This window comes from Amblyomma americanum, chromosome 1 (genome assembly GCF_052857255.1).
Source record: "Amblyomma americanum isolate KBUSLIRL-KWMA chromosome 1, ASM5285725v1, whole genome shotgun sequence".
NCBI classification, from domain to species: Eukaryota; Metazoa; Arthropoda; class Arachnida; order Ixodida; family Ixodidae; genus Amblyomma; species Amblyomma americanum.
Window position 1 is genome coordinate 116,903,943 of NC_135497.1, and position 72,089 is coordinate 116,976,031.

At 49.4% G+C, this 72,089-nt stretch overlaps 1 protein-coding gene across 1 annotated transcript; it reads right to left on the reverse strand.

Annotated features, from left to right (window-relative positions):
• Positions 1-4,089: 4,089 nt before the first annotated feature.
• Positions 4,090-38,368, reverse strand: LOC144113525 (uncharacterized). The gene is made up of 2 exons (XM_077646640.1): positions 38,062-38,368; positions 4,090-5,267 (listed from the first exon to the last, which is right to left on the reverse strand). The coding sequence occupies exons 1-2, from the start codon at positions 38,228-38,230 to the stop codon at positions 4,507-4,509; spliced, it is 930 nt and encodes a 309-aa protein (XP_077502766.1). The 5' UTR covers positions 38,231-38,368; the 3' UTR covers positions 4,090-4,506.
• Positions 38,369-72,089: the final 33,721 nt, after the last annotated feature.

Below are 72,089 nucleotides of genomic sequence, written 5' to 3' on the forward strand. Positions count from 1 at the left end.
AGAGCGCTACATACAGCGCTTCAGGATATTAGTATTCTAGGTCACTATGGAGCCAAGCGGCTGGTGTAATCTTTTTTTTTTCCTTTCAGCTTTAGCTACAAAACTTGGGCGGCTTCGAATCTCACATTTCTCAACGACAGCACCAGTATTTTAGCATTTTTCGCTTTGTTGAAAAAGCGCCTATATATATGCGAAAAAAAAACATTCAACACTGCCCTAATAGAGTATGAGCGAAAAAGTTGGGGTTTATATACTACCGGAATATTGTAGCGGGAATTTTCTTGGAAGTTTATAACGAACACGATAACGCTTCGCAGCTGCGCCATCATTTTCCGTGGGGCATGTCCTTCAGCAAGACTTTTCTTCACGCCATTCTGTCAGTAAAATATATGCGCATGTCAACAGCTGCGACTACTTCCATTTGTAAGGAAGCAACATATTAATGTGAACTTTTTACGATAGAATCCTCACTGCGGATAGAAGATCGTTTCTGGTAGTGGCGTATTTAAGGAAAAAAAAACGACTGCACGGTTTTTCCGAGCGATGACTTTAAAATATTTTCTTTGTATATTACAATCTATACTCGACTGCCTGTAATTTCTTCTCGTTTCTACGCCTGCGATCTAATGAAATCACCAAGCACTTTTACTGCGTAGTTGTTACTAGTTGCATTATTGCTTAATTAGTCTATAAAATAAACCCCGGCGACGCAATATTGATTTTTTTTCCAAGCGTCAGCACAGCATCTTGTCCCATTACTTGAAAAACCCTGCTGCATAGCAGACCATCTTTCGTTGTTCGGGGTCACAAAGAAACGTTTCAAAATCGTTACAGTCAAATGCAAGACTGAAATTAAAAACGGCACATTCATTACCTCGTCAAAACTGACTGTTTTCGGTGAACACTTTTTGAATGAAAGTGTAGTTTATTGCTGCGAGTATATCGTTTCCACTACAAGCACTGCTGTCCAAAAAGTACGTTGCACTTCATTGTCTTCTACGGCGTAAAATTTATTGCTGGTCTGAACACATTTTTTGTTCGCAGTACGCTCTAGACGCCACCTATATACACCTGACACAACAAAAGCAAACGTCGTCATCAGAGTATCAGTGACAAGGAAATAAAATGACGCCATCACAAGACACACAGCACATCGAGTGCTTGAAAGACCATGATCCGGTTCAGCAGTACGGCATTCTCGCAACTGGAACAAGAACAAAAACGAGGCATGCCAAATGGACCGAGATGGTTGTGTGTGGAAATGACAGGGAGGCACCCCGTAACTCGGTGTCGTACAGAGAAGAAGGACGGGGGCAACGATCACTGCAGCGATCCTTTTTCCGATTCCTTCTTGTGCTCCTCTTTTGGCGCTTCGCCTCACCTCTGACAGCTGAGCCGGCGGCATATATTGCTTGCCAGCTGTAAGCCCTGACGTCACGAGTGGTGGTGGTGACCAGCGTCAGAGGAGCAAAGAAGTGATTTAAAAAAAAAAGAATCGCAGCACAGTACAACCCCAAGGTAGCCCGAGGTACCATTTCAACACCCAGGGCCAAACGAAGACATGCGCTTGTAGTCATACACACTGACGTGGCCATTGCCCGAATATACTCCAGCTTCAACGAGTAGTCAGGCCCGCAGAGCAGAAAACAGAATCATAAAAAAAATGCAGACACTCTTCGAAGCCAAAGGATTATCTCCGTGCTATGCACGGCTTGCACCAGCATGGACAGGGTAACTACCTTGAACTTCGGATAAAGGTCAGCCAGTGCGAGGTTGAAGCTGGGTTTTCGTTTGGCACTTCTAACGCTGGTGTGTCCCGTGCAAAAAAAAAAAAACAAGCGAGAAATAAAAATAAGACGACTTTGGGAGACATGCTGGGGCATTGTGTCATGTGTTGTTGCACCAGGCCTGCCCCCTGATTTGTCCTTGCTAAATAATGCACACGGCGCCTCAAATCTGGCGGCGAAACAAGCTTTTAGCCTGATTGTGCTGGCCAAATGCGTTGCACCTACATATACAGTTTTATAACAACGCGAATAGAGCACCATGGAGTAGTCCGTTGTTTTTCATTTCGCGAGTATTGCTTAAGTACTGTCGCTTCGCGCGCCATTGTGTTTCGCAGTAAAGGGGGATTGTCATTTCCTGTTCACGGAAAGGTTATTGCTGTGAGACGAGATTTGCTATTGTATTGCAATTCAAGTAGATTGTTCGCGCCTGTATTTGCGAGACACTGCCAGTTATGAGGCGACTACCCGCGCTGGCATGCACACAGAGCTCGTCCTGTTGTGCATTCTACTTCGAGAGCGCGGAAGGCGCATTCACGCTTAAAACTGGGTGTAAACTTTCTCGACGCATTTCTGAACCGTCATGGTTTAGCGCAGTTTGTCGCAGCGGGAAAAAGTGCGCAGATGGCCACTATCGAAGTGCACGTTTACTGTCGTTTCTACAGGTAAGATTTGCAGCGACGACACTTGGCCTGGAGCTCCCACTGGAAGAGCTGCATTTGATAGCCATAACATAGGGATGTGTTCGTAAACATGACCCCCGTAACGCCCCGCGGCGTACTAGTTGGTCACCCCTAAGAACGCAGCCAAATTTATCGTCAGCCGAACGTTGCTGCGAAAAGCGCGCTTCTGTGATCCGTCACATGTGGAGAGCGAGCGACTCTCATCAACCGCACACCGTGTAGTCATGACAGTAGCATTTTTTTTTCAAGTGCTGTGTAGAGTGTTTGGCTCTCAAATACCTAAACGAACGCGGTGCAGAATGAGAGAAAGGAAGCAGCTTCGATGAATTCTAACATTGGGCTATCACAAAGCTTTCAAGTCGATGGCCTTACACTTGGGAGGAGGGAAATAAATGTCAAGCTGCTAGTAAAACGGACGCGTGTGCGAAAGTAGCACTTGTGTTACGCGCCATGGAAGCTTTCACTCCGCCGTGGTGACAGTTTCCGCGGCTTTAAAATCGTCCGCCTCTTTGCCAATTTCTGGGGCGGCGCGCTCAGCTGTTCCGTCACTGTCATCGGGAGCACGTACACCTCGCTCACGACACCTGTCTCTACTCACGCGTACGCTTCTCGTGGTCTAAATATACTTTGAGACCTTGCAGTGGTGCACTCTACGTGCCTAGTGAGTAGTCTTCGTACTTGCGCTAATTCTGACTAGCACAGGTCTACCTCATTGTTGCAAAATAAATGAGTATATACAGTGAAACGTGCAATCTCAAGTAAGCGTGTATATAAACAAACACCTACTCGGCTAAATAAATACAATGAGCTCAATAAATATCACCTCTATGCGCACCATTCTTCTAAAGCTATCGCAGCAGTTTTCGTATAAGCGCACGCAAGCCTTCAGTGACTCTCGCTTCGGTGGCTCCTCGTGGCCGGCTCACGACAGTCCGCGGTCTGTGACTAGACGAAGCATTTCATTCGCCCTCGGATGCAGCGCCGCCGCCGCGACTTTGGGTATTGCTTTTCGTTCCTGGAGGTGCGCTAGGAAGCGTTCCTCCGCGGGTTATTATTGCTGGAGCGATTTCAAAATGAGCGTTTATCGAGACGATAGCGCGTGTGTCACGTTTATCCCAGAAAAAAAGAAAGAGTAGTAATCGCTGTTGCATAGACGCGTACGGTGGTCGAGGTTATTGCTTTGTTTGGTTCCGTCGAGCAGCACGCTTGTGTGTGGCTGTGCTGTTCCCCCCCCCCCCCCCCCCCCCTTTCGCTGGCGCACTCGTCGCCTCGTGCCGGTGCTTTGGAGGGAGTCGACGTCAGCGCAACGCGTGAATAAGCGCCAGGCGGCGCCGGTTTTGATCGGAAGCTGCATTAAAGCAAATAGCTTCAGCGCGGCGGTCGATACAATGCTAGCCGCATACATTTGTTGCTCCGGTCATACCGCGGCGATAAGTACATGCCACCTGGTAATGGCGCAAACCCGTTGCCTTCGGCGCGTTTTCCAGCCGTGGGGTACTAACGCTTTGACCAGAGGGCCTTGGACTGCGGCGCGAACGCTAGTGCCGAGAGGCAATTAAGAACCGAAGATTGCTGCTTTGGACTCGTAACGGCGAGCAAAATGAAAGAGAGGAATGCTCCAAACAGAAAACAAGCACGCGATTTTTCTTTTGGTGGCTGCCGCCCAACAACAGCGAGGAATGTGATGGAGAACCCGGCGGTGGTACTTTGACTTTCAAGGGTGTTTTTGGTGGATGATGAAATGTTTGCGTTGTACAATGCCCTGGAATGACTATCGTTCGGAGGCCACAGTTCAAGTTCTTCTGTGGCCGTGGCACGTTCATAGACCTTGACTACGGTTTGGGCAGAAACCCGTGTTGCGAACCCTGACACCAGCGTTTTGGTGCTTTGCGTGAGCTGGGAGCGAGTACCAGGAGAGTTAACAACAGTGGCGAGGACCGCGCTGCATCGTGCAGATTCGTTGATTAGGAGGGCGTTGTTTAGCCTGCCGGTCGGGACAACCGAGTCGTCAGGGCCTGCACTCAGCGGCCGGCCGCAGCTTACAGGGGCGGCAGGGCATCCAGCGAGTCGTCGGCGGCCCAGGAGACGCAGCCGTCCTCCTTGAAGCAGGCCGACTCGAGGTGCTTGTTGAGGTAGGACTTGAGCGCGAACGACTTGTGGCAGCGCGCGCAGCGGAAGTGCTTGAGGCCCGAGTGCGTCTGCATGTGGGCGCGCAGGTTGGAGCGGTCGGCGAACGCCTTGCCGCAGTGGGCGCAGCCGAACGGCTTCTCGCCGGTGTGCGAGCGCATGTGGCCCTGCAGCAGCCAGGGCCGCGAGAAGGCCTTGCCGCACACGGGGCACTTGTGGCTCAGGTTGTGCGTCAGCACGTGCATGGCCAGCGCCGGCATGGACACGTACACCTTGGCGCAGGTGGGGCACTTCTTGGCCAGCTGCGAGTCCGGGCTGCGGTGCGTCTGCTTGTGGCACAGGTTCGACGAGGTGGCGTAGTGCTTGCCGCACTCCCCGCACGTGTAGCGCGGCCGCTCCGGGCTGCGCTTGGCTCGTGGCGAGCTGTCGCGCACCTTGCGGCGGCTACGGCCGTCGGCCAGGGGCGGCTTGTCGCCGCCCAGCGGGGTGCTCGGCTCCGAGGACACCACGTCCACATTGCTGGCCACGTTCTCGTTGGCGTCGAACTGGAAGGCCGGCGAGAGCTCATGGTACTGCTTGGCCTCGGCTGCCACGGGGCTGGGTTCGCCGCCGGGCAGCACCGTCACGGGCGCCAGGCCCGGGCTGCCTCCTTCGTACCCCGGGCATGAGTAATCTGCGCGTAAGGAAAGCAGTACGGTTAGGACACAGCGAGAGCGCTGACTCCGTCACACCAGTGCAGGACGACGGCCTGACATGTTTGGGGCGCCATGGAATCATTTACGTGCCACGTTGTGAGCAATTAGTTTTTAAAGGAGGACGGCTACATTTCATGTTTTTATATTATAAAACCAATTTCATCAACTGCCTTGTGACACACACACACACACACACACACACACACACACACGCGCACACACACACACGCGCGCACACGCACACGCGCACGCACGCGCACACACACACACACACACACACACACACACACACACACACACACACACACACACACACACACACACACACACACACACACACACACACACACACACACACACACACACACACACACACACACACACACACACACACACACACACACACACACACACACACACACACACACACACACACACACACACACACACACACACACACACACACACACACACACACACACACACACACACACACACACACACACACACACACACACACACACACACACACACACACACACACACACACACACACACACACACACACACACACACACACACACACACACACACACACACACACACACACACACACACACACACACACACACACACACACACACACACACACACACACACACACACACACACACACACACAGCTCTCATGGACAGGGCAACATGAAGGTAGAGTGGACTGAGCAATCCCTGTCTGTTGCACAGCTCTTAAAAGCTGTTTCTCAATGCTGCTGGGAAAACTAGCCTATAACTTTATACTTCTTATCACAGTGTATTAGGTTATTGCTGTTGTAATGTATTTACTTTAATTATTTGAGGGCTGAGACACGTAACGCAGGCTGAGGATGAGACACGTAACCCTAGAGCACACCACCTGGGCTACTGAACGGAACACTTGTTGCGCTATTTACGACTATAGATTCTATTTTTGTATACTGTAAAAAGTGATAATGCCCCAAAGTATTTCATATTTGTCTCGTGTTTTGATGTTTTGTCGTTACTGTTAACAGCGAAATCGCGGCTATACGCCTCACAGATAGAAACAGCGGCGGGAATACGATGGCTTTGTTTGCTTCTGTCCATAATGATCGCTCAAAATGAACAGGTGCCACGGTGCTATCACGTCGCAGGTGCGCGGACAATAGCAAAAAATGAGCTCCATGCAGCTTCGTATCTTGCAGCTCACTCTGTAAAACCCCATTCACTCTAGCGCCTTCATCGTTACAGCACAGGGTGGCTTGCAGCTCAGTTTTCAGCGACAAGATATCTTTCCATTCCTCTTTTTCTTTTTTTACTGCAAGTGTCATTGTCGGTACTTTCTTTTTCCTACCGTTGCTTTCTAGGCCAGCAGTCTGGATGGGGTCCCAAATGTTACCGCCGCGGTTTTATTATATTGTGGCGCGGTATACCTTTGTAGGAAAAGCCCTTTTCATTTGGCCCAGGTCGTTTGCACTGATGCGTTTTCGAGCTGGCCATTTTGCAGCTCTGATTCTTGTATTGCTCAATCGCCGCGGAAGCGTGGGGTAGCGAAAGACGATGACCGAGGGGAGGAAGAGAGAGAGAAAAAAAAACTAAAATCAAAGCACGGTGCAAAAGCAGGGCCTCCCCATTCGGCTATCTAGGTACAGAATGAGGGAAGCGCCGGGACAAACGCGCGCTTCCAACGAGGCGAGCTCCCTAAAGCGCCGACGAGAAAAAAAGTGAAGAGGCAAAAGAGGCATCGAGGAAACCTAGAAATGATCGTATAGATCTAGCGGGTTTTTAGCCACGTGAAAGGACTAAACAAGAATCGAAGCCGAGATATCTAGCCGCTGCTGGTGCCGCAGGAATTGAAGCAAAAAGTTTAACAGCAGCGAGCAGAATTACTTTCTCCCCCTCACATAAATCGAACAAAAAAGATGTTCTGTGACTTGTTTTGTAATAACATAAAAAAATGCAGTGCCAAGTGACGTACAAAACCACCAATTCTCTAGAAAGGGAGTGAGCAATGTGGCGACGGCAAGAGGTATGCCGCGTTACTTTGCAATTGCACGTCCACTGAAGGTTCCTTGGGCACGACAACTGAACTGCAGAATGCCGGCGACAACACGCTGAGTTGCAAAAAATTGCTGACCAAGAACGCAAGACAAGGGCGAAAACTCAAGTTCGATCTGCGGGGAATGACAGGCACGTCAACAGGCGTGCTCACTCTTCTAGAGCGCTCCTTCCTCAATGAAGGCGCAAGCAGGCACCCTTCATCAACCCGTCAGGTCACGAACGAACGTGAAGAATTTCAGGAGTAAGCACGGGCGCAGTATGCAAAGCGAGAGGTGTAGGGCCTCAAAACACGAAGGTATACCTACACACGAGGAGCCGTAGGCGCGGAATGGGGGAGGGAAGGAGATATGTTGGCCATGACAGTGCACACTTGCAGCCCGGAATCGACTTCCGAGGACCGAATCCCCTTCGTTGACCACCTGCTTCAAATAGGCGTTCAGAGGTGAGAGCATGTAACACATTTCCTGAAGGTATCCTATCCTGGTATTGTACAGGGATTTTCGATGGAGGATTCGAGAGCTCTTAATAGGGCTGCACGAACATGACGCTAACCTGATGTGTCTCTCGTCATAAAAAAAAATTGAGAAAAGTACGCCGCGAACGTAATAAGAAATAAAACAAAGGTCGTGCTTTACCGCTCAGATCGTCGCAACCTTCCGTGTGACAAGACGCTTCAGTTCTATTCGAAGTTCAATAAACAACGTATCCTTCCCGTTGTTTACACTAAATATTACTAGCGTATCGTTTTGTGAGAACTGCAGGAGGTCCCGAAAACAATGCAATAAAGTGATACGTTATCATGAATTTGGGACAGCGGCTAGCTTGCGTCGCTATCCCAAAGCCTTGCGACCTGGACCGCTTCAATGGGGTAAGTCGCTTTTTAAGGTATAACTAAGCGTGCACACAACGAACTACATTTTCCCACGTGATTTAGGTTCTAGGTGATCTCCCGCAGACGTCAAAAGGCAGCGGCGTCTCGATGCCTCCCCTAACATTTGTGCCAAATCCATTCAAAGTTTAAACAATGCACGTCTATGCAGAAAATTTATAGCCCCTTTGGGTGACAAAAACGCAATTTTTGAAGAATCAGCAGCTGCAATCGCTCTCTTCGACGGCTTCAAGCAGAACAAGAACTCGGCTTTCCAGTATTAAAAGTCGTGTTTGTCAAAAAAAAAGAAAAAGAAAAAAGTGTCCAAAACAGAAAATTTTCCGCACGGTTACTTTATCTCACGCTGGAGGACTGTAAGCAAATACGTCCATCAATTCGCACGTATACGTCGCTCCGTAGCCGAGGAGCCCCCGGTAAAGAGTTTCTGGGATCGAACCTTCGCTACCATCATATTTTTTCTTGTCTGCAAAAAAAAAAAATACAGCCGTTTATTACTTGTCGTACTCCATGCAATGGCAAAGCAAGTGAACTAAACCGCAGTCCCGAATTCCTTGCAACGTTACACTAAATTGAGTCTGGAGCGAAGAGGAAGCATACGTATTTGCAGAAAAGACGGCAATAGGTTCATTCGACCGCCAGACTTTCTCAGAACAGTGGCAAAACCACAGTGCGCCATTACATATTACAGCAGCCAACACCGGGATTGAAGCTTCACTGCAAGTACGACCGATAGGGAATGCGCCATTGTGAAAACAAATGCTAGAACTCTGCAATATTAATTTTGTTCTCAACGCGCTATACCAAAGAACCTGAGATGTAACAGTTTAGAGCACATCAGTGTGTTGTAATGTACAGGACACCCGTTAACGCTGAGATAAATTTGTGTCAGGAAGCTCCAGTGCATCGGAACTTGAGCAAAATCAAACCATGCGGAGTCCTTATCTTCGCGCCAATGCCACAAGCGCCAGATTATGCCTCACAGGAGCACACAAACCTCGGGGGCAGGCATTAACGCAGTCTGTGCGTGCTTTAGAAGAAAAAAATAATTTTGAAGAAAGCCTCTTTTTCTGCTCTACGAGTGCCTGCTACCGAATGCAAGAAAAGCCCTTCCATGTAATAATGTCGAATGACACAAAAAGGGAACCGATTCTGCCATTCACAGAGAAGCCGCGATGTCTTGACGAGAACTCAACCATTTCCTGTCGGCGCAATATCCTCCACAGACTGCGCTTCCTCGAATTTTTCTCTCCCCGTTTTCTTGCCCCTACGGATCAGCGCATGCTTGCCTGCAGATAAATGTGGCCCGGCATTGAAGCGAAGTAGATTTTCGGCTCGACTTTGTTTATGAAAACGCCTTAAGCCTCTGCCTGGTGGCCAGTGTGCGAATAACACTGGACGCCACCGCCATACGAAGCCGCACATTGTAGCTCCTTCGCTTCTCATCCCATGAAATATTGCGCCAGGGGCGTAAACAGAATCCAGCGCCTCTTCGATCACTTCGCTGGCAAGGCTAGACGTGTCCGTCTTGTCAAGAAGTTATGTTTATGGCAGTGACGGCGCTGTCGCCACTGTTTCCCAGGCGGGAGGGGCTTCGAAATGGCGAGAAACTGCCGCCTACATTCGCCTCCAAGCGTTTCCAACGTCATCCAGCTGACGTTTAGGGCTTTAATTTACGACCTTAAGGCTCTATTGGCCGGTCACTCTAGATGGCATCGGCCCAGATCAAGATCGGTCCTGAGAACACTTTTACGACCGCATTATAATCCCAACGAAGCCTTTGAAACCCGCTGATTTTCTTCTCTTTTTATTGTAATCGCTTAAGATTTGTTTACTTGAGCCTTGCTCCCGCGAAAGCGTATAGCTTCGCCCACAGGCTGGCCTGTAAACCTCGCGAGAGCGTCGGCGTTTTGACTCGGGTCGCTTGCATGCCCAGCGAAACCAACAAACAGCAGTAATGCGTTCGCAAACACTGTGCCCCCATTTTCCCCCGAACTCGGCACGTTCTGTTTGTTTCGTCTGGCGCGTCGTATATAAACGCTCCCAAGGTGTCTCGGCTCCGCTCGCCCTCGGTGCCTTCTGGGCCCATTTTGCCGGCCTTTCGCGCGCATTTCGTTCTCTTTTTTCCTCTCACTACCGGCGCTGTCATCGCATTTTTACCCTTTTGTAGCCGGGCGTACACTTTCCGGCGATGTACTACTCTCCGCTTCCGCCGCCGCAGCCTTTCGCGTGTTCCGCGATAAGCGACACGGGCATTAGAGAGATGAAGCTTTTAGGCTCGCGCTCGTCCTCGGCTTCCTCATTGGCCTCCCTCCTTATCTGGCGCTCTTCCCGGCGTCCCGCGAGGCGCGCGCGCGGGCACGCGACGCCGGCCCGCAATCGATGGCGCTGCCGCCGCGGCCAGGATTTATTCCTCCCCACCCCCTCCACCCGCCCGCGCGAGTCCGATCAACAAGTGACCTTTTGTTTGTTCGCCGGGCCCTTTGGGCGCAGCGTCGAATATGGCTCGAGGCGGACAGAGGGGGCGCAACAAGCGCGCGTGCCGCCGGGCCCGGCCTTCGCGGCTGACACGCGAGTCACACTTGCGGTACCAACGTTTCTCGATACACCAAGCGGCCAATGCTGGTCGAGCCCCGGGTCTAAGACATGTGCCATGGCTGCTTTTTCTTTGTTGTTGCTTCGAAATCAATTCGACCAGTGGTTTACATGCATTTCTCAGCAGACCCTTCAAGCAACTGTTTACATCATCTTGATATTGCAGAAATTCCCCCCACCCTCACTGCCTTATAACTACGCGGTTGACTTAAATAACAACCCCCACCTGATGCGACGCGCTTGCACCTCGTCGTCTCTAACCGAACATGGCCCCAGAGGGAATGGACAGGGTCTTACGGTTTCAATTCGATACTGAACCAGACACGATATGCAGCGCTGACGATTAAGGAGCGCATGTGTCCAAGTAGCACTGTGGTGGAGAAATAAATTACTGCAGTTAGTCATGTAGGATAACTTTCACACATAAAAAATACGATCATGTAGGAAGAAGTGCGGAGAGGGTGCCTTTAAACGAATTCGCTATCCTTGTGTTTCGTTGCTCAAACAGAATAGTGCGAATTTTTCCTGATTAGGAGTTTTTTTTAATTCGAACTGTCCGATTCCCCGGTGCAGATAAGTCCTTGCTACTTGTGTTAGTTTCTTTTTCCGCGAAGTGGGAAGCCATAGGAAGCACTGAGAAGAGGCCAAAAAACGAAAACGAAAGAAGCGGGAGAAATAAAGGCCACGTCGGAGTCCGGGGCGACACTCGTCGCCCTCGCGCTGTGACACGCGCTCTGGCGCGTTTCTCTTCTGTCGGCGGAATCGAAGCTTGATAGAGTGTGCGCTGCCTGTCTCTCTTTCGGCGCAGTAGCGCGGGACAACGGTGCCCAAGAAAGAGACAAAAAAAAAAAGGAAACGAAGAAGGACGGCGCGCGGGTAAAAGGGAAGTTTAGCGCTCCGGGTCCAGCGTAGCCGGCGATCGGGTCCTGCGAACGTCTCCATCTGGCGGGCGCCGCCGCCGCGGCCAACATCAACAAGTAGTGGCGGCCGCTTCCGTTCGTCTGTTGCCGCCCAGGGTGGCCTCGCACATACAAAGCAGGCTGCCAGCGGCTGACCCAACTTTGGCGTCGAGCTCTTTGAGATGCTTCCGGCGCCGCGCTCGCCCCCCGCACAATGGACTCGGCAGCGGCGGACGTGTTTCGCCAAGCGCCGGCGGCTGCGCCCACCTCTTCCTCTTCCTCCTCCTCGGAGTCTCCTCCCAGAGAAGCGCCGTTCCTCTGCTGCTCGTTGTTCGCCCCATGCCTGCCTGCTGCTTCTCCTCGGGGCTACGGGGTAGCCTGCGTGCCCTCCGAGCGTTCGCGATTGTAATATAGGCGCTCGGCCGGTGACAATGCCCCTGGCAGTGTCCGCAATGGTCGATGCGCCGTGCCTCGGACCGGAGCGTTCAGCGCATCTGCTCCCAGCAAGGAGGCATTTTAGAGCGCACCTCCCAGGCGGCCGTTGCTGGCTTGCGCGTCGTCGTCGTTGTCGGCGTAACCGGCACAGCTACAGCTAAGCGAAGAGCGTGGCGAAGGATGAAAGTAGAGCGATAACGAAGGGAGGGCGAGGATGAAAAGGTGGAGGAAAGGGTAGTGGTGAAAGAGAGAAAGGTGGAAGTGTAGGATGGGAAGTGGAGGAGGAGGGTACGGCGGGGGCAGGCGAAAGGGTCGATCTCAGTTTGCGGCGGCTGTTTCGCAGCCTTGGGTTTTCTAAACGCGTTTACAGATAACAGTCTTGCTTGAAACGTGCACCGCGACTACCAGCGCATAGGCGACTGTGGTGCATGAGGGTTGATAAACTGACTCCAAAGGGAAAGCTGCGCATTCAGTCCATGCATTCCAGTGGGCAACGAATGAGCGCAGCCATATTCCAACTCTTGTCACGTGACTGCTCCCTATTACTATCCCGCTGGCAGTGCAGCTGAAAGCAGCGTGCATATAAAAATGAACCGTTGCGTTGAACCGTTGCGCCTACTGAAGGCTCGTATCCACTTTAAGGTTGTGGGCTGACATTAGCTTGATCCTGTAGGGATATGAGGGCAAATCTTCGAGTAATCTCCGCGTTGAAAGGCACGCCAGTCGAGGCGCGCAAGTCTGAACAGCGTCAAAGCAGTCAAACCGTCTCAAAACATCGCTGTTTGGTGTTCGACACAAGGGCGTTATCGAAAGGCGACCGCGGTGGCTACACGACGGTGCCGATAGCCGAAACACCGCGGCAAGCCGCATGCATATTTTATACTGCGTTCGCGGAGAAAGCAGGGTGCTTATATGCGAGCGTAGGACGAGCTTGCAATGTGGTCGCTTATTCCCAGCGGTGATTTGGACATTTTGCTGACCGGGAGCACGCTTGCACATCTACGCGTTGTTACAAACTCTTGAAAATCCTCGAAACAATCGTGTGTATCACGTGCTTGTGGAGAAATTACGGAGAAACCTGGGCGTTGAGACAGAATTCGGAGCCTCTACAAGCTGTCGTTTCCCCCTGTAGATGTTCTCGATACGGCATTCGGTTTCAGCACTGGTGGTAAATCTCGGAACGGAATGAACGAATTGGAACGTGCCTCGAATCAGTTTGATACAGTAACTGTGACTTTGCGCTCAGCCACTTGTTCGGCAATTTCCTCACACAAACGCACAAATAAAAACGTTGCCCAGTTTATGTGTTGTCATGTCTCTCCCTCTTGGGGATACCGGTCAAGGCGATCCAGGAAAGTGCCTGTAGCATCACCTTTCTCAGAACTGTGGCCTTATTTAAGAATGATGGTGCAGCATTGTGCTCGTTCCCACTCATAAGGAACTAGGAACATAACGCATAAAAAACTGAGAACAAACAAATCCGAAACCAAAATTGCAAGTGTCCGCGCAGACGTCGCGGTGATTACGCACTTAATAGAGCTAGAAATATAAATCTTAGATAGTTTGGGCATATAATATGCTTCAAAACTGCTTTTAACTCGTGCAACAATTAGAGACTAATTTCCTGCTCTATATTTTTAGTAGCCAGCCCGTAAACCCCGTCCATTCTGAAACAAAGTATTCTGGCCACAGTGAGAATTGCAAGAAGATAGCGCGCTGGCGAGGGCCACTTATCGGGTGCAGCTTTGCAGCCTAACTTATCTGTTCCAGGTGGCACACAATGGAGGGTTTGTGAAGAACAACGCACTGCCTTGCCCAAGTGGGGCGATTCCTTGCGTAAAAACTGTAGGTCCCATAATTTTCGCACATGTGCGTGGCTGATTATGTTGGAATCAGCGTAAGATATACCTGACAAACTGGTAGCCGCAACTTGAGCCAGCCACGAATCGGCAGTCGATATGTCAGCCAGCGCATATATATATATATATATATATATATATATATATATATATATATATATATATATATATATATATATATATATATATATATATATATATATGGGGGCTCGCTGTAGAGTCCACGCCGTTCACCGTGGGAACGGACGCGCGCTACACTGAATGTGCGGGCCACGCGATTCTTCTCCAAACGAAGACGCGCCCTTTGTGGCTTCAGCGTTCCTCCCTGAAGCAACGAGACCAGCACGTTGCGACACGTTCTGGCAGGCAGCAGCAGACGCGACAGGGAATGCCGCAGAAGGCAAGGGTTGCACCGCGCCGCTCTAAACCACTGAGGAGCGTTCCTTGAGTGCGATAGTGTAGATGCCTATAGTGCGACAAAGCGGTAGTGCTTCGCATTGTACTTTATTTTGTCTTCTTAGTTATTTTAGTTATTTAGTTATTTTGTCTCCGTGTATCGCAAAATCAGCCCAAGTTGCGCATTAGGGAGTGCCCTAATCGTCGGTCAATTTTGTGACCCCGCAGTATACAGGGCGACGCGCAGTTGCTTGTGCAGTGAGCTATTATACGGGGTAGTTTGTGAATGCTCGAGTGCGGCCTTGGAAAAACTCTGATATAGGGCCGGCTTTTGGGCAAGCGAAGATGAGTGTTCACGCCGGAGCTGAGAATAACTCGCAGCTGAGCTTTCCCAAAAATGCCCTAGTACGCAGATGTTGGGCTAATAAACATGCTGATTCGTATTTATTTATTCTGGAACTACGCCGGTCTCGCTGTCAGTGAGCTGAAAAATATGTGGTGACGACTTATAGTTGCAATCGTCCTCTCTAAACGCTAACTAGTCTCCAAAAGCGAGCGAGTCCTTGGAGAACTAAGCTAGCTGTTCCGGGAGTGACGACTGCACGAATTCGTTTCCTGTCGGGGGCTTTGAAGAACGCAAAAACAAAACAATAAATAAATAAACAACCCCAGTCATTATGACCACCCGACAGGAGTGATAAGGCGTCTTTCACGGGACCAGTCCGTCAGCACACGAGGCTAGCAGCAGCAGCAGGTTTCTTCAGATTTAGCCGGCGTCCGAAGGCACCGGAAAGAGCACGCGAGCGCACGAAAGCCCCCGCACCGTAGTGTTGCGTTCGGTCTGGACAGGCCGGAATAAAAGATGCATGCGGTCACTCGAGGATATATACTTGCTGCGCAGCTCTTTCTTTTCTGCCAGCTGCTGGGGTCTATTCGGCTGTTGTTTCAGCAACGCGGCGCCCTTTCCTTTTATGCCGCGCGCGTGGCGTGGCGGGCGCCAAGAGAGACACAAGGGGGTGGGGGAGAGAGGCCCGCAGCTGTTGGGCGGGCGGAAGCGGGGGAGCGTGCGGCGCGGGGTGCTGCGCTAAGAGGATTCTGCGCTCGGGGATACAGCGCTGAAAACGGCGCGCGTGTGAGAGCGTTTCGTAATGCGGCGTGGTTAGCCCGGCGGCGCCCGCGACGTGGGGAGGCAGCTGACGCTCCCGGCGCCGAGCAGGGGAGCTCTCCCAGGTGGGCGGCGACTTTCATTGAGATGCGTGGCTCCCCTGCGGCTGACCAGGTGTTCGCTCCCTGCACGCGCGGCCCGCGCTGAGGGAAAATGGCGGCGCAAATTGACGGCCTCGCCCCTCGCTTATGCAGCGGCGACGAAAAGGGGCTAACCTCCGTTTTGGCGCCCCCGCTAAGCTGGAGGAAAAAAGGAGAGGAAAAAAGGAGGCTAACGACTTATTTAGGAAACCGGTGCCGGAGCGAAATTGCGCTCCTGGTGTGGAACTGTTTTCGGCGTTGTTTTCCGGCTTGGCTTCCTCGACCCTTGCAACTATGCCGACTCTTGCAAAGGCCTTCCGCACATTTCTTAAAAGGCCACCGCATAAGTGCATGTAGTTCGTTTTGGCTACGACGGATGAGCACTGGCTGCCGACAAGTCAAGAACAAAGTTAGCGGCTGCCCTTTTACGGAATAAAAGGCCTCCTCAGACTCGGTATACAATCATGTACAGCCAAGCCAGTGCTTGCCACGAGACTGCAACTGATCGAGAAAACACTGGCAGTTTTCTCCGCTTGAGGCGAAATTGGAAAGTTGTTGCATGCCGTAGCAAAGATAATCGAGACAACGAATGGCCCAACGAGCAGGGTATCCTTTCACCTTAACCAGGGCACTAACCAGGTTTTTCACAGGACGCAGAAGCGCGCAGGCTCAGAACTCGTTGAGTTTAAGAACGGACAACAGCCTGGATAACACATGCCCTCCAGGTGCGAGTTCAGAATAAGCTATCTTGCTAGTATATAAGGGTTAATTCTGTATTACAACGATTTTGATGCTTTCCGCCTAGCCTATGTGTATAACTTCTTCAGGTAGCCGAACGACAGCGCGCTACACTCTAAAGTGGACGTCATGCACAGGCGGCGGCCAAACCACGGCTTAATAGTGAAGGCGTACAGAACCTACTGGTCGATTCTGCAAGGACTATACCTGTTGGTCGCCCGTCGCAACTTAACCCTACTGAACGTGCCAGCACAAGGATAGTTTTGCAGGGGCTAGCAATATTCAACATTTTTTTCTTGAACGCATGTACGAACGTAACGCAGCCTAGACTCCTGGAACCTCTTGATATGGATAACAAAGCACTAAAACAAATAGGGCTACACTGCTGAGTGATGACTAGTAAGTATTTTGAGATGAGGATATAAACACACAAAAGTAAAGAAAGTTGGCGATCGGGCTAATTTGGTTTGAATCGTTGAAACTGGAAAGGAGATTATTATTCAGGATACAGGGCCACGACTGAAATATTAGCAGGTGTCGAGAATTTTTCCTGCCGCCGAGCGCTCAACTTGGTTGAACAGGTATGAGGGGCCTGCCCCGCAAAAGTACAGCGTAAGGTGGCCTGTTCTGCCGATTCTATTGTGTTTTCATCTTGACGTGATAGTCGCAGTGCGTTCCCATTTTAGACCAGGCGATTGCTTTGCTAAATGATCGGATTTTTGTGCACACAGCAATCTGAGAAGTGTGCGAAACGCTTGTTAACAGCCATGCGCGCGGCTAACATGACAATCACTTTCGTAGAATCCGCGGCGCCCATTAGGTAAACCCAGTCCCGATTATGGTCTAAGCAGAAATCGAAACTGCCGCCGTATGAGATGACAGTACTGTTAACCAGAGGAAATTCGAGTGCCGAGTACGAAGTGCGTCGAAAAAGCTGTTTTGAAAGTAAAGTGCTTGGACCGGCTGGTAAGTAGTATCGGGACAAAAGTCTTCAGGATGTGTGAGCCGCCACCGATGCCAGGAGCTCTTTTACGAACGAGCCTGTGGCTTGAGACCAAACGTTGGATACGCGCGCCATGTGGGACAGTGAAATGTGGTTGTCGATGGAAACTTTGGTAACTACGCGACGAGATCACATTTCGCGCATCCTGGATACATTTGAGAACGATATTGCATGATTCCTTGATTCTGTCGAGAACAGAGCTCAGACGAGATTTCAGAGAGCGGACATGTAACGACACGCATACCCGTCATATACAGACCTGTTCATGTGAGCGTCTGCTTGAGTATTCCCACCTGAGCGCTGTATAGAGTGGTACCACCTCCCGTATACGCGTAATAAACTGCTCTAGCACAGTTTATTAATACGAAAAACTTATATGGCTCATCTGCAGCGAAATCCAGCGTTGTCGCTGACCGCAAAAGTAGTCCAAAAAATCCCACGTGGCCTCATCGTGGTATCAAAGAAAATGAAAACTGCTTCCGAAGGCGCGGGGAATTGAACCCAGGACTTCCAGATTGCGAGGCGAGCAAGCAATTACCCACAGGCCATAAAAAAGCGTTGCTTTTTGGCGAACAAAGGTGATCCTAGTATACGCGTTGCCTTGCGACTAATTAGTAGGTGTGTCGTTAGAAAGGAAGAGACAAATAAAAATAAATAAATATAAAGAGAATAAAGAAAAAAAGCAATGCTTTCGCATTCAAAGCACGTACGTAATCTTAAGCGACCCCGTAATTTTTTCGCAAGAAGGCTGTAAGGAATGAGCTTAGCTATAGCCGCAGTGTTCCTCTATCCCGCTCACTTATTTTTATTGTAGACTAAGCGACCATCACGCCAGGAAAAAAAGTATTTGGCCGTTTTATGCCGACCCGCCGCGGTGGCTCAGTGGTTAGGTTGCTCGACTACTGATCCGGAGTTCCCAGGTTCGAACCCGACCGCGGCGGCTGCGTTTTTATGGAGGAAAAACGCTAAGGCGCCCGTGTGCTGTGCGATGTCAGTGCACGTTGAAGATCCCCAGGTGGTCGAAATTATTCCGCAGCCCTCCACTACGGGACCTCATTCTTCTTTTCTTCTTTCACTCCCTCCTTTATCCCTTACGGCGCGGTTCAGGTGTCCGACGATATATGAGACAGATACTGCGCCATTTCCTTTCTCCCAAAAACCAATTACTACAATTACTTTATGCCGAAAAACATGCGCGATAACCTTCGAATTGCGCTTCGCGCGTTTGCCGAAGCCCGGGTGCGCGCTCAACTCGTAACGCGTCTGGTCTGAAAGCTGTGGCCGAGGAAGCACACGGCCGCAGTTTAACCGCCGGCTCGAATACCTCAAGTTGTCAGCGGTGTCGCCCGTCGCAGTGAGTCAGCCCGTCGCGTCCCGCAACTGGGGCTCGGCACTGGGGCCCCGGTCACGGGCTCGTGATTAGTGCGGGCCCCGTGACCAGCCGGCTGGCGCTCCGTGGAGGCAGGATCCGGCGGATTTGGACGGCCCTCGCTAGGATTGCGTCGAGGCTGGCGTGGCGTGGCGGAAGCTGGGCCGTATTGACTTTTGGATCGAACGCGGGGTTATCTGTGAGCACTCCGGCCGTGCGATCGTTTTCCGGAAGCATTTGCCGGCCGAAGGGGGCCGAACAAAGCGGCAGCCGCTCGTCCGGCAGCGGGCACGCGGCTCGGGCTTCCCGGATGCCTAATAGGGTTCGGTCACAGCTTCTTTGGCGTCCTCGAATCAATGCGTGGCCGGCGCCCTGGAAGCCGATAGCCGCAGCCTGCACGCGGCCCTCGCGCCGGGGCGCAACATTCCGCCGCGGGAAGCTGCTCTTCGACGCTGCTTGCCCGGGCTTCGGCGGGCACCAGAAGCCCGAGAACTCGAAAGAGAACTCCGCCTCCGAGTGAAAGCGAACCGACTGCCGTTCCCTTCCTCACCGCCGTGAATCGCTCAAAGCCACCGCCGCGCTGTTTATCTAAGCGTTTTTGTGTCAGGCGATGGATTTTTGGAAAAAAAGTTAGGAACCATCATTTATTTTTTTTTGTCTGTATGTGCGAGCGCGCATCGTTCAACCGTTTGCAAAGTCAGCCCTCTGGTTCGGGCCGAACAATAGCTCCATGTTTGTGGACGCACATACCAGGCTCAAAAGGAAAACGGCACGTGGAAGGGCAAAGACTCCCAGAAAAGCCGCTGTACCAAGAATGCGCTAGTATTTTACATTCATTATACTAGCGCTCACCGCTACCGAGCACGTGAACGAAGATATTTTCATTAGCTGGCTGTGTGCACGGTTTTGCTTCAGCAAAGCTTGCTGCTACATAGAGGAGTTCGGAATTCCTTGCCTTGTGAGGGGGTAAAAAAAGAGAAGGTTCGTGAAAAAAAGAAGTTGTGGGAAGAGGACAACTCGTCGTGTTTACCAGCGTACATCATGGCACATTTTTACCTATGTTCTGATTTTTAATGTACGATAATTATCGACGTAAAACTTAAATTAGTGTTTCCAATGGCTGCTTCAGTTTAGTTCTGTCCCATGCAGTAAAAGGATCACATTTAGCATTAGGGAAAAGGCTAATAAAAATATATAGCTACCCTTCTGTGTCCAGAAAAATAAGCCGTATGTCGTGTAAATAAGGTAGCGTATATACATTCTTAAAAAGAACGGTTTAATCACTATCAAGTGTTCAGTATTCAGTCAACAACTACCATCCTGTCTACTACGTACACTTTGCTAACGAAACATGTCATCAATTTACAATGTATCTACTGAGTGCAACATCTGATATCTGTATAACACGCGCCTCTGAAAAATGGCTGATTACACTCCACCAAACAAATTGCCTTTTGCAGTCTAACCTATAGTGCGCCAGTTCCTACTTATAAAATACCACCTACGCCATTACAATCTTAGCAATTCTACCTTAACACGCAAAAATTTTCGCTAAAATTTTCTACTCTGGTTTGTATTGTGTTGCAGTTTTCACCTTGCAGTGGTATCATCTCTAATTAACCTAAGAATGAATTTGTTTTGTGGTTTTCATGTGTCCATTCATGGTTGGCTGTAATGCTGCGTGTATTGGAACGGGAGTTTGGTTTCTATTATGTAATCTTATAAAGATGTTCCCAGTGCTTCACTTCTTTGTTAACCTGGGCTAATAACTGCTATATTTTTTTTTAGTATCAATCTATAATTTAATAAAATTACTCCTGTCGCTGTTGCCTGGAACTGGCTCTCTGACCTCGTCAAGGTCTCCGTACAGCCTTTTGTCGGGGAGTCCACCAACATTGTGGATGTTGAAAAAAAAGAAACTGAAAGAAACATTTACCTCGGAAAAGCGCTGTGCTAGTAATAACACACAAACACACACGCACACAAAATGTATGACGCGTTAGATTACGTGTTCATGCCCTAGCCGCTGGGCCGAAGTTTATTCCCCTAATTTCACTAATAACTGGCTCATCCGGATTAAATCTAGTGCAGTACGCATTACGGTCAAAGCAAATTGAAGACGGGCTATCTGAACCTAAGAAAAGATCATAAAAAGTTAGTTTCGGAAGGAACGGCCACAACACCGAAGCAATTTTTTCCGTCCAATTATGGTGACGCACCGAAGCACCCGCGGGGACAAACGCGTACCACTGACAGTGTCTTTCGTGTTTCTTTTGAAATCTGGCTGGTCACACTGGCGCACATAGCAAAATAACGGAAGGCTTGGCTGCATTGCATCTACAGCTTAAGATGCCCTATGATATCTGGCTTCATTTCGGCAAGACTAAAGCGGGAATGAAAAAAAAATATGTAGAAGTAGTAAATGCAACCAAAATCAAACATCTCCATTGCCCCGAAAATGGGCCGGAAAATGGTCATGGCGGCGCAAAAATAAACTAAGCTTCCTACGTACCGTACCCCATTCTGGACGCAATCAAGTTGGGCACCCTGCAGCTCGCTGTGTTTCCCGCGTCTTTTTTCTTGCGTTAAAAGGAGATTTCTTTGCGCAGCTTCTGGAAATTAAGAATCGATATCCTTTGCTGGCGTTCCTTACATTCCGGCCAGATCGACAGCACTGAATGCGAACTTCTGAGTTGCTTGCTTTTCGTTTTTATTGACGGTGCCAATCACGTCGCTTATGGAGTTCATTTCCACTCCGGTCCGGGCGTTGGCTGCGGTCCCTCATTTCGTTTCAGTGGTTTATTCGGAATGCACCAGCTGAATCAAGTCCCATTTCTTAGAGCCTGCATGTTCTTTCGAGATTGAACTTCTTTACTTGCAAAGGACTTACAGAAAACCTGCCACGAGGGGCCTATGCACTGTAGTAGGACGCAGACCATTGCCGCCAAAATGATCTGACCTTCCACTGGATGGATGAATTTTATTCGCATCCCCTAAGAATGAAGGCGTCGTTAAGCGCCACCTTTACTAGTAAATTTAGAGTAGTCTTCCTAGCGCACATGTTCAACTGGCAAGATGAAATCAGCAGAAGGAAACACTCGGCAAAAAAGAAGAAAGAAAATAGGAATGTCCGAAAGTCTTAGTCCAGTGCCAACATTTTCTCAATTGCCTTAGCATTCGTTAGGCAAACGACGTTCAGTTCTAGGTTCTGGCAAGCTAACACCTTGCCTTCACACGTGCTTTGCTTGTATCTTATGACAGGGGAGCGGGATGACAAAACACACCTTAGCAAAAAGCCGTACGTGCTAGAAATTTTTGTGCTATTATTTTCACCCGTTATTATTCAATCATTCGTTCCCGAACATAACTCTGGAATTAGCTGCAAAGATTAAAAATTCTATTCATTGCGGACAATTTGCGTGCACCAGGCAACGCGCTTCATTAGACGCGCTTCTGTAATCGAGGTAAGCGCTCAACTTGGGGAGGGTCTTTAACGCAGGATTATGCTATTAGTCTTCAAGCCTCATGCTTCAGCTTAAGTCCGCATTAGACAGTGACCCTATACCACTGCTACTAGGGTAACTTGGCACTCATCAGGGCAATGAAGAAATAACAGGTCTCTGTACCAGACGTATAACATTTCAAGAGCACGTAGCTAGCGACTCGGCGAACGTGTCTCGGAGGCACGCTGTGGGGTCCGCACTCGCTTAGTGTAGCCGAAATTACCCCTCCCGTGGGCCGGCCTGTGCTGCTGCCATTTGTCATGCAAAAGAAGGCCGAGATCGAGTCGGCACGAGCCCTTTTCCAAAGCCTGCCCGAGCTCGAGTGGTTCCTAGCGGCGGCGGCTTCGACCATTACACCTGTGACCTAACGCTGCGAAGCGAGCAACACGCTCGCGTGCGCGACGAGCGTGCGTAATCCCTTTAATCCGCGGCGGCAGCGGCCCCGGTGGTCCTGGAGAATGCCCCCCCCCCCCCCCTCCCCCCCCGGGCGACAGATGGCCTGTCGCCGAGGGTTCCCTGATGGCTTCGCAGATGAGCAAGCTCGCACGTGGTGCGGGGCGCCCTTATCGGAGCCGCGATCTGGAGCAACACGGCGCGCTGAAACCGAGTCCTTCGCGAGGGCTAATGATCGCGTGGCCGCTTCTCGGCGCTCCTTCGATCACTCTGCAAATGAGACTGCTCCGCGGGATCCTATCGTGGCCGGCGCGGGCGCGAACAAATGCGGGCGCTTAGTGGCTGGCGTGCGCGCGAGGCGCCGTGCTATCTCGGGCGCAGGTACCCGGCGGGGTGGGGGAGGGGGCACCTGCAGCTCGGCCGCTTCGAAGCGCGGCCCTCGGGCGAAACGACGCCGCAGCCGAGGCGTCGCTGCGCTACGGTGCAGGCGTGGCTCTTTGTCACCTTGGCGTGACTCGGGGAAACGTCTCGGGAAATATTTATAGGCCCTAGTCACGCTAGCTGTTGTTAAAGGATTACGCGTGGCCGCAGCGCGAGCAAGCGCCGATCGCGATGCGCACGCAGGCGTCCGCGCAGGTGCCGCGTCCAACAAGTCCGCCGCTCGGTGACCGAGCACGCGCTCCCCTGGCAGCGGTAAACAACGCCCTGATTACAGGTGCGACGCAGCGCCCCGCGACGACGCTCGCGTTTCGATATTCTTCCGACGGTGGAATAATTCGCTGGGTAGGTCGTGTGTAAATAAACGTTACAGCTACAGCTACGAATACTGTACTTCTTCGCGGATTCAAGGCGACGTTCTGAATCTCCGATTGGAATACGCCGTAAGTTCTTGTTTTGTGGCGCCGTACACCACGAGTTTGTCAGGCCAGTTCAAGCGAACCATTGTTCTGGGATAGTTGGTATATATGCTCGCATTTCCCAACTTGGCTTTTCTTCATCTTTTCTCTTTCTCTCTATTTATACCCTCCGCCCTCCATTGTGTAGAGCATCCAACCGCGCGTTATGCCTGCTTAACCTCCCTCTCTCCTTTCTTTGTTTTTGCCCGACTAGCCGTGCAGGTGCAGTGCCCTTGGCGTTCGGCTGCTGATGCCAAGGTCACGGGATCGATCCCATCCTCCCCCGAGCGGCCGCATTTCGATGCAGGCGAAATGCAAAAACTCCCGTGCGCTGTGGGATGTCAGCCCACGTTAAAGAACCCCAGGGGGGCGAAATTAATGCAGAGCCCCCCACTGCGGCATCACCCATAGCCCCACCGTACCATACCGGGCCGTGCCGCACCGGCCGTACAGTACCGAACCGCACCATACTGAACCGTACCATACATACCATACCGTACCGTACCCTACCGTACCATTTATTTTTCTCTTTGCTGGAGACATTACGCTCGCACGACGCCGATAGACGGCCGTGCCCATCTGTGGGTGTCGTTCTTCTCTCGTCTCCGGAGTCATGTAGTCCTCTGTGTGCAACTTGCTCAGCGAGTTAGTTATAGTTCTATGAGTAACAGAATTAAGATATTTCAGCAGTGTCATGATAGAATTATATGCTTTAACTTATCACTAGAGTTGCGCGCTGGACTGCGTTTAGTCTTGTCTGTCGCAAATGAACTTCTTTAACCTTGCGAAGCATGACAAGAAAAGAAAGCATTGATCCACCTTGATAATACCCCGATTGGTCAGCTGGCGAAAGCGGCATTTTTCAATTCTGACGCATAATGCCGCCGTCTACCCCAGAGAAGCGCCAAATACAGCTGCCGTAATAAAAGCACGGACCGGCAAAGAGAATATGGTGAGGACGCTCTTCCTTCCTGCCGTAGGCCACTGCTTTGTGCCGTACTTTACGCTGAGGAAGATTGTTCGAAACGGCTCTCCAGTGTTACACACATGTCACGCGGCGACTTGGAAAACCTGATCTGTCGCAGTGCGCCTCGTACGGCCAGCGGTACTTTGTGAAGCCCTCGCAGCTATGTAGGCTGCAAAACAGAAACGACAGCTGTATAGACAACGACAATTTCTTCAACTGTTTCCAGTTGAAGCTGGACTAATAGAACTTATTAAATAGATTGTTTAGTACGAGCCAGAAAAGTCTGGTTTAAAAAACACTTAAGCAAAGGCAGTGTTGCCAGTCACAGAGAATGGTACATCTACTAGCCTAAAAGATGCTTAAAAGAGCACAAACAAAATTGCAGCAGCTCCATAAAGTGGCCTTATATGAAAGTCAGCTACATTTACTTTAAAAAATAAACACTTTTTTATCTTTATTTCTTGGTCAAAGTCGCGAGCTGATTGTTTTTGCTCGTATGAAACTATCGGTATCGCTGGTAATTCCAAATTGTTTGGTGCTAGAATTTTAAAATTCTCAAAGGAGGCTGACAGTGCCGTACTACCACGTAGAAGCAACGCGATTAATTCGAGTTGAGTCCTGAGGGCCCTGGACTCACCTGCTTATTTGAAGGTACCCATATGACAAGGGTAACTATTTGTCTTCTGTTCCACACCACATTTCGTACCATACCTGGTGTGTTCAATGCTGCCAAAGCTAGCGATATTACTAAAAATTTCTGCATTCGCGTCCGTAACCTTGTTCGCACCCGTTCAAAGCGAATATCTCAAAATGATGCTGTTTCCTCCCACCAAGCGTTAACTGGCAATGTTGAAGAAGAAAATATTTACTCTTGTGGCGACACCAAACGGCTTCCAGACTTGTGCGGTTGGCTCGCGAGTGCGGGAGGAGAGCATACTTGCGGAAACTGCTGCCCGGCTTTCGTAGTTTCCATGAAGCTGCGAACAGGTTAGAAATGATGCGCGGCTGTGTGATACGTTTTTGCGACCACACTATTTTCGTTGATTCGACAGCGTTGCGCAGTAAGTACGAATAGGAGGGTTTCCTGCAGCTCCTGTGGTTAGCAATTCCGACTCGCTCTAAGAATCACCTGAGGGACATTTTTAAGCGGCCGTAATGAACCAAGAACGCGCGCAAATGCAAACACGGATTTCTAAGGGCGGAGGCAATATCAACTTTGCCCTCTCGTCATCACCACACTTGAAATTCAATAATCGAGTATTTTTTTTTTGTAAATGAAGTAGAACTCAAGAGCCTACCCACCCGAAGGATTATTGCAGTCCACACCGTTCAAGTCTCCATGAGGACCGAGGGTCATACTAACGCAAGTTCTTTAGCGCGGTTTTCTTCAAACTCTTCCGCGTCTGTTGTGCATTTCCCACAGCCGGCAACAAGCGAGGGTGACCATCTAAGCAGCGCTGACAGAAGCTAGCACCAATACCTACTAAAACTTCAGACCTGCTAAGGTTTCCGGGTCTCTATAGGGAGACTTGCGCCAAATTTCGTTCGCAGTTAGGCCGCGGAGACGCTTCCGACGACCTGTTCGTCTGCATTTTGTAGCAGCTCCGGAGTCATTCTGCCAAGAAGGCGAGCGGTCCAGTAGCTTCATTTCAAAGGTGCGGACTTGTTTTTTGAGAGTTGAAGAACACGACGTCTTCACCATTTTAAGTTTTCGCCAACGTAGCGTACAGTTAACTTCTGCAAGCTTGAGATTCGTTAAGTACTTGTGATGACGGGTTGTAACCATTCACGCAATTATGTGTAAAATGACGTATTGTGGATCTCTCTTTTTTACCGGGTCATTGAGCTTAAACAGCCGTGTGAACACCTGCGGTTATGCTTTATATCCGTCGTCCTTTCTTTTTCGTCCACCCACGCATAATAATAATAATTTGACCCAGTACACAGCTAAGTTCCGTACACTGAGTGCGAAAGCCGATGAAAAGGTGCGAATGCAGCAAGCAGTCAGTGCAAATAATTTACCATCGACTGTGACAAGAGATTACGAGCAGCGCCACGTCGCTCGTAGAGTCGCGACCCTAACGGCAAAAGAGGTCAACTAGGACAGGCGCGCTGGAGCAGCGTTATCTATGCTGGTCCCGGAGCCGAGTAGGTCTTGGCCAGAGCGGTCCGTACGGCGCGGAGAAAATTAGAAGGGCTTCTCATTAGTGGCCTCCCGCGACCGTAAACACGGGCGCCAACGCCGTGCGCGCAGCTCCGCCATATCACCGACACAGAAGACATCGTTGACAGAGGGAAATTGCCGTTTGTGCGGAGGGGGGTGCCTTCTTTTCGCTACCATCCCTGCGTAAGCGGCCGCACGCCCACTGTGGTCGCACGCTGTGATCGATCCCGGAGCGGTTATTTTGGCGTCCTCCACGAGGCTGCAGCCGCGGCACGGCGGCGGGCGTAGCTTCGCAGGTGAAAAAGGACGACGCGGACTTGATTGACGCTGCCTGGCTTGCGCCGCATGACAAACGGGGGTAGCACGCTCGAAGTTTGCGCACCTTTTCGTGGCGAGCTAACGCGAGCAGGTGGCGAGGGGACGGTCATCATTAATCTCTAGAAGCAGTGTTGAACGCAGGAGGCGAAATCTTTTTCCGCAGACGTCGGTTTTGTTTGCGGCAACGGTTATCATTAAACGACGAGCGGTCTTGTGATGTGTATTGGAATGAACGCGAATGGCCATGGAGCCAGAGCATTTGAGCCACGTACCGCAAGGACAACAAAGCACATGCACAAGCTAGCTAAGTGTGCATATACCGGGCGTCCCAGCTAAGTTGAGCTAAGGGTTAAGAGATAAATTATTAGAGACAGGCGAATGAAACCAGTTGCATATCGGTGACAGCCATCTTGCCAGCACATACAATTTTTTTGTTTTGCAATTAATTATTTAATTAAGTTTAATTATAGAAACAATAAATATTGACTTTAGACAACAAATTGTATTTGGAGAGTTGTCAAGCATCTTCAGAATCCCCCATTCCATCATTTACGGTAAGGAAACCCTCACGTGTGTCTTTTTTTTCAGCTCCAAATAATAATAATAATAATAATAATAATAATAATAATAATAATAATAATAATAATAATAATAATAATAATAATAATAATAATAATAATAATAATAATAATAATAATAATAATTGCTTTTTTTGGGAAAGGAAATGGTGCAGTATCTGTCTCATATATCATTGGACACCTGAACCGCGCCATAAGGGAAGGGGAAATGAGGGAGTGAAAGAAGAAAGGAAGAAAGAGGTGCCGTAGTGGAGGGCTCCGGGATAATTTCGACCACCTGCGGATCTTTAACGTGCACTGACATCGCACAGCCCACGGGCGCCTTAGAGCCCGCGAAATACAAAAACTACGTGACTAACGCACTTGCGCGCCACGATCGTGCTGCTCTCAAGCGTGGTTTGAGCAAACGAAATCACCTGAAGCCTTGACTTGACGGCTCCGCACCAGCGGCAGGCGTATATTTGTTTGTATGTGTATTTATTATTTATGTTTAAGTTAAGACGGAAGCCAACAGTCTGAGGCCACGGAAGGCACAGGAGAACGTTACTTGTTACTCTATTTTTGTTACTGCTTTTGGTGATGACAGAAAATAATTGGGGAATTCTTTGATATGAGATAATTTAGAACAAAGTAGAAAAAACGACAACCACATGCCAGCGGTGTGATCCAAACCGTCGACCTCTTCATTTCGTGTACAATTCTCTACCAACTGAGATGCAGCGGCAGCTCTGTCGCCTTCTGCTTTCGAATGCATTTGTGTTAGTGCAGCCTAACCTTGAGTGTGTTCACCAACTGCACACTCAACCACAGCACTGGATGCGACACATCCTGTTATACACCAAGTTTCCCGAGGAACGTGATCGAAGTTTGTCAGCGGCCACTGTGCGAGAGCCCTCTTATGCTATACCGTTGGCATCAAGACTGCCACAACCGAGACCCTCGCTATGGAATGAGCAGAGTTGAGGGGCCCGTCAAAAGGGAGACTGAGGACACACAGAAGTTGGCCTGCATCAATATAGTAGTGCGTTCTAATCAATTAGGCACCACTCTCACGAAAAATCAAGCTTTTGTAAGCTAGAAGAGACCGAAAAACGAATTAAAGTTGTCATCACTTGCCGGTCTGGCATGGGCAATGCATGGGTCGACAGAGATTTGTGTTGCGGATCTCAGATGCTACTATACATCGCCATTAATTTCAAAACGGTGGTAACCCGTCCTTTTCGGTAAGGACGTCACGAACTTAAATCGAGTGGCGAGAAGCTTTTTACATACAAGTTTCTAGGCGGTAAAGGCGTCTTTCGCTGACGGGCAATCGTGAACATAGCCACAGAGAGCCAGGGGATTGATTTTTGGTAAAATCAATACGCGAATAGAATTGTTCTCAGTGTCCCATTAAGGTATGCTTAGAAAGAAGCCAACAGTGCCACGGAAGGCACAGGGGAATGCTGCTTTTTTTTAAGTGCGAAAACACTACTTCACTAGAAATCCATTGAAAAAGGCAATGTTTGTGCGAATCTTCTGAGATATGTGCAGAAACAAATATTGCCGCGACTGTGTTTCGAACCCACGGAGGCGCGAATAGATCAGCTTCGGTGACCACTGCACGAGAGCACTATATATGCCATCGTCCCAGCCGGCCACGCCTCGTGTTAAACTGCAACACTATCGCGCTGTGCATTGAACGTCGTCGTCTTCATCAACTTCCATCTGTGTGCAAGCCACGAAAGAAAAGCAAACGCGCATAACTGTCTCCCTGGGTCAGTGCACTCCTCAATCGCGCTTTCGGGTACGTGGCGGTCGGGTCCGGCTGCGAAAACCTGCTTAAGCACATTATTTAGTGCTTAGTAATGCTAAACCGCCATCGGTTTTTTATACTATTTTTATTGCGGCTTTTGATGCTAGTAAAAATTGACTGGGGAATACTTTTAGATACGAGATAACTTAGAATGAAGTAAGAGAAAAGACAACAACATTCCGCCGGTGCGATCCGAACCCAAGACCTCCGCATGTCGCATATGGTGCTCTACCAACTCAGCTATACATCGCACCGGCTGTCGCGAGTTCTCGCACATTTACCGCTGCTGACCTTCGATCGCGTTCCACGTGACACTTGCGGTATAAGAGGGCAGTAAAAATCAGTATTCCCAAGTCATTTGTGCAATGCCTGCCCGACAGTAAGCGTTCAAGCCCGGACTATTTAAGAGCTTCAAGCCCCGACTATTTAAGAGCTTCAAGCCCGGACTATTTAAGAGCTTCAAGCCCGGACTAAGAGCATATTACAACATGCTTTCAAGTGATGGAGGTTCACTTTGCTGCAAAACGCAAATGCATGCTCAGTTCTGCCTTTTAGTAACTCGAACCTCTTCTGCATTCCCTCGATCATTCGGTCGAACTAACGGAAACTGGCTGCAGTTAGTATAGCCGCTATGCGCGCTAATGCAGAAACTGTTAATACTCACATATTGAAAATAACGACACAAACACGCGGGAAATGCGGCGGGTATACTGAACGCTTGTGTAGAGCCAATCGTGCTTGTCCCCGCAAAGCGCTCACTAAGACCTTTAGAGATAAAGATGGCTATTTCTCGCGAAGAAGAAAGAATCCTCTTTAACTGTGAACATTCCTGAAAAGTAATATCTTTATTTGCTGTTTATTGTACGAAGTATTAGGCATTAATTTCATGAATATGAAGTTTAAATCAGCCCACCAATATTACATACTGCGAACAGTTTAAGACGACCTAGATTTTTCAGTTGGTTTATGTGCTCTTCGCAGTGCTCAATTTGCACTTAACGGTCGGAAAGAAACGCGAACTCGCTTCACCTGTCATTGCTAAAGTTCGCGATGCTGCACCAGTCCGCAACCGGCTGCTGACTACACACTAGACGTGCCTCTTCGTCTGAAGTACAACCACGTCTTCTTTTCGCATGACTTAACTTGAAAGTACCAACAAACATGCATTCTGGCTGGCGTTTCAGTCTGACTCGACTCGCACAAAGCAGCCTTCCGCCTAAGTTTGAGGCTTATCACTAGTAGACTTAGCACTATTTTGGTTCTTAGTAGAACAAGAAGTTTCAGTCATCGTAATATTTATTTATAGCTTAGGCATTTATCAGTCGCACTAACGACTGGAGGGGGGGGGGCACGGGCCCTGGACCATTCCTTCGTGGCTTAATCTTGTAGAGATTTTCCGTGGCGTTGCGCGGAACTCACTTCGACGAGATCATTATCGCATTCCTGGGCCCCGTCGCGTCCGCTTCCCTCCATACCCCCGTGTCACCACATTCCCCGCGCTAATGCATTTGTCAAGAATGGCCGCCTGTCAACATACAGGGGCGTCCACGCAACTTCCCGTGCAAAGGCACGCAGCCTACAGGTGCGCCGGGGACGCCCGTGTCAACAGGAGTGCACGCAATCTGGGCTTCACATATACGACACGGCTGGACCGCTCCCTTCGGCCGCGCAAAATGCGAGCAAAAGAAAAGCGATAAAAACGCAGCCAGAAGCGCGTGCACGGAAGGGCGAAAGTGGAATGAAAAGGCGAAAGCCACGCGCAAGTTTTGTTAAACATGAGAAGGCGTTCACGCGCTGTTTCGCAAGCGATTGTGAACCTGCAACAAACAAGGCTGGCTTTCTCTCCTCACCTGCCGTTTTGTGATGGATGATCGCGGTAGTGTTCTCTATTTCATCCCTTTTCCTTGAAAAAAAAAAAGTAGGAAAGAAGCAGGGCCAATACGGGAAGAAAAAAAAGAGCGCTGCGCTGCCTGAGCTCATGCCACCGTCCTCAGCCTTTATTCCCTGGGGACGTAAATAGTTTGCCTCGGAAAATATCCACGGTTTGCAGTACTTTTTTTTATAGCGTTGACGGCTTTTTTTTTTCTTTGCTCTTCCCTGATCGACGGCTCCACATTCAATCATGCTTGCATTAAACAAGAGGAGGGACAGTCGAGCAGTGCTGGCGGCATTTAACATATTACAAACAAGCTAGAGCTACGCAGCTAATTTTGTGCGCGAAGCTTGTTGAGCGCTATGGGGCTGTTTTGAAAGTATTGTCGTCTTTTCTTCCTGTGGCATCACTAGTGCTTTCTTTATACAGGGACACTCGAATTACACCTGTCGTTCTGTTCGATGATACAAGAACCCCTTAGCGCCCAGAAAAGTAAGGTTAGCTGCACAATAAGCCGGCTAGATGTGCACACGAAATTTTGAGCAAGGACGATTACAAAGCTTCGCGGCGCAGCCTACACGACCATAGTTAGCGGTTGACGGCGGCTGAATGCATTTCCTGCTGCGTCGCGCTTCTTTCAAGAACTTCCATTCTTCCTGCAGTTGTGCCCAGCCAAACGGCGAGGCTACTGTTGGTCGTGCACTCGAAGTACACGTGCTTCTGAAACGAGACGTCGCTTGGGAACGAAAAGTGCGATCCTTACGTTCTCATCTCCCCTAATTTAATCCAGCGTGAGCCTAGTTCCATTCCCCTCTCAGCTGCAGACCAAATTCTTCCGTAGAGGATATGTGGTGAAACACAACAAACCCGGCAGCCAGCGTTGTTTGTGGAGTCAGCGTCCCGAGAGAGAGTGTAAAACAATCATGCAGGTTGTGCAGGCGCCCCGGCGATTGCCGAGGCGGATGGCGTCGACTGTTGGTCTGGCCAGAGAGGAGAAAAAAAATTGGAAGATTACAGGGGAGGGGTGCGGGCCCCTCTCAGGAGCAGCACGCAGCGTACGGCGTCCGTAGTGCGGTGACGCTTCATGACACAGGAGCGGGAGCCTCGGGCATGAACCGACGGTGGCACTAATTCGGAAAGCCGTTCTAGTGTATACGCAATTAGCGTTTCCGACCTAACAGACGGGCCGCGGGCACCGTCAGCCTGGTGCCGTAATGAAGCGGCCGCGTACGCGCTCCGCGCTGCCCAGCGACGGCCGTGGGCGGCCAGCAAGAAGCGGCGGGCGCCGGCCGTGGGCGGCCAGCAAGAAGCGGCGGGCGGCGCGCACGGGGAAAAGGGGGGTGGCACGGGAAAGGGGGGGGGGGGGGCAAAATGGCCCGTATATATATTGAAGTCTTCTAATTGCGCGCTCGTGGCTGAACAGGTAATTAGTGCGAGAACTACGTGACGCCCTCGCTCACGTGATCGGCCGCGGCCAATGACGACGGCACAACAGATGTTCTTCCCCCTTCTCGCGTAGCTTTGCGCGCGTCCAGAGATCGCGACCCCCCACCCCCCTTACCCACGCCCCCCATCCCTATATATGTGTATATAAATGGCCTTTTTTTTTCCTGTTTGTCCTTTCTATGTCTGTTCCTTGCCGAGCCGGCGGCGACTTTTGGGCCAAGCTGTTCGATAGGCTGTGTCACGTACGGCGCTTCATTTCCTAATGGCCGCGCGCCCGGCTGCCATGGTCGGCCGCCCCGAGGCTTCCGGCCACGCTGCCCGGGACGCTTCTCGCGCGCGACAAGCGCCGGGCCCCGATGCGTGCGCGGCCCGGCGCCAGGGCCGCGCTGCAGCCCCGCGTCGGGAGAACACACTCGTACAGAGCAGCAGCAGCAGCGGCGGCCAAAGCGACAACGAAGCAGTCGTTTAATGCGCCCCGCCGTCCTACACGCCGGCCGACAGCGGCTCGCACAGATATATGCCGTGTCGGACGGCGGCTTCAATGTGGAAATCCGAGCAGGGTTGTTGCCTTGGCTCAAAGGGTCTGGGGCCAACGCTTCACGGAGGAATAAGGCCCTGGTTCTGTGTCATTTCAATAGTTGCCCGATACAGTGTGTATAGCCGACAAACCTGGCCTTTCTGTACCGCGTTTATCTTCTCTCAGCTGTTATCCGCTTAACATTATGGGCTCCCTAGTGTGTTATTTATGAGCTGCGATTATAGACGCTAAATGCGCGAATAAAGCCGGGCTTGACCATCTTGTTGTTGTTGCTGTGCAATGTCAGTGCACGTTAAAGATTCCCAGGTGGTCGAAATTATTCCGGAGCCCTCCACTACGGCACCTCTCCCTTCCTTTCTTCTTTCACTCCCTCCCTTATCCCTTCCCATACGGCGCGGTTCAGGTGTCCAACGATATATGAGGCAGATACTGCACCATTTCCTTTCCCCAAAAACCAATTATTATTATTATTATTATCTTGTTGACCGCTGACGTGGCGCATTACTCACTGCTACTTTATGTTGCAGCATTTTAGCCTGTTAGCTTGTGTTGAATGCGTGCGGCTAGCGTGTGTGACAACGCATGTTCCCAAAATAAACAGCGGTCCCCATAGACAGAAACAGGTCGTAAAATTTAAAACAATGAAAAAGATTACGGAAAGCCGCGGTCTTCGTAAACACAGGAACTACAATTCTGGTAGTTTGTGTACGAAATAGGAGCACATTAAGGCGGCGTCTGCGTCCCAAATCAACGCATGAGCTATGATTGGTTTGGTTTATGGGTGTTTAACGTCCCAAAGCGACTCAGGCTATGAGAGACGCCATGGTGAAGGGCTCCGGAAATTTCGACCACCTGGGGTTCTTTAACGTGCACTGACATCGGGCCTCTACAATTTCGCCTCCATCGAAATTCGACCACCGCGGCCGGGATCGAACCCGCGTCTTTCGGGCCAGCAGCCGAGCAGCATAACCACTCAGCCACCGCGGCGGCGTGCATGCGCTATGAGTAAACCGAGGTGGAAAAACCTCGATATTAGAGCCGACCACACCAGGCGAGCCTTTTTGCATCAAAATCTCCTACCCATGGGTTCTCGCATTCACTCACAAGAAGATGCCACTCTTTGTAAACTTAACCATTTCGTAGGCATAGACAAGTGCCGTAGACCGTGCTAGAGATCTTTGTACGAGCACCATTAGCATCTTACTTAGTCTTTCATCTGTTCGTGCTTGCCGTACAGGTGGAAGTAACACGACTTACGTTACGAATTTGAGCCAGTGTACCAGAGGCACAGCCAGGAGGAGGTTAACGGAACCTGGTTTCCTCCCCCTGCCTCGAATTGCTGAGTTGTTGTTGACACCCTGTTGAGTTCGTGTTAAATCAACAGGAAGCCAATATGTTGAGCGCATTCAACAACTGCTAAACGAAATTCCGGTCGCGCTTAACGCAACGTAGTTTTGTTGGGGAATTGCAGTTAACTTTTAGGTGTGGTTTTACAGAGGATATCAATAATAAATTTAATCTCATGGGTGCATTAGTTTAAATTTGAAAATTAAGTCCTTTTAGAAATTATTTGAAAAGGCGCGCACTTTGCTGCTTGCAGGTGAGCTGGCAAGTTGCTTGGGAAATCAAAGGTATCGATTTACCGTAAGATCGATTTACACCGATGGGCTTAGTTTTGAAGTAAGCCACATTCTATTTGTGATTATAGCCGAGTACCGGAAACTGGTAAACAAATGCACAGAATGCAAAAGCAACCCAGGAGCCACATTTTAAAATTTCGAAGGAAACACTTACTTGGGAGTTCTGGAAAAAAGAAAAAGAAAAGGCGCAATAGAAATTTAACACACATACTTTGAAAAAACTGGTATGGAAAGCTAATCAACATCCCTAAAAAATCTGGTAGATTAATTAGTTCGTAGTGTTAGATTAGGCATCAGCACCACTTGAAATTTGATTTGCGAGGTTTTTTGGTGCCACAACTCATACAGCGATGTTTTGACGTTAAAATTGTTTGTAAACGACGTCGACAAAAAGTGTTTCCGAATGCTCATGTGCACATTCAGAAGCGCCTTTCATCGGTAAGGACTCGCGCACTGTGTTTGCGAACAATGTTTCTGAATCGGAATTGCGCGTCGTGTGTCTACCAGGCATGATTTCACGCATTTCACGCGGGTATCATCACGCGTGAGGTCTTCTCATAGTGAAAGTGATAGCTTGGTTACCAAATGCATGGGCTTAACAATTTCTCGCGAACGCCCCCAATATTTGAAATGTGAAACTTCCGTTTCTTGCACTCAAGCGCTGTAAATTAAGCTCGCCGAATTACGATGCATATTTGGATTCAGTTAAAGTATACTGCGGGCCAGATGGTCAGACATGCTGTTCTCTCTAAAGAAAAAGGAGTAAAAAGGAGTAAAGGGACTAAAGGGAGCGCACTCCCTATTATAAAAGGGACTGCGTTAGAGGAGATTACTCCCCTTTTTACTCCAATAAAGGCGTATCCGTGTTTGGAGCGTTTCAACGAAGAGCGTAGCGTTGAGACAGCACACTGAAAAGGCGATGGCAGCACGGGCGATTCATTTGCCTCCAAATGCGCCTTGAACGTCGATTGGAGGAGCAGCGGTCAAAGGCGGGGATCGCCACTTTACGAACTACTACTGCATGCTACAAAAGGTCGACTAGCGCATGTAATGCAGGCCAGAAGTACCAGGCGAGCAGAAAGTGAACGGGGGGGGGGGGGGGGGTAGCTCTGGTTGCTGATTCGGACATGAAATGTCAGCTTAGATAAAATAACAGTAGCGACCAATCAAGCAAGCAAAGTATTTACGCTACCACTAAGCCTCCTGGAAGACAGTAAGCGAGTATGATAGGTCGCCGCTGTAGCGTCGCTTATGAGTGATTTGTCTATTGAAGACAGCCCAGAGAACCACCACGGCCACAGCGTGCAGGTTGAGAGGTCTCTCGCAGTGGTTCGTGCGGATAAGGTTTCTGTTACGCTAATTCTCTCCCTGATTGGTCTGCGTTTTCTCGTTGGCTATCACGAATGGTTAGCGCGCGAGCGACGGCCAGTCACGGGATAACTCTTAAGGAAGAGCAGTTCACTTAATAACGGCATCAGATTCAAAAGCCGCAATCTGAGCCCGCAAGGCCTATATGAACCAGCGAATATATTCTTTCGATTCTATCCAATTCGTCCCGTTCCCGTCTCCGAGTGACCGGCACTGGCGATAACGCCTGAGCCAGTTACGAGAGGCGGAAACAGCCATGATGGAATAGAACTGAAATACGTTATTCATGCTCTTTCGCCCCAAATGCGTAAAACCAATGCAGGAGCCAAATTGCTTCCTGAGCGCGTTTTGTGGCGTTATGTTTACCGGCTTCTTGTGGGCGCTGCACGTGTAGAACGGGAACGACACCGCCGCCTGTCGCTCGTTTTATGAACTAACTATTCGGGATTCTTACTCACTAGAGAATTTCGTGAAGACGAGATGTGTTTCTTCCTTTCTGGGTAGATTCTTACTTCCTGGAAAAGAAGAGAAACAAAAGGAATTCGCTACTCCTACTTCCGTTGCTGCGTTACCAACCCTAAAACGTATCCACAAGTGGCGCTGCATACAAAAAGGAAAGGCATCATGAACGGAAAGTTAGGCATCACAGTACCCGTTCCAAGTCATTACCTGAAGTGACCTTTCAGAGCTCCGGCATACAATGCGACAAGGTCACTGCGTCGGAAAATTCGGACTGCGCTCATCCTTGTGCCAGACGTTTTCGACCAGAAAGCTCTCCTTCTGGTCGCAAGCGACTGCAGCGCAGTAGGGCTTTCTCAAGTGCACACAACAGATGCAGAGACCACCAAGCACTCATCTATGGCGACAAATGAAGCACTACTAGAAACTCCCCGTGCGGCTTCTTTACCCTGCTTTGAGTCTGGGAGCAAAAAGTAAATAAATCACCAGGAGAAAAGCTAGACACCATTTTGAAAAGGGAAAAAAGGCGGGACGGTAAAATATCTTCTGAAGCTACGCATTCGCGCAAAATTCTGCATTTGCAAGTTTTATGGTTTTCCTGTTCATCATGAGCGCCCTGTAAAAGGGATAGTTGGGCCACAAGAGAATAAAAAGAAAAAGAAACATATTCCTCTCTGCCGATTCGCTTCCAGAAACCTTGATGTCGTGACGTATATTACGCCCTCGAATGTGCGACCAGCGAAGTGTGCGTAGTGCGCAAGGAAATTGATGCTTTTCTTTTTACGAAAACGACGGCCTGGTTGGTTTACTCGGCCGGCCGGTGCACAAAATACGATGTTTAGGCTACCTTTGATGCCTGACGTACACTGAAGATCTGAAGTACCTAAAAACCACGCACACGGAGGCCTCTTCGCTTTAGTTTTGTGCAGTGCATGAAAACGGTTAACTTCATAGCCGACCTTAGCTGCGTCCGACTCGATAACCACAGGTGGCACTCAGCTTGCAGTTGCGGATTAGAGACGAACCGCATGCAACTCTCCGTTCCGCGGTGTAGGAGAACTGCGGCTGGCGCGATTGGTACGCCTGCCACCGCAGGACAGTGAGTCGCGCTCGTTTAGTTTCGGTTCGGGTGGGGCCTGCGGTGAGCGCGCGGCGCCAAGGTGCGTCGTCAGCTGGTCCCATGTCGCGAGGCCCGTGGACCTGTTGCGCCTATTCCTGCCGCGCTTCTACGTGCAGCGGGCGCCTATCGAGCGAGCCGGGCATAATTCGGCGCGGACACGCGACCAAGTCCAGACCGTACACTTGTGGCGCTTGAGCGCGGCGCGCACGCTCACCGTAGGCTGGTAGGGCGACGGCGCCGCCGCGGCTGGGCGAGCTGGGCTGCGGGCTCGGCACCGGCGCCGCCTCCGTGGGGCTCGACGGCTGGCGGTACCACCGGGGCCCGCCGGCGTGGTGGTTGGCCACCGGGTACTTGACCTTCTTGACCAGAAAGGAGCGCGGCATCTCGTGTGTTCCTTATCCGGCCAGAGCGCGATCGGTCGCTTCGTTTTCCTCCTCGTTGGGCGCCGCGCTTCCCGGGCTACCAACTTTCGCTCTTCATTTTTCCCCGGCCAGCCGACGGGTCTCGAGCGCAACAACTACCCCATGGTTGCCAGGAGGGGAGAGCGCGATCCCGCCGCCGGTGCTGCCACCGCGGCCCGAGCCCTGCGGGCGAGGAGGCGGCGCTCTGCGCCTGCGCAGTGGGGAAGATCTGCACGCGTCACGGATGATCGCTTTGCTTCTTTTTGCATCGTCCGGAGCTCTCTCTCTCTCCCCACCACTCCGGCGCCCTCGCCGCTTCCCCTTTTCCCTATTCAACATGTGATGTTCTCCGGCGGCACACGCCGGGCTTCGAGGGACGTTGCGGGAGTCTCGCGCCGTGTCCCGAACGGGGACCAACTTTGTTTGCAGAACAAGCGCCGATCCGCTCCGATGCCGGCGGCCTTTCTCCCCCGTGGGCAACGTTTCCACGGCGTGGCGCTGCGGCCGGCCGCCCTTTGTTCCCGGCACCCCATCCGTCGCGCACTGGGGCTGTTCGGGTTCGGTGGCCCCGTTTCTCCGCCGCTGCCGGAACGGGCCGCCGACCGTTTGCGGGCATCTTAACGCCAAGGGACGCGGGCATTCTCTCACTACCGCCTGGACGCTACAAGAGAACGCTCCGCCTGAATACAGTCAGCGTACATTTGTGCGCTACGTGCTTGTAACTGAAAGTAGAGAGCCGACCTCTCCTTTTGCAACACATTGGTCGTACCAGCATACATTTGTTTACGTTGGTAAATGAAAACTCGCACATGTGCTTCATAATGCGCGCATTCCGGTCATATGTTTAAACGGCGTAAGCGTGTTTAGATGCTGTCGCTTGCAAAGTCAATACAAATGTTTTTGAAGATGAGGCTAGCAGACAGCTTCGAGGGAGCTTGTTAATTGTGTGTCCCAGGAACCCTCAGATAATAAAGTGGAACAGCTGTGCAGGCAGTGCATATATGTCACTACAGCCTTAATCACTTCGCCCCTTGTTATTGTTGCTCATTGGTTAAGTCGTGTTCGATTCTTCGGGAACCTATGTACCACCGCACGCCACGCCTTCCAGTCCTCCGCCCTCTCCCGGACGTTCCCACAATTTCATCTTCATTGCGTCGGTGGTCCCATCTAACCATCTCATCGTATGCCGCCTTTCTCCTAGTGCCCTTAATCTTTCTCAGCATCAGGTTATTTTCGCGCGACTCCTCTCCGCATTAGGTGGCTGAAAATTCTTCTTTCTGTATTGACGACTCGGTGTAGTCCATGTGTGGTGTCGTCTCTTGTGTTGTTGAAAAAGTGTGTTTGCTCTTGACTAAACATTATGAGCCTTTGCCCTCCTTCATTTTGTACTCCAAGACCGAAACTGCCTTATTCCAGGTATTTCTTGAATTCCTACTTTAGCATGCCTGCCCCCAATGATGAAAAGGAGATTTTTTTTTTGCCCCGCCGCGGTGGCTCAGTGGTTAGGGCGCTCGACTACTGATCCGGAGTTCCCGGGTTCGAACCCGACCGCGGCGGCTGCGTTTTTATGGAGGAAAAACGCTAAGGCGCCCGTGTGCTGTGCGATGTCAGTGCACGTTAAAGATCCCCAGGTGGTCGAAATTATTCCGGAGCCCTCCACTACGGCACCTATTCTTGCTTTCTTCTTTCACTCCCTCCTTTATCCCTTCCCTTACGGCGCGGTTCAGGTGTCCAACGATATATGAGACAGATACTGCGCCATTTCCTTTCCCCAAAAACCAATTAATATTATTATTATTTTTTTGTAGCGATAGTCACATTACGGCAGCATTTCGAGCCTTCAGCGTGGCGGTGGCGGCTTCGCCACTCTGTCAAGTGGTTGGTCACGTGGAGCGGAGCAGCTGCCGGCGGCGCGGCGCCGTGGCTTATCACGTGGTTCGTCACGTGGTTGGTCACGTGACCAGCCACGTGGTGGGGAGTAGCTGCTGCTGCCGGCGGCACGGCGCGCCGGCGAAACCGAGCTGCCACAGCTGTGCGCATGCGCCCTGTCAAGTGGGACGAAGATGAAGAAGGAACGCCCGGCGAAACGGAGCGGCGAAAGACTGAATTTGCAATTCAACTGAGCAAGTTCCACTCGGCCAGCTGTAGCTACCGCGTCACTCCAGGTTTAACCAGTGCTAAACCACCACCATTTTTTGTGTGTGTAAGCTCTAGAAGGTATCGAAGGTCTTCGCAGAACCTGTCAACTTCAGCTCCTGCAGCATCAGTGGTTGCGGCATAGACTTGGATTACTGCGACGTTGAATGGTTTCCCGCGGATCCGGACTGAGATCATTCTGTCGTTTTGGGGGTTGTACCCTAGTATTGATATTCCCACTCATTTGTTGACTACGAGGGCCATTCCATTTCTCCTAAGGGATTCTTCTCCACAGTAATAGATATGACGGTCGCCAGAGTTAAATTTTCCTATCCCTGTCCATTTTAGCTCGCTGATTCCTAAGATGCCGTCAATGTTCAATCTTTTCATCCCCCGTTTGACGATGTCCAGCTTAACTTGATTCACTGATTGCAGGTTACTGTGTGATGTTGTTCCTTACAGCATCAGACTTTCCTGTCTGTTCCAGACACATCCGCAGCTGAGCGTCCCTTCGGCTTCAGCCCAGCCGCTTCACTCTTTCTGGAGCTACTTGGCATCTCCCTTTGTTCTTCCTCAGTAGCATGTGAGTCAGCTTCCGACAATAGGGGCTCATCTTCTGGCGTCATCTCTTTTAACCTTTTGTTACTTGCCCAGTGGACTACATTTTGTCAGAACTCTCTGCCATGGCCTGTCTGTCTTGGATGGCCATGCACACATAGCTCCTCCACGATAACTCAGTGGTCCATGAATCACTCTTACTCCACCGCTAAATGGAGCGGTGTTTGAGCTGCTTTTTGTCGGATAAGATTTCGTAAATTTAAAATTATGCTGCTTTAACAACACAGCGGTTAGCTGCCAGAGAATATAGGTATATGTTTTCCGCCACGTTATTTTCATCAATTCGTGGCATCATAACTCTCGTTAAACTTCTTCGTGGTAAGAGGAAGCGATCGACAAAGTAACGCAGGCAGAACATTGCGTAATTCTGTACTAAAGAAAAAAAATAGGAAAATTTCTGCGTGATAAATAAACCAAGGACTGAAAAAATATGTACACATGTGCGGCAGAGGCGTCGTGTGAAAACATCTAGAAGACTGATTTTTTCTGCGTATGATGGTTGAAAGCAGAGAAAATTCCGCAAACCCTTGAAACAACCTCATGTATGTCACGGCTGCTTCTCATCATGCGAAGCAGCGCAGAATAGAAATAATTAGGTGAATTTTGGACGGAGTGTTAAATATGAATAACATGCATTCCTCATCCCAATTGATCACTACCCGGTTCCAAAATAAGACAGTCTGATACCTCTGAAAGCACCTTTTTGTTTTGTTTTGCTGTGAAGCGTTGTGTAAAATAGCATTACTTTTGTTTCAAAGCATGTCTCGGCACTGGTGGACCCCTAGGCATCTGCGTGAAACAAAAGTAAGAGAGAAAAAGTTTGTGGCGGACGTAATCAGCAAACCAGCAGTGCGCGGATCGCTGACGCCTGACAGTCTTAAGTATATAGAGGCCAGAAATTAGCGCGGACAGAGAGCAGCCAGGATTCTTGCCTACGTTCCTTCAAAAGTCACTTATTGGAACACTGTGGCTGTAAACACCCCGTACTCTTGATAACGGATATCTCTGTGGCAATAGCCTACGTGCTTTATAATTAAAAAAATACAAAGTAACTATTCTTGACACCTACGAGGCAGGGTACGGTGCCTTCCCAAATTTACTTTTTGTGCCCTGTATTCGAGTGCAGAGTTTGTTATTGAAAATGACGCTTAGTAGGTGGTCGTCATTTCGTTAGCGTGTGAGACAGGGAACTCACCCCGCCTACCCTCCTGTCCACACACAAGCATTCCATAGACAGTGCATGGAAATACTGCGCTTGAAGAGCCCGACTACGGACGTTCTTCACTTCAAGCCGCTCGACTACCCGGTCAAGTTGTTGAGATAAAGGAATCTCCGCTTGGGTTAAACAAAAAAAGAAATGTTCTCCTTCACTGCGCCACTTTCGTGGTTGGCCCACCGCTGATCGTGGGAAGCAGACAGCGACGGAATGCCTCCGTGTTGATTTGTTTCCGACCGTCATGTGAAAGCGCTACAGAAGCCCTAGCTTGGAAGATGGACACAGGTACCGCAGATATGCTACCAAATGCAGCATGTGAAAACACTGATTTCCATAATGTCCTTGCATGCGGGCAGGTATAGGATTTAGCACGTGCTCTTGCAATGACAGGTCATACATTTTCACTCATGAGTAAGCTCGATTCAGGTTTTCTCTACCACCATTTTGTGAAATTATGGTACTGAACGAGATCGGAACGAAGACCAGAGCCGCTTGGAGCGTCGGAAAATGCGAATATCCGTCTATTTTTTTCGTCGTTGTGCTGACACTGGCGCAGGCGCTACTGAAATTCACTAACGTTCGTCTTGAAATTTTCCCATGAGTCGTCAGAATAATTTATTATTAGAGGAGGAGAAGGAGGAGGAACATTTAATGACCTAAGAGTTGACGAGCATGGTGAGAGGAGACTCCTCAGTCCAGGAGTTCAGTCACCGTAGCCACCGCGCAGGCCCGGTCAATCAGCTGCAGCTGGTCATCCAGTCGCGCTTTGGACAGCGTTTGCTCCCACTGTTACAGGGTGGGTTTGGGGACGTTGGGAACCGCCGGCTTGTATCGGCGGCCCCAGGTGAGCTGGTTACTAAAGGGTGTCGTGGGTGTCGGGGCACCACTGGCAAGTAGAGTGATATAGAGTGGGATGCATTTTGTGGTACAAGTGGAGGTTGGGAAAGCGCGCGAGTTAGCCATGGGTGTTGGGCATGAAGACGTGCTCGCGTGCCTCAAAAATATTCCAGTGCGTCGTTGTAGGCTGAGGGGACTGACCCTTACGGCATGTGGTTTAGCGGCTCTTGCGACAAACTGCCCACAGAGGGCATTAAGCCCAAAAATTTGAAGAACTGCTTTCTGTGCCAAACAAATGATAGCCCGTTGGAATCGATACATCTTTATTTGCTATGGCAGGGCGCAGAAGTGCAGCGCGATTTTTTTTTCGGCTTCAAGTCCAAAGATTTAATTGTCTCGCGCACCGCGTTCGAAACTGTTAGCGCACTTCACAACGTCATGAAGATAGACCAGATGCCTCTGAGATTTTGTATCAACCAAAGGGGGAGTTGATGCTGCGGAAGGAGCTAATGGTGTGTATTTGAAATTATAAAAAGAATGTGAAGTGGTGAAAGCCATTTTGCTTCGGCCTATTACGTCGGCTTCAATTTTCTAGCAGCCATATTCTAGGCACATGGGTGAGGGGCACGCAGCGTTACGAGGTCGATTGAAAATGTCGCTGTTCTATGGCAAAAGTACACGGCTTTGCGACCCAGTTTTGTAGCCGTTAGCCGACGCTGAACGCCAAAGAGCCGTGCTTTGCAGTTACTGCAGGCGACGCACAGGGGTCTTGAAGTGATTCTAAAATGTCGCCGCCAACACTAAGGACCAACCCGAAGCCCTTAGTTGCGAGCAACGTTTCGTTCCTTGTACGATGATGGACGCGATGATTGTCGAATACGCCTCCTTGTTTCAATAATACCACTTCATTTCCAGCAAAAGGCGTTTGGCGCCCCTTAGACGCGGAGTGAAGACAATTTTCTGTACAGCCTCGAACGCTAACGCAAACATTGCTGTCGTCATTGAGGCAAAGCAAATTAAAAATGGAATTTCGATTTACTCTTTTTGTTCAGTGCGATGATGACATCAACGATTTTTCGGTATCTTTGTTTTAATTCGTATATACTCCGGAATAAACCTTTTGCGTAGTGTTCCCTTTCTTGGACGTGATGGGAAATTCGGTTATAAGACACTACTGCTGCACAAGCGTAACGCCTCCGGTGTCTCTGACTGTCGTTAAATTCCGCGGTACATTTGCCATCACTGTGCCGCCATATTTTTTGCTAGCATAAATGCAATGAGAGGCCGGCGCCTGATCATTACGTCAGCTGCTTCTCGTTTGACAGCCGGACAGAAACGCACAAGAACTAATCTACCAGGTGGAAAAACATATAGCGACACAGAAAATGGACAATCGATATAAATAATACGGGGCTTAAAACGTCAGTAAAAATGACTAGTGAATAAGTAGGAGCCATACAAATGCTGGAATGATCGCCAAATAGCAATGAAAATAAACATAATTATGTTAATGTTATAACTGATGTTAATGAACGCGCTTCAGACCGATCTGGATAATATGTAAACCTGATGCGAAAAATGGCTTATATCTTCAAATATTAAGAAATCATCTCTTCTTACCTTCCATCGCAGACAGTCACATCTGCAAATACACACTTTCTGGCTCTCACCTCAACACCAAAACTTCTTACAGATACTTAGGAATTAATATATCTGCCGACTTTTCATGGGCAGATCACATAACGAAACTGACCAATGAAGTCAAGCGTGTCCTCGGATATTTAAGCCCCAACCTTCGATTAGCCCCTTATTCTGTAAAATTACTAACATACTGCAGCTTAGTTCGGCCTAATCTCGAATGCGCATGCGCTATCTAGGACCCACTCCAAACTAACCACATCAACTTGCTAGAATCTGTCCAGAACCGTGCTGCGCGTCTTGTCTTTTCTGATTATTCATGTACGTCAAACATTGGTAAATTCGAAAAGCAAGTTAACCTGCCCAACCTTCAACACGGGAGAAATGTCGCTTGCCTCTTCCTCTTCCATAAGTTTTATTATGAATCCTCACGTGACCTTGCCATTCTAGCAGATCATCGCCATTTAGGCCGCCTCACCCATGACAAGACCGTGCACCCACCTTTAGCAGCCCGTTCATTAGCCCATGTTTCCTCATTTTTTGTAAGAACGCCCAAGGACTGGAATGGCCTTCCTGCTGCAGTTGTCACCAATCGCAATCACGACCACTTCAAGCGTTTTATTGAATAACTCATCTGTCATTACGAATGTCCGCCGCTCGTGTAAAGCCCCTGCACAGGGGCATTTGAGGTATTGAAAATAAATAAGAATAAATAAATAAACACCAGCATGCCAATGCAATACAGATAAGTATGCCACATGAAATGCATAACCTTGACAGGTCTCTGACGTTTAAATGTGCCTGGTAGTAGGCTTGCAGACTAATTTCACTTCAAATAATAAACTGCTGAATCTGGGCCAATGACTCAGTCGCTGTATTCTGACGGAAGTCGCCTCGTGGTATGTCCTGCATTGCTGTTGATATTGCATGGCGAGAATTTGAGGGTAATTTCTATACTGTCAGCTCGTTATCTGCCGTCAGCTATGGGGCTCCTACCCAATGCTGCAAAATGCCCAGTGGAGTCCAGGTTTATGGCATATATGCGGTTGTGGCGCTGATTATTAAGTTCTGGGCTTGAAGCTATGCGCCCATAACAATAGCAAGTTCAACAATAGTTCGTGTTTATTGTGTTCGGACGTCAATTTTGAGGAACAAGTTCTGATCTGTTCGTAGATTGATTTCCACACAGCAGTTTGAACGGATATGTTGGAGCATGTTAGCCACTAGTTGGGGCTTGAGGGAGATCGGATGACATCGCCTGACAGATTCTTTGTAGCTGTTCTGCGAGATGGGCCGCTCCTCAAAGAATGAGATTGTCGACTTGGTTTGTACTGAGCAGGTTGGTCAGCCGTGGCGGTGTAAATGGTTCACGAGGGTATCTGTCAGTTGAGCCAATTTATTTAGCCGATTAAAAATTTTCTCTTCATCGTATCCGTTTGACGCTGACGATGTGCATAGCCTCCGTGAGGCGGCAGATACCCTGCATGCGGTGTCAACGCTCCCATGCTGGATCATCACTTCAATAGTTTCAAACTTGATATCGCTGCACTATATGCACTGTCCACATCGGAAGTTCAGGTTGTGAATGACTTGAATTTACGCAAAGGAGATTGTAGTAAATGCGTGTTGGATATGAAATCGTTACTGCTGGATATGGTGTGTGCGCCTTTAAAACTTTCAGTTTCGGGGTTTAACTATGTTGCTAAGATTAACCAGCAAGCGTCCGAATCAGGAACCTTGATATTATTCAGATTAAATATATATTTCTTCGGAGCCTTGTAAAGCGGGAATTTCGGAGGCTTTTGCTGTTAACCCTGGCAAGTGCATCGATGACATTAATTTACTTGCGCCGTTTCATTCGAAATGGACCTCTCAATGGCCCCATCACGTCGTACGCGGTCGAAGTCTTCGTAACACAATCGTCTTATTCTATACTCCTGGCTGCTACGGCTTCTATAGTGCACCAAAGATTACACAACTTTCTCTTTCAGTTTACTCATGACGATGCAAGTGTCTACAATTGTCTTTAAAGCCCATTCTCCGGCTTCTTGCAATCTGTCCCTCGATGGTGTCAGGAAACCTCGCAGACGCTGCCACTGGACCCGTCCGGAAGGTTCGATCGCGTGTGCTCGTTCCGTCTTCGCGGCCGTCCGACCGGTGTTCAGCTTTCGGCGAGCAGCGCTGGAGCCCCTCCGCACCCAGCCGCGAATATCGCACGCACAGGTGCGGGCAGATGCGATCCCGCAGCGGATCAAAGTGCGCGCTCTGCCTGGCTAATTGCGAGCCAGTAACGAGGCGGCCTCTGTTTTCGCGCGCGCTTCATTAATCTCCAGCTTAGAGCGCAGCGAGTTGAAATCCCGCTGGCTGCCCATTTCACTGGCGGACCCTAGGGAGAGCGCGCCAGCCGGCTATGGCCGCGCGCTCCGACGGAATGGCGAATTTATATAGATCAGAGAGCGCCGCCGATCGGCGGGGCTCAGGTCGTTTCTCGGTAGCACCTCAATCCCCCCGCACGAGTATAGACTACGCGGCCGAGCGCTGCAACTTCCGGCGGCAATAAATCAAGTTAACGACCCCCATTCCGCGGCGGGCATTCTTGGTGCGGCGTCCTGTGGGCACCGCCTCCTCGGTCGGCGAACAGCCGCACGTAGGCGGCATCGCGCTCCGAGGCTGCACCTGCAGCAGCGCTGTCAACAGGCGGCTCGACGTCGCGAGGTGCGCGCACCAGCAGGCGCTGCCGTCGCTCTTCTTCGTCTGGCCGACCACGGCAGTAGGAACCCGCGCATGAACGCTCCCCTCAGCAGCAGAACGACTTCAGTGTGACACCGAGTTATTCCTGCGAGTTAAAGGGGACGATCGAAAAGTGTAAAGCCTTGCACCGAAGTGTCAAGAAGACTACAGTAGAAATGAAGCGCAGTTTTTTTGAACCAGTACTCATATTTCTTCCTTTTCTGAGTGGTGTGATTTCTGGACCGAAGACACTTTTTCGCCCCCAGTGAGGATGTCGTCTGAATGGCATCCTTCGACGATTTATCGCAGACATAGACTGTCCTCGTCGGGAGTACTCTCCCAAGTTACAAAGTGATAGTTATTTGCAGAATACCGAACAACTTGCTCATCTTGTTACGTTAGTACAATTTGAGGAAATATCTGAAGCAATTAAAGGGCAGGATGGATGACGACGTCAGACCTGCACCCTAGTCCAACGCTTCCTGCTTTTCACAGAAGCCCACAGAACAAGTGCGTGTCCTTAATATACTACTGTCATTGTAGTATTGCACCGAATACCATCGGCCATCTTCTCCATACCACCCTGAGCCTAAAGAATTTGTTGCTACTCTCTTTTATGCTAGAACTGTTTTCAATGTTCGCAATAGAAGAGAAATCAGTCAGAAATGTTCACAACACACTCCCGCAGTGGAAATTCAGGATTATTGACGTTTTATTTTTACAGGACAAAAACGCTCTTTGCAGAACAACTACAATTACTGCTTTCTTTTGACGCTTTGCAACTTTGCATCTTGACGCGTATATCAGACACCTATGTGCTGAATGATTAATATCAACCAATTACTTATCTTAGCACGCAGCTGAAAACAATACTTTTGATATTTTTAAGCAACCGCCGGCAATAACGAAGAAAAATGAAGAAGGCGGAGTGGTGAGGAGAACAGTATATAATCGAAATATCAGTTTTCGTTATTTGCTTGACACTGTCGTTTGAATTCGGTGAAGCTCATGGATTTGAATTTTTCGAAGCCTTGCCATGCTCCGGACAGAGCATAGTGACCGTAAGGATATTCCTTCTGCAACGCTGTTAATTTCGCGAAGGCTCAAAGAGAGGCTGGGTCGTGAGTTCAGAACAACCAATCGCGACTGCTGGGAGCCGAGACCTGGTGAAGTACTTCTGGCGGCAATGTAGATGGAGTAGCGTTTGTTCTTGGTTGCGTAAAAGGAGACGCAGTCAAAGCAAGAGTGCTCATCCCTGGTGCATCCTGGGCCTGCATGTCCTGAGATTTCAGCCTGTGTGCGGCGCAGCATGTTGATACCGGTTGAGCACCCTAGACGCAGGGCACTGCCTTTTGCTCAGAGAAAGCTGGGCGCCAGGTATAGTAAAAGGGTGCGCGCGAATATTCGTCGAGGCTCTGTTTCTCTATACGCTACATAGACGGCCCAGGGTTCGCTAGATGCATGTCTGGAAATAGAACAAGAGATGGCGTTCGGACGGATACATAAAATAGAGGTCGCGCTCATGCCTTAAATACTTGTCTATCGGGTGTTCAAATAAAGACGAGTGGCTTAGTGCACCCATTTCTATCAGCCACAAATAAGGCTTTGTGAATGTGCTTTTAATGGTCCTTACCCATGTACAATGAATCCCTTTTATAAACGTAAAGGCGGCTTTACCTCAGTGGCCCATGCCCTACTAATGGCAGAACCGCAACACATCGAGCATTTTATGAAGCGCACGGAGTGTGTCAACTTGGCTTCTGTCACAACACCACATGCGCCCGCCTGAGAAGCAGTAACAAGCAAGTTCAGTACTTTATTCCCGTTTTACGCATGGCTACTGACACCATTATGAGGAGATGCGAATTGGAAGCGCCAGATTAACGAGTTATGAAAGGAATGGGTAACCTAGCAGTATGCATGAGACATAAGAGCTCACACCTTGGAGGGATTTCAGAAGTGAGTTTGCATGCTTGGCAGTGACGATCGAAGAAAAGTATTTTCTCTTCTGTTGTATTTTGCAAGAAATAGTGAACATAAACAATGAATGAATGAATGAATGAATGAATGAATGAATGAATTTTACTTCATGCATGGTACTGAATTCCGAAGCTTTTATTTATTTGCCTCTGTATTATTAACATTAAAAAGTAAAAATAAATCTACTCAGGAGCTTAAACACGCGCGAGCACAACGAAATAAGTGCCGCGGCTATGCGACTGTAGCCGTCGTATGTTTCTCCCGCTGGGAAGCGTCCAAAATTTCTCGCACGTTCTCAGGAACTTCCTCCGACATCCGAAGTGTTTATGGGGCACAGGCAATAACTTCCGAGCGCTTCTTTATGAGCGTCACGCGTCGGACCACCGATATTTATGAAGGAGGAACACGGTATGCTTTCTGGTTACCGAACCCGGAGTTTTCGCGGCGTCAAAATACGGCGCCACATTTTTTTGCGGTTTCGTCGTCACGATTCAAGTAGGAAACAGCAAAATAAATGCGCCCAATTTTACCCAGGCAACAAAGGAGTTCTTTAATGGGCCTCCTTCGCTTTCGCTGCTCGGCCGCTGCTGCTTTCGAAGAGGCTTAACCGTTTGCCGCCAAACACCTGAGTGGGGCCCACGGCGACGTGTGTGGCGCGCGCAGCGCTTCTCGGACTGTCTGGGTGGCGCAACCGAGGCTGTCCCCGACCCCCGGCTGACAAAGATATATTTGCCTGGAGGGCCGCAGCCGAGGGACTTGACAATGCCGGTCACAGCTGGGCTGGCGGAATGAATGCCCCTGCCTGGCAACACTGCGGCCAGATCTATCCACCTCTCTGGGGTCCCCTTCGCTTGATTCGGGCCGCCCCGGCCGGCGGAGGACGCCCGATAGCTCCCCAGCGTGCGTGCGCCCTGGGCGCGGATTCGCCGACCACCGCCCGCGCAGATTCTAGCCATGCAAGTCACATCTACTGGCCTTTGCGCACTTGTTACTTCCCCTTTTGTCGCCTTTTTTCTCAAGCTATTCCTGCCTGGAACTCCTCTGAGATCTTCTCCTTTGGAGCCTTGCTTGAAGCTTTTTTGGTTTCCTTAAAGGTAATCCGAGCTCCGAGAAGGCACAGTAAAACTTGATTCTCCGCCCATCCCCACTGCCTTCCACGTTTCGCCCGAAGTAAGTGTACTGTATGTTTCGGTATGTTTTCAGTATTTTGTTACGGGGCTTTTCTGCGTGTCAAGCTCACTGCAGCGCCAGTTGTATCGCGGGAAACGGGCGTATAAAGTTCGCGGTTCATGATTATGCAGGTAAACAAGCCCTTAAGGATCGCGTGCTGCTTTCGTGACACGAGAGCAAATATGTGTTTGTTCATCATTTCGTCGATAAAACTTTATCCCCTTCGGTCCCAAATTATGATCATGCGTGAGAAAAACTAAATTTATGATCATCGTAAAGAACATGCTCTGATAACACACAAAAACAAATAGAATTCGCCTTGATGATCAAATATGCAATTTTTATCTGGTCCAGATATTTCCACGTCGTAACTGTACATTGTTTTCAGGTTGTAAATTGTACTTGTTTTGAGACGTGTGTGTAAAAATAGTCGTTATGTAAGCAACTCAGCTTACTTTAGGACTTTGAAAGCGCCGATGCACGCAAAACAGTACAACAGAGGCACATACGTTCCGAAGCGATTCCGCCACTTACGGGAAACGTGGCGGCTTCCATCTCAGAAACAATTTTCTGCGTTCATATCGCATGCATGGCTTAAATGGTTGTGTGTGGCTTATCGCAAAGGGTTCGGAATGGAAGCTCTAGCCATTCGCGGCACAGTGTATCTCTGCACTAACTGAAGCTGGCACAAAAGTTATGTACACACTTGTGTACGCCGTGTCTCAAAGGGCTATTATGGTTTTTCACTCGGGGAGCACTTATTAACCCAAGTTACAGTGGTCTAATTTAACATGTTCGGTCTTAATGCAATAAAATAGGTGCAAAATGAATTTATATCGCCAAGGTAAGCAACCACATAAAAGGCACCATTTCCAATTTAGAAAATGCTCCCGCTTTGTTGCACAAAAATGAGGAGAAGGACCAGTGACATGTTCTTTAGACAGATGTCTTTAGATATTCGCAGGGTGAGGTCATTGGTATCGTCAGTGGCCGATATTGTCAGTACGCGTTGCAGCTTGAGTTAAATACATCAATTCTCCAAAGTTTTCTGTGCGATCACTAACCCTGATTTTGTTCAACTTTGCTTTGTGAGTGCAATGCCGATTTTTGCTGTGAAATTTACAAACCTTGAAATATTTTGCAGGTTCTCCTGTGGTATATACGTGCTATATATTGGTGAAAATAGTCAGAGCCGCTTCATTTTACTTCAGCCAACTTCACTGAAATAGGTGCCAAATTAACCATTTATCGCGGGCTGAAAGGCTATGAATCGTTTTTTTTCCCCTGACAATTCTACATTTTTTCGACGACTTGAAGCATTCAATGTTCATTTGCCATAAGGCACGAAATGGTCGCCCGATACACCGCCTCCGACATATCGGAACTGGAAGGGAATCAGAAAGCGCCCTCTTGTTGTTGCCCCGCACTACCGCCTGCTGCGAGCCAAGTGAACGGCCTGGCAGGCAATTAGTTTTTGCCCGGCTACACCGATCTCTGGCGCCTTCGGACTTCAGGTGTGAATGATGTGCTTCTTCCAGGCTCGCCGGAGAATTCCCGTGCGTCGCGGCGAGCTTCTCAATTTGGCCCCTCGCGCAGTTGTCTCTATGATGGACGCGTTTTTGTTTTCGTATCGCTGTCACGGTCCGTTTTCCATTTCCTCGACCAACTGCACGGAAAGTGCATTGTTCCCCGGTTTCCCGTCCAAGGACACAAAATGAAATATCGGCACGGAAGGTATCCCCGCCGCCGAACAATGGATCTTTCAAAATGAAGTCCTGTGTCGCATTTTGCTGCGCTCTGCCGCTGTCTCCGCGCTCGGGGCGCGTTCGCTTTTTATTTTCGCTCGCCCGCTGCGCTCCCTCCTTGCGGAGCCGTTCTTTGCGTGGGTGTACCTTTTCGCTTGCCTCTTCGGGCATCGGACGTGCTCGTTTAAATTGTCTGTGCGGCTTCCGAGGCGTGCGCACGCTCGTGCTTTCTCCCGCGCAGCAGAGGTAAAGGACCCCTCCTCCACCGCCTCCTCGGCGCAGCTTAGCACGCACGCCAGCGCCGTGCGCCATTATGCGCTGGATTTCGTGCATCGCTCGAATGATCCCGGATGAAAAATCACCGCTTAATATAATCGTAAATAAAAACCGGCACCGCGCGCACACACCTAAAAGAAAAGAGCAGGAAGAGGAGAGAGAGAGAGAAGCGCGGTTCGCGTCGCTCTGAATGCACCTTGTTGCGCGAGCCTGGCGCACATGGTCGGCGTTATATTTAGCTCGCAAGCGCCCCAGCGCTTTCGCCGTTTGTGAGCCCGAACGGACCGAGGAGCCGTGAATCGGGGCCCGATTTGTTTATTCCGCGGTTTGGAATGAGGTGTTTGTGCACTGGCCGCGTTCGCAGCGCGCAGTGCGCGTGCATGACTGCGCGCCGCGACGCGTGCGCGCCAAATCGATGCGCCAGCTCTGTGCCGCGCGCAAGCGCCTGCTTCATTGAGCGCGCCGCTTTTGCGATCGTCCCCCACCCCCAGTGCTGGGCGCACTGCTGGTCGCCGCCCCGGCGCCAGAAATGCCGCTAGGACGCCGCTGACGCGAGAAGGCGAAGCGTCACAAGCCCACGAGGCACGCGTCTACGGGCTCTGTGCTTTGCAGAACGGCAACCGGCTTGCTGTCCTAGTGCCCCTCTCGTGTGCGTATTGCTCTCGTCGCCAGTTTTCTTCCTATGCAAATGTGAAACTGACGGCATGCTGCCCTAGCTTGTTCGTACCACAGCCTTGCCGTGCCACTGCTGGTAATCAGTCGATTCACGTCACGTGGGCCATCCGGCATCTCTTGATGAGTAATAATAATAATTGGTTTTGGGGGGAAAGGAAATGGCGCAGTATCTGTCTCATATATCGTTGGACACCTGAACCGCGCCGTAAGGGAAGAGTAAAGGAGGGAGTGAAAGAAGAAAGGCAAGTAACGTGTCTAGTGCCTCACAGAGAATTCTAGTTTGTGCTTAATGCAGGTTCCGTGAGGCGCACGTGGCTCTTCGGCCCCAATTTCCACGTTGCAGGAATGGTATTATTACTGCGAAAGCACTGTTTCGATGTGTAAACCTCGAGCAAGATCTTACGATGTATTTGGGTTTGTGCCGAATAAATAAATAAAATAAATGTTGCCGCCACTCGGTTTCGACCCCGGGGCGCTGCGAACAGATCAGCTTCGCTGGCCTGTGCACGAGATCTAGAGCACTATGCTATCGCCGCAACCGATAACACCACGTGTTAATCTGCAGCGCGCTCTCGCGCTGTTCATTGCACATCATCGTCTTTATCAACTAATACTGATATCGAACTAATATCGTCGCCAGACGTGCTGAGGACCCAGCAAAGCAAAACCTTGAGCCAATCAGGCTAAACAGATGCATTCGCACCTCTACTCGGTTTAACTACGTTAAAACCCTAACATTTCTTTAATGTGGCTCATTCGATGGAAAAGAAAACGAAGGAGCTGGTGGCGGTTGGATAATAATTCGCTATGAATGAATAATAAAGTTAGCGAAGGCAACACACATTTCATTTCGTTCAGCAGCGGGTATAGGTACTTTTGACATGAGCTAGACGTTTGATGCTGCACTGTTTAGCGAGCGTGGGGCGGAAAACGTGTATCTTGTCTCTTCTTAGCCGTTTTGGCAGTAGAACAGACAGCTGGAACAGTTGTTACTGCATCATAATAAAACAATGCAAAATAACGAGAGACAAGCGAAACCGCTAGTCCCGTGTCGCTCATTTTCTCATTCGCCGTTATTTCGTGCTTTGTTTCATGGATCATTATCGGATATTTATGTGCACTGCTGTTTATCGATCGTTGCACTGATTCAGGGACCTTTATAAGCGGCAAGTGGGCCAAAGAGAGTGCTCTTGAAAACCAGCACTCGGGTAATACAGAAGTATGCATTGCCGGTGTGCAAGCGGTTGTTTTTTGCGCGGTAGTAATTTGATTACGGAATTTTTCCAGATGACACCTTATAAACAGAACAGGGAAAGGAAACATGGGGAAGGTGCTTGTTTGCATCACTATGACTGCAGCATTAAAAGTGGAAAATAATGCTACTGGAAGAAAGCGCTTTCTATAGTTTCCAGATGCTTGTTGCTAAGACAGAGCGTTAGACACAATGATCTTCATGAGGAAGTTATTGTGGCTTTTCTTGCTGTACTAATTTACAATTCGTGGCGCTGCTGCTCTGTGTTCATTGTTACTCCATCTGAACCAGACCTGTTTACCTACGGAATGCCTAGAATTGGAAGTCAAAGGCGGTGCTCAAATTCCTTTTTTGTTTTGGCCACCGTGGTGGCTCAGTAGTTATGGCGCTCGGCTGCTGGCCCGAAAGACGCGGGTTCGATTCCGGCCGCGGCGGTCGAATTTCGATGGAGGCGAAATTCTAGAGGCCCGTTCACTGTGCGATGTCAGTGCACGTTAAAGAACCCCAGGCGGTCCAAATTTCCGGAGCCCTTCATTACGGCGTCCCTCCTAGCCCGAGTCGCTTTGGGACGTTAAACCCTCATAAACCAAACCAAACATTTTTGTTTTCCGCTCGCGTCGTAGTTACCTGCTTATGACATTTTTTATGACGTGACAATGAAACGAAGAAAAAAGAATTTCCTGTTTGGTGTTTTCTATACGCCACTTGTTCGCTGCTGTTCTCTTGCAATTAGAAGTTATTTCTCATATATAGATAAATATGTTCACTAAGAAGGACTCTGCTTGCGCATCCTTACACTAACACACCCTCGAGGATTTTTTCTACAAAAAAAGAATTGAAAACACAAGCTCAAATAATTTCGCTTTGAATACGCTTTGATGAGAGTTAGTGAAGGTCTGTCCGTTGAATAACTAGGGAGCGAAAGTGGTATATTTTGATAAAAATAAAGTCACGGCGTCGCATATTCTCTGCTTGTTTTAAATTGTTTTCTCCAGAGCCCTACAGATGGCGCCACTAGCACAAGTTCGTAGAATTAAACTACGCGAGTGAAGGGAGGCGCAGAGCAGCAACTCTGCCGCTCGATATGCCACCTGTTGTTTGCGCATGGACTCAGCCACTGCGGGATTGAAGCGTTCACACGCGTCCGCATTAAACTCGACGGAAAATGAGCGACCATTCACAACATGTTAAATTCCATCACACGATGACTGAGTCTAACGTGAATGATTGCGCTTATAATTTTTTTTCGGTTGTTGAGCTAAATATGCCGAACTACAGAAGGAACGAGGTGAGGTAAATATACGGAATTCTTAATTGATACGTGATCATCAAGGGATGATAAGGGATGATGGGAGGTGATGAAGCCTAGTATTTACAAAGTGCAAAACTGTTCTTGGAAACAAATTCATGCTTCCGTCTGTGCTTCAGTGCCGCTGTGTGGTGCCTTCTCATACTGAAACCCTCAGTAGCCTTAGATGCGGGCGTGAAAAGCATTCGTGTTTTTTTTGTATCTTGGTAATGGAATATAAGGAAATCATATCCATTCCGTTTATTGTCCAGTTCGTTGCGGCCCGGCTTTGTTGTCGAAGTGCTTACGGTGGTGCTTGCATAGAACTTGCCACGCATATAACTCTTGACTGCGTGCGCCAGCGCTGTTCAGCAGCTATTTTCACTGCGGGGTAGCAGCCACGGTGACATGGGATGCTCCGCTGCACAATCCAGTGGCAGGAGATGCCTATTCTGTTCGGGGCGTGGGAGTCAATTGTAGATTTGATAGTAACAGACATTTTGTCGGTCCACTGCTATTTGCGACATTTGGCATAGAAATAGAAGTGCTCGAATGACTCACTGCTGGGATATGCAGACTGTGTATAGAACAAGTCGGTGCGCGCAGACCATGCATCGTTTGCGAACCGCACTCGCTCGCAGTTCACTTAATACAAGCTGTCGGGTGTGCAAGGAAAGACCTTTGCGAACACATCGTTCTCTTCTACGAAGACCCACTATCTTACGTGCGCAGCGGCATGTTTGCTGCAGCGACTTTTGCGCAGCACCTCGCTGGCGAGAGGCCTCTAACGAGAGACATGGTGAGGAGATATGATTTTATTTTCCCTCTAGTGGCTGTTGTGCGGGTCATTTAGAGTTAATGCCTTTGCCACAGCGCGTTGGTGTTTGCATCTCGTCAGTACTGATCAAGGCGCCTGCTTTTCCTCGTGGCTCGACAAAAAAAAAAGAAAGAAGCCAAGCGTCACGCTCTTAGTTCTGCGTAAGAAAAATGTAGCCCCTGTTCTGGGAGTCTTTCGCTAATGCCTAAGGCCTAATGTGTGTGGGAACCTGGGCCACCACAACGATCGAAACGGGCACATAGTCACGTGCGTGGAGCAGGTCACGTGACAGGTTGTTGCTGGTGTGCGCGTAACCATCAACATGTGCCGAGGAAGGCTCCTTATAGCAGCTTTCGCTGTTAAACGCTGCAAGTCCAATAGCGGCTCTCCTAATGGATGCTCTGTTGTATAGAAATTAGCGGTCACTTTAGCCTTTGCCTGCGCTCACGCTGATCTGCCTTTTGAGAAAGCCAGGTAGGAGGCGCTTGTGGTAGTTACACCATCACAACTTCGTGGCTCAGTGGCCAAAGCACTGGGCTGGCTTTTCTCATAGGAGGGTCCGATTTTCTTTTGACAGACAAGTAGCCGGATTCTCACATTTCGCTCAGACATTTACTGGAGCATTTGTGGCGATGGTTAATAGTTTCGCTGGAGGCGGCATGAAACTTATTCTGTGTTGAAATGGTTTTCAGAAAGCTCCAATCAGTGCTAGATGTTTTGCAAGCGTCATGAACAGCAGCCGCAACAACAACAGAAATAGCCCCGCTGCGGTGGATCAGTGGTTATGGCTCTCGGCTGCTGAGTCTGAGGACGCAGGTTCGATCCCAGCCGCGGTGGCTGTGTTTCGATGGAGGCGAGACGCAAGGCGCCCGTCTACTGTGCTATGTCAGTTCACGTTAAAGAACCCAAGTTGGTAGAAACTATTCCAGAGCCGGTCACTACGGCGTCCCTCATAGCACATGCCGTTTTGGGACGTTAAACTGCGTATACCATACCATACCATACCATACCATACCATACCATACCATACCGTACCATACCATACCATACCATACCATACCATACCATACCATACCATACCATACCAACAACACGAATAGCAACAGTAACAGCAACGGAAAAATCAGAAACAGCAATAACAGCAACAGCCGCAACAGCCGAATCAATAACATCAACAAAAAATTCAGAAAGAACAACAAAGGGCACATGCGAAATAGTCTGTGCGGGTATTTACTGCTGGTGTTCCCTCAAAGGAGCCCATTCGTAAGAACTCTGAACAAAATATGTTTGATTTGTTCCCCAGCCCGGCTGATGAATCGTAGACAAGCTGCAATGTCAGAGATTATACCAGCGATCTGCACAAGAATTCACTCCTGCCAGTCAAAGCAGCCTTCTTAATCATTCCACTTGTCCACTCAACACGGACTGCTGCTGTCGGGTTGCCTGCGCTCAAACCGCTAAACCACACAAAGCTGTTTTTTGCAGCGCAGTGCACGACTAACTTCACTTTACAGTGAAAGCTTAGGGCTTTAAAACAGCCCGCTCATAACCCATGAAAATAAAAGTGACGCATCAGTTTAACACGCCACTTACTTTTTTTTCTTGTCGTGACGTCAAGTTACACACCATAAATTGACCACGATTCCTTTCAAATAAGTCAGGAATAACATTCGGCTCTTTTTTTTTGTGCCTTATGGACTGCTTCCGAAAATAACATCACTTGTGTGGAGCCGGAACAGCAAAGAAATCTTACTTGGCACACAAAGCCCTTCGTACACAGGCTCCAGATTTCCGAGTCACGGTGACAAGTTTAAAAAGAAAAGGAACCTGCCTCTGAATCTTTTAGCTCCACGCACGAAAGCGGACTTTAGGGAAAGTGCGCGCAGCATTGTTTCCAATGGAGATAAATGGAGAGCAGCGTTCGCTCCGCAAGGCAACCACCGCTAAGCTAGCCTCGTCGTTTGCCGCCAGATAATGTGCGCTCAAGACGTCAGCGACGTCGCACTAAAAAGCAGCCGAAATTAGTAGCGCTGGTCGACGTCCCTTGATGAAGGCGCCGTTAGCGGCGGCCTCAGCGAAGGCTGTAACGAAGAGCAAAAAGGCTGGCCCAGTCTCCAATACACTGCGATGATTAATTAATGCCCAAGATAGGCTGGAAAACGCCGAAACACATCGAACAACAAGAGCGGCGAGTAAGAATTGATGACGCCTGCAAATTCTTGAGCTTCGAAAGCGGCTATATTGTTTAATAAAAGGCTGAAAATGCACGCTGTCAGCGCGAAAAGCGCCGCAGTGTTTCACTTCAGAACATACAGAAAGAGAGGTCAGCGGTAAGGAACTGCGAGGTTTTTCATTTCCTTCCGGGCGAAGAGCGACAGTTGTACCCCTTGCACTGTGCGTAGGACCATTGCTCAGCAAGCAGAAACAAAATGCAGCTATAACCAATCGCTTTACCTTTTAAGAAAAGAAGGACACGGGTTTTCACCCTGACAACGGCTCTACCCTGTCAAAAGCTGACGTGTACAATACTCTATTCAATCTTTTAACAACTTCTTAAAGTGCGCTAAGTTTGGAAAAAAAGGACGTGGATTACATGGGCGCGCAACTTAAACATCATTCCTGCACTGTATAGAATGCTAGGTAGATACGATTGTTGGCGGCTTTCAAAATTTCCAAGAAACCTTGCTGGTATAAATCGTGTAGTAAAGTGAAAGGAGCTCAACAGGCAAGGCGGGGAACAATGTTAGTCTTTAAAAATAAGCTTTACTTGTTTTATTTTCGCCAGTTTTATCCAACAGTCGGCATTTAATGCCGATAAACAATAAAGCTTTAAGTCAGCAATTGTGCATGTTAAATTCATTAGCTGAAAGCAAACGACCGTAAAGTTTCACAGAGCGCTCGGTCTCTACTTTATCTGAACTTGATTGTCGTTGCAAAAAAAGTTTGCATGCAGATTGGTTCGGGTTACTTAATAGCATGGAAAAGATCACGGGATCGTTTCTGACAAGGGCGGCTGCTAATCAGTGGTGGCGAAACGAAAAAAAAAAATCATGAACTGCTAACACCATCGCGTAACATGTACGAGAGCGAAAGATTTGGTTATCACCGCCCAGTCATTGCTGTGAAACAAACGGTTGTGCAGTCAGCGTTAGAAAAAGAGACCAACGCTTAGCGCAGCGCTCCAGGAGATTCGACGTACAGTTGAGAGCGTATGACGTTTGTACTGCATGACCACTGTGATGGTAAACGATTCGACGCTGATCAGTGTGCATGTTAAGTCGGCGGTTGATCCGCGAAGACTACTTTAGTCCTGAGAGGTCCGGAGAATGAATAAGGACTGAGAGCAGGCATTATCGCGGCGGGGGATATTCCGAATTTATGCAGACGATCGACGCGGGAAGAATATATTATTATATTATACAAATATTATATCAGGTACATGAGCAGGTAGGGAATTACAGTCGACGATTGTTACAACTGTTCCTGATAAAAAGGACATAATTACAAATATTTTTGGGCCACATATTTTAAATCCAACATGTCTGGGTTGGAACGAACCAGGTTACAACAAACTATCGCTCATATGAGACTAAGATGGTGGACAATGGTGGTAAAACCTGGCCCAGAACACTTTTTACAATGGCCATTTCCGTTGGGTCCCAACTCGACACCAAGCAATACTTCACAGTGATGCCCCTTTCCCCGTTGAGCGCGGAACCCCAACAGTAAAACATCACCAGTGTGTGGATTCTGCCATTAAAGCGCGTGATGCTGCTACCTGCTATAGCCTATAGGGAGACCAAGCGTTTCCTATCCTTCCGACTCTCGGCTATGGCCCCTGTGCATTAGTCACCGAATGCTACTTCAGCTCTGCAGCCTATTGAACAAGGTGCTGTGCATGCAGTTAAGGCCACCTACAGAATCGGGCTAGCGGAACGCCTGATGTTTGATAAGGAGCATGAACAGGGAACTAACACGGATGTTGCCTTTCCTGTTTAGCTGTTTGCAGTATGGTAACAACTTAAACGTGACATCATTAGAAACTGTATCAAGAAAGGTGGATTTCGGAATATGACATATGCTTCGAATTCTGCAATAGATGGGAACGCCGGATTGCCTGGGGTTTGGTCCCTTGTGAGATATTCTTTTAGAGAAACGGAGTTTTCTGAATTTGTCACTTTTGACAATGGCTTTGTGGACAGCGAAGAGCTCACAGGCCAGGACATTGTAAATATTATCAAAGACCCATCAGTGTGTGTCAGATGAAGACAACACAGACGATGAAGGTAGCAGTGGAGAGAGAGAGAGAGCCCCTGGCTAAACTGAGCTCGCACGACGTCATTCGACACATCGACACTGTCAAGGGATACATGCTGCCAATAGCAGCAAGATGGCTGCTTTACGCAAGCTCTGCAGCTAGCAGAAATGCAGCAGAAGGTCACTGTATGCCTGCTGAAAAATTTTTACTGAGTTTTTTTTCAGTGATGAAACAACTACTCTTTTTTTTTTAATGAAAACTCGCCCGAACTCATTCAGCACATCGGGACAACCAATGAACTCTAGAGCAGCAAGGCAATTATTCTGCTTAATGTCTGCAACTACTGACTATAAATGCTATGCAAAGCTGATCCCGGTTAATTTAAAGACTAAGATAGTGCGTTTAAAATAAGGCAATACAGATTCATTAAATTTCAACGAAAAAAGATATTTTGCGTGCCTTCCACATCTTTTGCATAATGCGTGCTCCGGATACAACGAACTTCTTTTCTAGATTATGCGAGTTCATTGTAACTAGCTCCGCCCCATAATAACAGATCGGGCATCCTGCGAGAATGATAGATTCCTTTTAGTTAGTGCTGGCCCGAAAGACGCGGGTTCGATCCCGGCCGCGGCGGTCGAATTTCGATGGAGGCGAAATTCTAGAGGCCCGTGTACTGTTCGATGTCAGTGCACGTTAAAGAACCCCAGGTGGTCGAAATTTCCGGAGCCCTTCACTGCGGCGTCCCTCATAGCCTGAGTCGCTTTGGGACGTTAAACCCCTACAAACCAAACCAAACCTTTTAGTTCGTAAAGGAAAAAGCAATGGCTTCCTACAATGGCTTCTTTCCTGTCGTCTCTACCCTTTTTTTCCTGTGAACGTCTTTTTAGCACAAAGTCTATTAAAAATGAATATGTACCAACTAACCCGTCAGAAAGCCTTACTAAACCAACTATGCAATGGCAGGGCGGTGATGCTTCATTTTCTTTCGGGCACACTTCTGTGTATCTCGTCGCCGTGGCTTGCGTTTAAGAACCAACTTACCGAGGAAGTAATTACTTATTAACATTCACCTGAGAGATGCCATACGCCTGCAAAAAAAAAGCTCTGTAGCTTTCACAGAAACTTCGTAGTTGAAGAAAAATTCATTCTCGTCCGGCGGTTGAACCCGGGAGCACCTCATGTACATACATAGCAGTCGCTCTACCAAGTAAGCTAATGAGGACGGGTAGCCGATAACGAGGCTAGGCTGAATTGACCACCAACTCGAGACAGAAATCATGTTAGTGCAACGTGTTTAAGGTAATACCCTAAGGTGGAGCAGGTTGAACCTGCTCCGTATTGGGGAAACCCCATCGCCTACAACCGTCTGGATGCTGCCTGCTGCTGCAACTACAACCGCCGCCGTCGTGAGTCCTGGACTGGCATATGCTGTACTCTGCAATCAAGGTGGAAACACGAAAGAGCGCGCCTCCTACGATCCTTCCTGGCGTTTAAAATTCACCGCACTCAATGCCTGGCAATAGCGGTTGCAGAGGGCATCACTAATCTGCAGCTGGAAGAAAGGCTGGCGAAATCTTCGCCCCTCCAGTCTGCCAGCGAGGCTCTTACTTCACCCCCTACCCCACCTGCAGCCAATCAACAGCCTACAGCTGGAAGAAGTACTCTTTCCTCACGCAGTGCTGAAATCACGTCCATCTGCAGCTCGCTCTTCACTATGGTGAGCTCAGGAACGGCCATTACCCGCACCAAGCCCCACAGCGCTGCGGAACCTCGGCAGAGAAATCCAGGGAGACTCTTCCAGGCCTTCAGCGAGGTTTGGAGGTCAAATCCACTTTTGGAAGACTGGCGGAAAGGCCTAGTTCTCCCATCTGTCAGTGTGCGCAGTCCACCCACAACCCCGACATGCCGCTCAGTATCTCTAACTAACGCCGCACTTGGAAAATTCATGGCGGCCAGTGCTTTAGGATGGCTACCATGCATCGCCAAGATGAATGGCTTCTTCCCAGAGGAGCAGTTTGGGTTCAGGAAACAGCGCTGCACAGCAGACGCCTTAGTCGACGTCGTCGCCACGCATGAAGATGCTCGAAACGCACGGCAGATTGTCTTTCTTACCCTGCTAGACGTTAGGGAGGCATCCGAAATTTGTCTGCCATGGGGCCATGACGGAAGCCTTGCGCTTCCTAGGGGTGGACACCAACGTCCGGGCCTTATGTCTACAATTTCCTGACACATTGCTCTATCTGCATTCTAGCGGGGCATCCACCAGCTCCTTCAGGCGATTTCAGCCCGGTATACCCTAGGGCAGCGCTCTGTGTCCATTCTTGTTTAATCTAGTGATAGCCCAGCTGTTCGGATCCGTTCCTCAAGATATAGATCCTCCTGTCCGCATGGCCATTTATGCGGACGAAATTGTTTTTTAGTGTAGAGCTCCACGACGGCAGAAACTCTACGTCACCCGGACCATGCAGCACTCTATCAATAGGGGGGCTCAAACCTCCGTGAGGTTGGGCTAAGCGTCTCACCGGACAGGTGCACGGCGATGCTTGTCTACACCAGGCTCGGTTACAGTCCTGGTGCCACTCACCTGATCATACTTGGTAACTCGCTTACAAAATCACGGGTTGCCGATCGACCGCCGCCTCATCTGGCAGCCCGCTGTCCAGAGCTTGTCAGGAGGCAACACGTGTCTAGAAGACAGTTCGCAAGCTCCTGACTGGGGGCCACGGGATCATAGCATTACTGGAAAACCGTCTCTACAACTCCATGGTGGTGTCCAAGTTGCTGTCCGCTCTCCCGCTGGCCCAGCTGCCGGTCGTGCAGCAGCTCCTCATCGAGCGTAGGCAACGATCAGCCATTCATTCCAGCTTCGGCCTCCCTCCGCGCGTCCAAGTGGCATGCATTTTTGAAGAGGCATACGCCTGGCCAATAAATAGCACACCGCCCTCCTCTATACCAAGCGGAAAGGCTCCAATGAAGGCCAGACGGGCGTCCTCTTTAGGATAGCCTCCTCGGCTTGTTCTACTTTCGGAAGGGAGTCGGCCCTTGACTTTGAGCAGTTCTTTGCTGCACGGACTACAGTAGGACCTATTCCTTCTTTCTGATCTTGAGACCGACCACTGGTTCTAGATACCCCGCTCTCTCCCTGGACACTGGACGAACACTGCACACCCATGATGGGCCTCCAGCAGGAAGCGGCGATGACACTCCTCGATGGACTGGCCAACCACGTGCGCATCTACGCGGACTGCTCGATGCTGGGATCTGCCCGTCAGTATCGCCGCAACGGCTGAACGCGTCGCACCTTCCTTTGGAGCGTCCAGGCAAGCTAGTCTGCTCTTTGTTTCCTGCTCTATCGTTACAGAACTGGCAGGCCTTCACTTAAGGGCTGCCCTTCAGCTATTGCGACAACCCAGCCGCCCCACTCTCATAGTATGGTGGCCGGTAGCCAGGCTCGACGCACTTTGCCCCCGAGGCTCCTCTGTTCTCCTTCTCTGAATTCCAAAGCCGCGTCGGGATACCAGGCAACGAAGGTGCTGACGTCTTCGCCAAACTGCTTATGCGCCTGTTCATTGTACAGCACTGCTATTTTTCTTTTCGATGTGGAGAAGGCCATTATCCAGCGCTACCTGCTGCTTGACCCCCATACCCTAAGGTGCCGCCCTTTCCTTTGCACTGCTTATCCTGGCCAGGGGCCTCACCCGCCATGAGATGTCCCTTCTTCGGCTCCCAATGGGATGCTGCTAGAGCGGCTCCTGTCTCTATCGACATGACCTCTCTCTGGCTGGCGACCTCCCACGTTGTGGAGCCCCTGAGCACATGCTGGAGCACATAATCTGTAACTGCCCCAGCTTATTTCCGCAGCGGAGTGACAAGCCAGCTTGTGACAGCTTCCGGCGCCTGGACATCCCAGCTGACACCCTGGCCAACATCAAATTTGCAGGTGGCCACCACTCAACCAAGGTACTCCAACATCTCCTGACCTTTTTAAAGGAAATGGGAGCGCGCATAACCTCGAGTACAACCGGTGCTCTTCCCCGTGCGTGCTGCCTGCTGCGCGGCTCATCTTTCTCTCTTAGCCTTCTTTCAATTTCTCACTCCTCCTCCTATCTGCACGTAGCAGCGGTAGCTGTCACGACTCCAATACAGGCCCTTGCACTTATTTTCGTTTTCATCCGCCCTTCTTTCTCTCTGCGTAAGAACATTTATACGAACGATATAACAAGATCCTCTTAACCGCCGTTCTTCTTGCTCGAACTCCAGTTTTCAACTCCTGTATGGGCCAGGCAAGGACAATGAGTGAGCCAGCCCTGAAAATGGGCAATGAACTCAACGACCGTAGAGCAAACAAGCCGGAAGCGAGCCCCCAGACGACCGAATATGAACGAGTGGCCAGATAAATTAGACGCATTGGCAGATAAAACGATGCCTATCTAAGAAATACAATAAAATCGGAGGGATGCAAAAGTCGCATGCTTGGTGAGAATGTCTGCGTGTCAGCTTTTAAAGAGTTCTCTGCCGGCATTCGAACGGCGTTTGTTGAACCAATGGTGCCAAACCAAAGCGTCGTCACGTCTTTCACCCCTCATCTATAGCGGCACCGCTTGTTTTACCGCTTGTTGCCGCTGCGGCTGCATTCAGAGTAGGAAGCTAACTTTCTGGCCCGTTTCTGTAGCGCGATCTTTCAGCCTCGGAGGGAGGGAGCGAGCGGGAGCAGCTGAAGCAGTGGTCCCTCTGCACCAACCGCACAGGTCCACAGCCAGTCGGGAGTACGCCCGTGATGGCTGCACAAACCGTGGAGCGCGCGCACGCAGCGCCCGTGTCCTGCCAGCACCAGGCGGCCGCCTCCCCGATACAGTAGTGGAAAATGGCCTCAGGCTATAGGATAGGATACGGACGCACTTCCCATACGTTGAGATAGATATTAAGCTTGTAAAGAGAAAGACGTCAATATTTGGATATAATTCCCATACAAAAACGTCCTATGGGCGTATGTGGAAAAACCTAGGTCCGTCTATGGCCTTTTATGAACGTCTATAAGCGCACACAGAGGTGCTTATTGCCAGTTATAGAAAAATCTATGCCACTAAATCTATAGCTTTGGAACCATACAACTGTCTTAAGCTCTCTATAGAAAAATATATCAGCCTGTATCTACAGCTATAGATAGAAATAGGAAAGGTCTATAGCTATTTGGGCCAAATGTCTATAGCCAGCGATAGGAAATTTTTGTATGGATATGGATTGTTATTCAACCCCCCTCCCCTAACAAAAATGTAGGTTGTGAACTAGTACGCGAAAAAATGAATTCAGTAAGGACTGCCAGTCTAGCTCGACCTCAGCAGGAGGCCCACAAGATAAAATTCTTTTATCTGCGATGCCTGCATCTTCTGTAGAAAGCGGGTCGTTTTGCGGAGCTCCGCAGCTTAACCGCCTGCTGCCACAGTTACCAATCTACCAAAAGAAAGGTTTTTAGTAAATATTACTCTTGCTATCTATGCTGGGGAGTAACCGATGAATCTACCTACTTCCAGGTGCTGTGCTTTTGGGTGAAAAATAGGTTTCCGCTTGCAGCAGTAGGAAATCTAATCGCACCTACTCCTTTCCTAATTTTGTAAAAATTGAAGTGGCAAACCTTGGTAAAAAACTATGCATCCTTTGCGATTCAGCCGGACTGTCGCGTGGAGCAGAGCTGTACCGATGCAGTCTCGACGCCACCACATGAACTGTTTTTCGAAGACTTCTACGCATAGTTCGAAGTCGGTTTTCGAACTGACACTGAGCTTCACTTTTTTTCCCCCAGTTTTTACTTCGGCGTTGACGAAGAATTGAAAGTATCGATGCATGCTTTGAAGCAAGCTTCAAGGAAGAGCGTTGGGGGTGTGCGCCAAGAAAATTTGATACTTGAAGTAAGCGAACTAGAAGGAAATTGTATTCAAAATAAACCCCTTGCTACGAACACTCATACATGCGAAGTATATTGCATCACGCTGAATGAGGAGATAGGTGAAGACCATCGGGACTGCTGGCCTGGCGGTTTAGCATCTCTTCAAAACTCGTCTTGCGGGTTCAACCATGACGTCATAATGGTGTGCTGACGTTTCCGTGAGCGCGACCTGGCTGCGGTGGACACTTAGCGTAGCGGAGACGTTGTAGCATAGACGTAAACGGGTTTGCTGAGCGCAGGCTGCGCACGCTCAGTAGCTCCGCCTGCCACTGCGCGTGCGCAGCTGGCGCTCAGCAAATCGGTTTACGTCTGTGCTACAACGTCTCCGCTACGCTAAAAGCCTCTGTGTGCTAGGAGGTGTATACGTAAACGCACTGAAGAAGGAGAAAAAACTCATTTTTAGTACTTTATTGGTCGGCAGGAAGCAACTTCTGCCAAGCGTGCCACTTCCCAAGCGGTGTAGTGAGGTTTACTCAGGAGTTGGCGGGCTGTGTGCTACCCTGAACATGCCCTCTCTTTTTAGCGCTGTCGTCGTGAGCAGTGGAGTCTTCATTTTTAATACTGTCTTATTACAAATTTATCGTAAGCAATCCGTTTATCGAAAAAAAAAGAGAGCCAAGAATCCTTCGCAGGCAATGACTGTCTGCTGGCTCCCCTTAGAGTGGAGAGTGGGAACGGCCTGGAACTCTGGCTATCGGCGTTTTCTTGAACCGCAGCGCCGCTCCGGTGATCGGTAACTTGTGCTAACCTTTTTCACTCGCCCCCTTTACACAGATTGCTCGAAGGGCCATTGATTCAGTGCAAATGCGGTATCTCATACCAGCCTTAAAATTTGATGCAGAATGCAAAACAATTAACATGTAGAAAAAATCGCACAAAAACTGGCCCCGAAAGAACTTTATATGGAAAGTTCACATGCTTTAAAACACAAAACTTTTATGGCCTGCTGGAGGGCGGTGAACAGGAAGTGCCCTCCTGTACAGACTATAGACCAAACACGTAAACATACGTAACCGCGGTACTTCGAGCATCCGGTTTTAGGCAGCGCCAACATTTTGTTTCCGTCCTATACAAGCAAGGTATTCATTATGTTTCCTTGCAGGGAAGTACTTCACGGTTTAAGAAAAAAAAAGCGTTTTATATTGTTTTGTTTGCAAAACTTGTGGTCAGGTCATCAATCTTCGCTGAGCTCGCGCTGTTTAGATTGATTTTTGCTGCTGACTGCAGCAGACGTAGTACTCAGCAATGCTGGGCTCGACTATATTCCCCTTCGCTGAAGTATTCGTAAATTACCTTTCATACAGTGAACTAGTGAAGTTAACGCTACTGGAACGAGGAAAATAGTATTCGTCTTAAGTTCCAGACCTGCAGTGAAATAAAATGGTTACGAAGTTTATGCCACGCGTACAAAACTGTTGAATTTTTGGTGACGCGAATTTCTCATTTAACAATTTCTCGAGATTTTTCTTAAATGAGCACTACGTTTATAATAGGCGAACGTGTTTTGGAACCACAGGGTGCCTTTCCTCGTGTAATTAATATAACTTAGCATTCGTGCATAGTGCTGCGAAGTTAGAGAAGCCTTCTGGTACTGGCATACACGTGCATATCATCCGTACAGTCGATGCCGGAAAGCCGTGCTTTGCTTATACAAGGTACACACAAGAAGCTCGAGACAGAATTAGCCAACATTTCGCCGTAACATTATCGTAACATATCAACACTGCTTTCAAGCAAATAGGCTGCCGAGAGTGAGATGTAAACTTCCAGCGATTATGGCTGAGTGTCCATGCACGGAGTAACAATATAATCCATTGGCATCCTTAATATTTTTCGTGGAAATAGAACGCCGTTACTTCAGGAGCTCGAACGTGGTTTTCTTGGCATCCTGAAGCGCAGAGCTTGTGCAACACAGAGAAATTCGTATTTCAAAATCGAATGAAGCTAGACACAGGCGGTTTTGATTTATTTGTGTTGTTTGTTTGTTTGATTCGTTGGCTATGTGTTTGTACATTACGTCGATACTGCCGACTGCTTATTTGCAGTCCAGGAGGGATTGTGTACATGAATGAAATGCAAATTACTTACATTTCATCCTAAAAACAATAACAGAATCAGCACAAGTTCAGCATGAGACGATTTGGACAGTAACAAACTTAAGGCAAGCCTTGTTAAGGTGGATTGCCACAATAATTGGTGAAGCAGCGAGACGGTTGGTCATGACAGTGTTCCTTTATCAGGGCACAGCTTTACTCCCGGCTTTCCTGTTTCTCTGTACTCCAGCGTGATTGTTCCAGTTGGCACAATGCACAGGCGCAAAAAGCAAAATCTGCATTTTGTAAAAAAAAGGAAGCACAAAAAAGAACGCACTCGGTTTGTCAGGTGCAGCTGAACTAAAGTACGGAGCATCTGTGAAAACGGTGCTGTTGCGTCAGAGCCGGTATCGAGAAGGCTCGCTTGCCAGCTTCTTCGCCACAGTCAAATGCAACTACCGCGGCATACAACCACACTTGCACAAGCACGGGCCATTTAGCTTCATACATCGCAGAGACAAAGAGCGCAACACCGAAGTTTTGGCAGGAGAAATTCGAGTAAAGTGCGACGCACGTGCAAACCACTCCGTGGCAAAAGACAAGAACGTCGCTAACAGAAGCTGCTCGCCTCGCGCGCTCCTCCTGCCGATTTCCGCCCTGATGGCCTCCCGTAGGGGAAGTGCGTGACGTTACGGCCCCAAGCGCACCGCCCTTGCGATGTGTTGGGCGTTTTCAGGCTCGCGGCTGCTGCTAGGTGTGGAAGGGGTCGTAGGAGCAGATATTCTTTCAAAACAGATAAACGCTGTTTCCATTGAAGCTAAATGAATGAAAGTTTGCGTAGTTCTATATTTATCTAATGGGACAAATCTCATACAACCTGCGTGCCTAAATCCCTATTAGAACATAAATTCTGGCCGCTCTCTTCAGGTGTCGTCCATCTGTGCAGCCACCAGGAGCCGCAGGATGCAGCATTACTGAAGACTGCACAACACTACAGTACGCTACAATATTTTACACTGCACTGCACCGCACTTCAATTCATGACAATTAATTGCATTGGATTGCATTACATTGCATTGTTGCATTGCACTCCACTGCGTTGCATCGCGTTGCATTGCATCGCATTGTGGTGCATTCGTTACGCGACCCCGTGTAAAATGATGGCGCTCGACCTCAGTGGTGAAACCTACACAAGGAGTCTTTTTTTGTATGGATTCTTTTCAAGTTCCATTCTTTTGCTTCTCTGCCATATTGATCAGGCCCGGCTTTGATAACGAGCCAGTGGGCGACATTGTTTGCGGTCTATCAGCCGTGATGTCATAGGCGGCAGTTTCCAATGATAAAAGGTCAAAGCATGAAATCCGGAAATTAATCTACAAAATACAGCCTTAAGATAGTCGTAATGGTTGTGCTTACTAGAATTTCTGTCTTTTCGCCCCACAGTAACCTCATCGCCGCCCGCAGCCACACACGTCTGCTTGTCGTCTTTTTATCGCCTGTTGCCCTTTTTTTCTCAAACGTCTTTCTTATACTCATAATTTCTTACGCATTCGTTATTTTATTCACATTAAATCTTTGTTGACAACTTTTTTTCGGAAGCAACTGTGACATCGGCATGACTGCTAAGAGTCTTCTCTGGAGTTTTATTCACTCAATTTCGACTCGCTGCCACTGGCTATTTCATAGTGATTTTAAGATTGTGTCAGGGGCAGGAGATATCTGGTTCCACAGAGACACAACGTCTGTAAGAAGGTGCAAGGCAACAATTGTTTTACGATCTGGACGTCAAAGCAAAACTTCAGTTTACTAGTTGCATTGTGTTTCATCGACACGCTTTTTTTTTCTAATTCCCAAGAGGAGGTATGTGCGCCACCAATATGACTTATGGCGAGGATGACTCGAAGCAACCAAGACCTTCACTGTTGTTCGAGGGTGCAGCATATGTACTTATGGCGTGAGCGTGTTAGGCGGAACAGAATGACTAACTTGAGAGGCCCGATTCCGCTGCGGTGCCCGATTCCGTTGCTTTGCGTGGAACGCTCTTCTGCCGCCCATACGACGATTCTCTAGCGTATTTTCTCTTGAAACGAGTGAGAGTAGCGAAGTGACACGCGAGCATTGAAGACACTCTTGACAGGGCGATCATAAAGCTGACTACAGCCTTCATCGGCAACGGCAATGAAAGTGAATGAGGGGGGGTCTTGCGCTGGCATCAACAGTCCTCGCAGTGACTTGTAGCCGATGAAAGATCAAAGCTTTCTCAAAAAACACAGTTTCCCACAGGTAATGCTGCCTTCTCTGGCTCGAAAGTAGGTGAACTAGATCGACAGCTGATCGTGCACCTCAGGCGCTCCTTCTTGCAGAACGCACCGCCGAATTCAGCAACTACAGAAGCAAGCAAAAGAGGTTGTTGTATGTGGTGACACGTTGCTTAATCTTAAGCCGCGCTTAGCGGTATGGGTAGGCGGTGCTTATCTTTCATTTTATGACCCCAGCGCGGAATGCACCGGGTCAGGATGGTGATAATGCGTGCTATCCGGCTCACATCGCCAGCTCTAGTGAACGTAGGAAGAGCAGCATGAAAGGAAGAACGGAGTCGTTAAACCTGTCTCTGGTCGTGCGACCCTGTCGTGAGATCATAGCCCGGCCTCCTCTTCTGCTGAGCTCGCCTGCCGGTAACCATATCCTGAGACCCTAAACGGTGCCTCGTAAATTCTACAACCTCCTCCTACCCAATAATCTCCGATGAACCGGTCCTTTTGCGTTCGCGGTCGAAATAAACGGAACCAGAGAGTTGCTATTTGTGATACTTTCTGTCGTGCAGGTTATTTTTTTCCACTCTCCTTGCAGCGGCGTGGCGTTGATAAGGCAAGAGATGAGAAACGCGCGAAAGAGGGGAAGTCTGATAAAGGCAAACGCGGCGAGGTAGGGGGGGAGGAGAGGGAGGTGAGGCGCTTAGCGGCGAAGGTGCTGGAATCCAGCCGCTCGGCAGGCAAGTCTCTGGCGAGCAAATAAAGTGTCTCCCCTTATCTGCAGCTAATGATGCAGGCCGGAACCATTATGTAGTACGGTGCACTAATGCAAAATAAACGCCGCCCGAGATTGGCGCGAAGAACCTGAGCGCGTGTCGCGCGACGGCGTGGACGGCGCCATCTCGCTTTCCCCGGACGCTTCCGCTTCTTGATGAATAATAACCAGCCGGCCGCGGTGGTAATGAAGAAAGTT

What these genes read in the sequence shown, in the direction of transcription:
- LOC144113525 (XM_077646640.1), bottom strand. Translation starts at nt 38,230, where the DNA reads ATGCCGCGCTCCTTTCTGGTCAAGAAGGTCAAGTACCCGGTGGCCAAC. An exon ending in CGTCGCCCTACCAGCCTACG is followed by an intron (nt 5,268 to 38,061) that starts GTGAGCGTGCGC and finishes CCTTACGCGCAG; the next exon opens with ATTACTCATGCCCGGGGTAC.